At 43.1% G+C, this 71252-nt stretch overlaps 2 protein-coding genes and 2 long non-coding RNA genes across 7 annotated transcripts in view; 2 read left to right on the top strand and 2 right to left on the bottom strand.

Moving 5' to 3' along the window:
- Positions 1–13987: 13987 nt before the first annotated feature.
- Positions 13988–44546, bottom strand: LOC100610904 (HLA class II histocompatibility antigen, DP beta 1 chain-like). 3 transcript variants are annotated; one of them, XM_016955245.3, is made up of 3 exons: positions 44378–44546; positions 39749–40015; positions 13988–16104 (listed from the first exon to the last, which is right to left on the bottom strand). In XM_016955245.3, exons 1-3 carry the CDS (start codon positions 44472–44474, stop codon positions 15971–15973), a joined length of 498 nt encoding a protein of 165 aa, XP_016810734.1. In that variant the 5' UTR covers positions 44475–44546; the 3' UTR covers positions 13988–15970. The 3 variants fall into 3 exon arrangements, with proteins under 3 accessions (XP_016810734.1, XP_024212906.1, XP_063668944.1); XM_024357138.3 differs by lacking the exon at positions 44378–44546 and adding an exon at positions 40137–40633 and having other exon boundaries at positions 39749–40012; XM_063812874.1 differs by lacking the exons at positions 13988–16104; positions 44378–44546 and adding exons at positions 38469–38578; positions 40137–40632 and having other exon boundaries at positions 39749–40012.
- LOC134810288 (uncharacterized) lies at positions 22936–26547 on the top strand. Its single transcript, XR_010157970.1, has 2 exons — positions 22936–23191; positions 26197–26547. It is a non-coding gene; the product is annotated as an uncharacterized LOC134810288 (long non-coding RNA).
- On the top strand, positions 37260–39147 carry LOC129144235 (uncharacterized). The gene is made up of 2 exons (XR_008548466.2): positions 37260–37349; positions 38390–39147. It is a non-coding gene; the product is annotated as an uncharacterized LOC129144235 (long non-coding RNA).
- Positions 44547–70191: 25645 nt separating the features above from the next.
- The window catches only part of PATR-DPB1 (major histocompatibility complex, class II, DP beta 1), a 13134-nt gene continuing 12073 nt past the window's right edge, over positions 70192–71252 (bottom strand). Inside the window, exons 4-6 of one of the 2 annotated variants that reach the window (XM_518391.9) lie at positions 71074–71184; positions 70721–70744; positions 70192–70424 (exon numbers count right to left, since the gene is read on the bottom strand). In XM_518391.9, the coding sequence (XP_518391.4) occupies positions 70725–70744; positions 71074–71184 (131 nt within the window). In that variant the 3' untranslated portion in view covers positions 70192–70424; positions 70721–70724. Of the gene's footprint in view, positions 70425–70720; positions 70745–71056; positions 71185–71252 lie in introns of both variants that reach the window. The other variant, XM_063812371.1, reaches the window with a different exon arrangement.

Here is a 71252-nt window from a genome sequence, read left to right as displayed (position 1 = left end):
TGGGAACCTCAGGGGCTCATGGACTTTGTCCCTGGAGTGTGGATACCCACCGCTCAGCAGAGCTGCTCTTGACCTCTGTGTCTCTGGGCTCCATGGTTCAGAGTCATGGAGAGACAATCTGATTGGCTTAGCTTGGGTTATCTCTGTCCCTGAGAACCAATTTTCTGTGGCTGAGGGCCCAGTGTACCAACAAAGAGGTATGTAGGATGCCTTTTGGTGGAGGTGGAGGGGTGTTGGGGGCACTGTTTCCAGATAATGTGGGATCCTGAGGCCCCCAGGAGGTGTCCGCTTGCTTTCCCTTCTTCGCTTCTGTCTAAACAGACTCCTTTGTATGCATTTGACCAGCGTGATACAACCAGCCCCTTCATGATCACATTTGCTCTCCCTGCCACCCAATCTCCTGGATGGGCAACCCAAAGTCACATTCAGCAGCTGTGGCCATGACCTCTCTAACCTCAGAGGCCGACATCTCTGCCAGTTCATATTTTGCCACTTTGTGATTCAGCACATAAACTTTCATGGCCATTATATCCAGGGCTGCATTATGACTTCTGCAGGCCCTATGCACTTTTCTAAACAATAAATTCAAAATCATACTTATGATTGTGTTGATACACAGGCAAGTATACTAATATTATATATTAAAATATTTTCTTCAACCTTAATTTTTTTTCTATTTTAAAAGAAATGTAAACATTGCCATGGGAGTATTGTGGGCCCTAGGCACTGTGGCTACTGTACATAATGGATCCATGGGCCCTCCTTGTGTCTTTGTTAAAGATTTTACTGGTTTACTCTTAAAATGTAATCACAATTCTATTACCACAATTTTAATAATCATTCCTGTTGTCATCAAATATCCAGTCAGTGTTCAGATTTCCAAGATTGTTTTGTAGGTTGTGTGTGTGTGTGTGTGTGTGTGTGTGTGTGTGTGTGTGTGTGTTTGACTCATGATCCAAATAAAGTTGATGGTCTTCTAATTCTTTAAAGATCTACATTTTCCGTAATTTATTTAAAGTCCTTTTTGTTTACTTTTATTATGGACAAATTTAAGCATATACAAAAGTGGTTTATTATTGCTTTTTTTTTTTTGAGGTGGTCTCGCTCTGTCGCCCAGGCTGGAGCACAGTGGCACGATCTCAACTCACTGCAGCAACATCCGCTTCCCAGGCTCAAGCGATGCTCCAGCCTCAGCCTCCCAAGTAGCTGGGACTACAGGCGCCAGCCACCATGCCCAGCTAATTTTTGTATTTTTTGTAGAGACAGGGTTTTGCCATCTTGTCCAGGCTGGTCTCCAATTCCTGAGCTCAAGCAGTCTGCTCATCTTGGCCTCCCAAAGTGTTGGAATTACAGGCGTGACCCACTGAGCCTTGCCTGTTATTGCTATCTTAAAAAGAATTAATACATGTTAAAAATCTTTTTCAGTTCTAATTTTGAATACAGTAAATATCAATAACAATATTGTAAGTAAAGCTTATCAGTGTTTTCAGTAATTTAAGGGGTTTATACTCTTAAAACATTGAGAGATTTTTTTCAAATTGAGATTTAAAAAAATTGGGAATCACTAATCTAGAAGAACTGTTCAAAATAGTCATGCCCACCTGTGCTCACCCTTAGAGATCTGGATTCAACCCATTTGGGGCGTGAGCAAAGGGACTTGTGTAAAATTTCCCCAGGCGATTCCAAAGTGCAGGTTGTGTTGAGAACCTCTGCTCTAAACTGGAGAGATCCCGTAAGAAATAAGCAGCCAGGCACAGTGGCTCATGCCTGTAATCCCAGCACTTTGGGAGACCAAGGCAGGTGGATCACTTGAGGTCAGGAGTTCGAGATCAGCCTGTTCAACATGGTGTAACCTTGTCTCTACTAAAAATACAAAAAATTAGCCAGGTGTGGTGGCACATGTCTGTAATCCCAGCTACTGGGGAGGCTGAGGCAGGAGAATCACTTGAACCAGGCAAGCAGAGGTTGCAGTGAACCGAGATCATGCCACTGCACTCCAGTCTGGTAGACAGAATGAGACCCTGTCTCAAAAAAAAAAAAAAAAAAGAAAAAGAAAAAAAGGAAATAAGCAAAGATGGCCGGGTGTGGTGCCTCACACCTGTAATACCAGCACTTTGAGAGGCTGAGGCGGGCGGGTCACCTGAGGTTAGGAGTTCGAGACCAGCCTGACCAACATGGAGAAGCCCCATCTCTACTAAAAATACAAAATTAGTCGGGCATGGTGGCACATGCCTGTAATCCCAGCTACTTAGGAGGCTGAGGCAGGAGAATCGCTTGAACTTGGGAGGCAGAGGTTGCGGTGAGCCAAGATCACGCCATTGCACTCCAGCCTGGGCAACGAGAGTGAAACTCTTGTCACAAAAAAAAAAAAAAAAAAAGAAATAAGCAAAGGCACAGAGTGGGAAAGGCAACCAAATGCCCTAGGTCTGAAAGGGCCTCCTGGGACCTGCTGCATCCAGCAGAAATGCTTGCAAGTGCAGGCCCAGACAACTCGAAAAACAGGGGCTAAAATAAACAGGAATTCATTTTTCTCATAAGAAATCTGAGGATGACAGCTTCCAGCGTTGGTTTGAGCATTTAATGATGCCATCAGGGTTCCAGACTCTTCATATGTTTACACTCCACCCTCCTACAATGTTACCCTTACATATTTTCTTTGGCTAAACTATAAGCACGTTTTTCATAATAGCTGTTCCATTTACATCACTGTCAAACATGACATTCACCAATAAAGAAAAGACGCATGAGACGTGTTTGGCACCCCTTAGCTGTAGAAATGCCTGCCACCACTTTGCTGTCATGAAAGAGCCATTTTATGGCTATTGCAAATGCTTTGAAGATACTAAGACTTGTACCTGGCAGCTATAGATGCAGTGTGGGAAACTGGGAAGTATAATTGCCACTGAATTGTGTTATTGATTTATTACTGCAAATAAATCTATGCAGGTCCCTTCTGAAATTGAGATGGTTCTGAACTGAACAAATGTCTTATTGACATTCATAACAGTGGCTGGTATTCCTTCTTTATCCTGTTTGTCAGTTTTTGGAATTCACTGATTAGATAAATAAAAAGAATCTCACTTGCTCCTTACTAATGAGCTCCACGGAGGGGCATGATGTTGGAAAAGGCACCATGCAAGGCATGATTACTAAGAAGACAAAGGGCTTGTCGGGGAGCTGTTAGGGAGGGTCCTGAGCCAGGGCTTGGGAAAAACATCTCATCATTTTACTGTATCTGATGCTTGGAAGTGACATGTGCTTTGCAAACTCCAGTTTATGTTTTGATGACTTTGTGCTTGTTCTGCTTGGTTAGGATTAGCTTCAGCTGTGAGAAACAGAAAACCCTGAAAACAACAGTGTCTCCACCAAGATAGAAGTTCATTTCTCTCTCACATGCAACCCTAGGGCTGGTGTAGTGTTTAAGTGTCAGAGACTCAGGTTCCTTCTATCTATCTTTTTCTTCCACCAGCCTCAACATAGCTCTTCTCTCTCAGGTCCAATATGACTGCTTGAATTCCAGCTTTCATGTTTGTGTTCCAGTCAGCTGAAGGAGAAAGGGGAAATAAGGACAACCCCTCTTTTTTTTCTTTTTTTCTTTTTTTTTTTGAGAGGAAGTCTTGCTCTGTCACCCAGGCTGGAGTGCAGTAGTGGATCTCAGCTCACTGCAACCTCTGCTCCCCAGGTTCTAGTGATTCTCCTGCCTCAGCCTCCTGAGTAGCTGGGATTACAGGCATGTGCTACCATGCCTGGCTAATTTTTGTATTTTTAGTAGAGATGGGGTTTCATTGTGCTGGTCAGGCTGGTCTCAAACTCCTGACCTCAAGTGATCCACCCGCCTTGGCCAATACCTTTAGACAAAGCATTATAGCAGGAGTCTAAAAACAAATGGGCTATTTTGTTTTGCTCGGAAATCTCTCCCAGAGGGATTGTTTTGTTTTTTGAAGTATTTGAAGGCTGTTATAAGTATCTAGAGCTTGTGCTCATGGAGTAGCTGCCCCCTTTCCTCTTGAGGCCACCATTAGTTACCTTTCCATATATGTCTGCCTCTGAGGTGTCTGGCTGTCTGAGGAGGCCTCTGGCTTTGTTAGTACACCACTAGGATATTTGCAACGTGGATCAAGACTTTTTTATTTTATTTTATTTTATTTTTTTGAGACGGAGTCTCTCTCTGTCGCCCAGGTTGGAGTGCAGTGGCACAATCTCAGCTCACTGCAACCTCTGCCTCCCAGGTTCAAGCCATTCTTCTGCCTCAGCCTCCCAAGTAGCTAGGATTACAGGTGCCCGCCACCATGCCTGTTGCGGGAAGTCAGGGACCCCAAATGGAGGGACCAGCTGGAGCCGAGGCAGAGGAACATAAATTGTGAAGATTTCATTTTAATATGGACGTTTATCACTTCCCTAATAATACTCTTATAATTTCTTATGCTTGTCTTTACTTCAATCTCTGAACATAAACTGTGAAGATTTCATGGACATTTATCAGTTCCCAAGTAATACTCTTATAATTTCTTACTCCTGTCTTACTTTAATCTCTTAATCCTGTTATCTTCATAAGCTGAGGATGTACATCACCTCAGGGCCACTATTGTACAAATTGATTGTAAAACATGTGTGTTTGAACAATATGAAATCAGTGCACCTTGAAAATGAACAGAATAACAGCGATTTTAGGGAACAAGGAAAGACAACCACAAGGTCTGACTGCCTGCGGGGTTGGGCTAAAAGAGCCATATTTTTCTTCTTGCGGAGAGCCTATAAACAGACTTGCAAGTAGGAGAGATATCGCTAAATTCCTTTCCTAGCAAGGAATATTGATAATTAATACTCTGGGAGAATAATTACATTCCTGGGGGGAGGTCTATAAACGGCCGCTCTGGGAGTGTCTATTTTATGCGGTTGAGATAAGGACTGAAATACGACCTGGTCTCCTGCAGTACCCTCAGGCTCACTAGGGTGGGGAAAAACCCCACCCTGGTGAATTTGAGGTCAGACTGTTTCTCTGCTCTCGAACCCTGTTTTCTGTTGTTTAAGATGTTTATCAAGACAATACGTGTACAGCTGAACATAGACCCTCATCAGTAATTCTAATTTTGCCCTTTGCCTTGTGATCTTTGCTTTGTGTTTTGCCTTGTGATCTTTATTGCCCTTTGAAGCATGTGATCTTTGTGACCTACTCCCTGTTCGTACACCCCCTCCCCTTTTGAAGTCCTTAATACAAACCTGCTGGTTTTGTGGCTCAGGTGGACATCATGGACCTACTGATATGTGATGTCACTCCCGGTGGCCCAGCTGTAAAATTCTTCTCTTTGTACTCTTTCTCTTTATTTCTCAGACTGGCCGACACTTAGGGAAAATAGAAAGAACTTACATTAAAATATTGGGGGTGGGTTCCCCTGATACATGCCTGGCTAATTTTTTGTATTTTTGTAGAGACAGGGTTTTGCCACATTGGCTAGGCTGGTCTCAAATTCCTGACCTCAGGTGATCCACCCACCTCAGCCTCCCAAAATGCTGGGATTACAGGCATTAGCCACTGCGCCTGGCCATCTCAAGATAGTTTCAATGGTTAGAAATATCAGCCAATTGAATTTTCAGAGGCATATGCCACCTAATTTTGTATTCAATACTTAAGTCATTAAACTCCAGTGGTCTATATACCTGTTTGGCCTCTAAGACAGTTTGGCCTCTAAGTCTGTTAACACTTTCTGTGATGATGGAAATGTTCTACATTTATGCAATTTAATGTGGTGGCCACTATTCACATGTGGCTATCGAGCACTTGAAACATGGCTAGTGCACTAAGAAACTCAATTTGAAATTTAATTTTAATTTTAATTAATTTAAATGGCCACAGGTAGCTAGCTAGTGCCACCATATTAGACAGCACAGCTCTGAGGCTCTTTTAAGGACCCACATAATTCAATGAAGAGACCCAAGTTTAATACAGATGTGGGATATGCAGTCTTCAGAATTCAAACATGCCAATTAATTTCTGTTCCTCTTTTGCAAGTTGGGGGGTTTCAAGCACAAAGGCTTTTGCCTGGTCTCGGGCAGAATTTTTCTCCCCAAAATTTTACCAAAATTTATGCTCTTTTATAGTCTGTTCCTTTTAACTCATAAAATTAATAATGGAAGACAGAGGTTTTTGGATGCAGTTGCTTTAAAAAAAAATGAGGTTCAGGCCAGGCGCAGTGGCTCACACTTGTAATCCCAGCACTTTGGGAGGCTGACACGGGCAGATCTTCTGAGGTCAGGAGTTTGAGACCAGCCTGGCCAGCATGGTGAAACCCCATCTCTACTAAAAATACAAAAATTAGCTGGGCATGGTGGTATGTGTCTGTAATCCCAGCTACTTGGGGCTGAGGCAGGAGAATTGCTTGAACCTAGGAGGGGGAGGTTGCAGTGAGCTAAGATTGCACCACTGCACTCCAGCCTGGGTAACAGAGTGAGACTCCATCTCAAAAATAAATAAATAAATAAATAAATAAATAAATAAATTAAATAAAATCAGGTTTGCTGAGATATAATTTAAATACAGTGAAACCATAGCTGTACAGTTGTTTATGAGTTTTGACAAACATATTCATTGTGTAACTACTACTACAATGAAGATAATATTTCTATTACCCTAAAAACTTTCCTCATGGACACAGGTTTTTTCAAGTCACTCCTGGTTAATGTGTCATTAGGGTAATAAAACAATGTTAATTCTTGAATTGGATTTAGGCTGTTTAAATTTTGCTCAATGGATTGTACCTCAGGGATGGGAGAATTTACTCTGGCAACTTAGTAAAGGTTGGGGCTGCCAAGTGAAAGCAGACTGTTGGTGAATATAATTTATTGGGATTGAAAAGGATACATCAGCCAGATTGATGCATGAATGCTAATCAAGGGTTGATTTAGCAAGATCTTCTACTAAGGAAATAATATCATGTACAGTGCTAATCACATTTTATTTTTCATAATTGAGTTAAATATTTAAAGTGATTAGAATAGTCACTGCCACTACTTCAGAATTAGCTGCTTTTCTTAATATTGGTGTAATCCACAATTCACTTCCAAGTTCCACCTACCTTTTGGCTGGCCAAAATGAGTTGTTTAAAGAGTCCTACTGGTGGGATTATGTCAGATTTCTCTAACAATGTTATCATAATTGTTATTTTACATATTCTCCTAGAGATTTGTCACTATTTCATATTACGTTGTTTTGTGGGGAAGTGGAATTCCAGAGGTTCTTAAGAGCTTTTCCAGCTCCCAGAGTTGCAATCTTAAGTTCAGATAACATGCCCAGGGGCAGGAGAAATCACCGTAGAAATTTTCTTGGTTCTCTGTATCTCCCATTAACGTTTCATAACCTTCCACCTTGATACTTTCCTCTCCACATACCCCAGTATTCAAAATAGCCCTTCTTATTAGATTGGGTTTTCCTAATTAAAAGTTGCCATTGATGTTATATCCCAAAGTTTCTGGAATTCCTAAACATTGTCCTTTGTCTAAACTGTTTTAACATGAATGCAGAGTGTCTTCAGACACAGGCTGGAACAGATCTGAAGGGAAGAACATTGGGGCTGTTTGTCCCATCGTATGAAAGGATCTGGTTTTAGGGCAAAGCTCTTTAAGCTTGGAGAATGAATCAAAGGTGTGGAAGTGCCCTGTTTCTGTATGTACTAAGAGAAATGTGTTCTTAAAGTTTATAAGCTTTTTGTCTTGGCATTCTCCTTCGGTTCGGTTCCTAGCACTGTTAAATTGCATGAGTTGAGGGTTTGCCAAAACTACTGCTAAATTTGTAGCTTCTGTATCTGCTAAAATTGGACTATTTTTGATACTTCCTTTAACCTGTTTTGTAATCTTGTTAATTTTCTAATGATCCCATTGTGCTGTTGGGATTCTGATATCCCCAAATCTAATGAGCCATGACCATACACTTTAGCTCCATTCCCACTGGCTTCTCACATTCTTTTTCATTTTTCCAATCCTCTAGCACTTTCCCTTATAGGTGGTTCTGCCTTAATTTGAAATTAAATGAAAACTTCAGCCCCTTCGTCTCACCAGCTGCTAGCATTTTAAGTGCTCAAGAGCCACCTGTGGCTAGTGGCGGCTCGGTTGGATAGATACAGAACATTTCCCTAACAGCAGAACGTTGTATAGGACAGCACTGCTCAAGGGATTGCTCTCTGATGATCACACCCACTTTACAGATACTAGGACTGTCTAACTATGTACACTTTCTTTCTTGCAAATATGATGTCGAAGGCTTTCCCTCAGTTTGTAACTTTTAACAAATATTTTAGAATCTTTATTGATCAATCTCTCATACATCTGTGCAACAAAAATATATGTATTCATTTAATTCTTTGTTTAATTGACAAAAATTGAATCTCTTTATGGTATACAATATGATGTTTTGATATATGTATATATACACACACACACATTGTTTAATGGCTAAATCAAGCTAATTAATGTGTGCATTACCTTACATATTTTTTGTGTTGGGTGAGAACACTTAAAATTATTCACTTAGCAATATTCAAGTACACAGTACATTGTTATTAACTAGAGTCACCATGTTGTACAGTACATATCTTGAATTTATTCCTCCTGTCTAACTGAAATTTTGTATTCGCTGATGTTAGTTTGTTTTTACATTCAACTCATTAAAAACATAATTAGGTCACAGAGGTTAGGAGGTTTTGAAAAAAACAAAAAACCAAACAAAAAAATGTAATTAGGTTTGTTTGGCAATCTAGCAATGCTTAGTGTGCAATGCTTTTTACAGCTGCTGCTAAAAGCATAGCAAAACCATAGAAATCGATGTGCTGCCAAAACCTATGTATTTGGTCGTATTTATTTTGACTTGTGTTTTTTTGTGTGCTTAACTTTTTCTCTAACTTTTTTTTGTAAAGAATGCTGGAGTATTCCCAAATTGTTGACAAATTCCCTTGTTTCCTGTTCTAAGCCCAGATTTCAGTGTTGGCCACTAGGTGGGGATAGGATCCTATTTCTCTATAGCCTTAACATGATTTTGAATTTCGAGGCTTTGCAATGGATAATCTGGCTTTTTCCTCGAAAGCTTCAAAACATTTCTTTTGTGAATTCAAAACAACCCACAGTTTTAATTCTCTGTAGTTATCCAATAAAAAGGAATAGGAAACAAGTGCTAAATTATTTACTTACAGTGTTTCTGTATGGAAATCCTTACCCCCAAGACAGCTGGCTTCACGGCTTGACTCAATGGTGAGAAATCTGAGTTGACACACAGCTTTCTGACAGTATTCTGATGGTACCATGTTAGGATAAATTCTTGGCCAAACAGAAAATCAAGGGAGACCTGCTTCTCCTTGTCAAACTCTAAATTAATCTACTAGTTCTTTTCATAAAGCAAAAGGTGAAATGTTGAGGACTCTGAGTCAGCGATCAATCGAAATGACTTTTAAACTAAGTCCCTTTTAATGATGACTGACGACAATATTACATTAATCACTGGGTATTATAAACACTGGTTTCTCAGTCCTCTGCTGATGAGATTTGCTTGTTTGTGTATTTCTTTCTTAAAATCCCAAATAGTGAAGTCTCTCTTAAGCAATGGAGGCTTATTCATAGTCAAATTCCTTGCATGTAAAATTCTCTGGGTACAAAGTAGATTGCCTCCCTCTTGTTTTTCTTTTTCTTGAGACAGGGTCTCACTCTGTTGTCTAGGCTGGAGTGCAGTGGCATTATCATGGCTCACTGAAGCCTTTACCTCCCAGGCTCAAGTGATCCTCCTGCCTCAGCTTCCTCAGTACCTGGGACTACATTTATTTTATGTTTTTTTTATTTTTTTGTAGAGACGGGATTTTGCCATGTTGCCCATGCTGGTCAAGCTATCTGCCCTCCTTGGCCTCCCAAAGTGCTGGGATTATAGGCATGAGCCACCAGGCCCAGCCTGCTTTCTTCTGTTTTACCAAGATGCTTGACAGTGGATACATAAAATGACAACTTCCCTTTCTCATGTGTGGCACTGAGAGATGGGCAGCCTCTATTTCCTACAAGAAATATAGAATAGAAAATGTGTAATTTCTCATGGTGTTCTGCAAAAATTAAAAATTTCACAGAACACTCATCTGAATCCCTGGTTTGTAACTTTGGCTTTCCAAAACTTGCCTATATGCTAATATGATTCATAAAACATTTGTAATAATAATTTCAAAATAAAAATTTTAAAATGAATTTAGTCCTATATCTTCTATAATAACCAATATTTCCAGAAAAGTAGGATTTAAGAGTATCTTCTGTACCAATATATGACTTTCTTTTTCTTTTTTTTTTTTTTTTTGGAGACAGAGTCTCACTCTGTTGCCCAGGCTGGAGTGCAGTGGTGTGATTTCAGCTCACTGCACCATTCAGTCGGCTGAAGGCCTGGATAGAACAAAAAGGCAGAAAAAAGGTGAATTCACTCTCTCTCTGTTTTGGAGTAGGGAGTCCTATATTCTCCTCCCCTTGGACATCAGATCTCCAGGTTCTCTGGCCTTCACACTCAGGGACTTGCACCAGCAGCCCCCCAGGTTTTTGGTCTTGGACTCAGAGTTACTCCACCAGCTCCCCCGGTTCTCAGCCCTTCAGACTTGGACTGAGCCATGCTACAGGCTCCCCTGTCTCAGCAGCTTGCAGAAGGCCTAACGTGGAACTCCTCAGCCTCCATAGTTGAGGGAGTGAATCCCCAGCATAAATCCCCACTCATCTATCTACCTATATATATCCAATAAACTCTGTTTCTCTGAAGAAGTCTGACTTCTTCAGCCCCCAAAGGCCCCCAAAGGCCCCCAAAGCCCCCAAAGGCCCTAGTGCTGGTCTGTTACGAACTTCCTGGTAGACGATATTTTACACATGGCATCCCAGCTCCTTGTGGGAGGAATTAAGTGTGTCCTGTGTGGCTCCAGGGGGACAGGATCCTTGGAAGCCTGAGCCTGGTTTCTCTTAGGCTTTGCCCCGTGTGCCTTTCCCTCTGCTGAGTTTGCTTTGCATCCTTTTACTGTAATGAATCAGAGCCCTGAGTAGGACCATATGATGAGCCCTGTGAGTCCTCCTAGGGCATCATCTCACCTGGGGTGGCTCTGAGGACCCCTAACATAGCTCTTCCTCTGGCATTGGTATCTGGTAATATATAAAATCCCCCAAAACTAACTTGTCATCATAATTTATGACCATATTTCATCAAAATTTTGTGTAGTCACATCCAAGAAGTTCAGTTAAGAAAGAAAAACTCTTTAAGCTTGGTTAAGGCTCTGCCATTTTTGAAAATTCGTATTAATCTAATAATATTGTAGCAACTATAAGTTTTCCTGATAACTTTTTTTTTTTTTGGGAGTGGGGGATGGAGTTTCGCTCTTGTTGCCCAGGCTGGAGTGCAATGGTGTGGTCTCAGCTCACTGCAACCTCCGCCTCCTGGGTTCAAGCAATTCTCCTGCCTCAGCCTCCCAAGTAGTAGGGATTACAGGCGCCCACCACCACACCCAGCTAATTTTTGTATTTTTAGTAGAGACAGGATTTCACCATATTGGTCAGGCTGGTCTTGAACTCCCGACCTCAGGTGATCTGCCTGCCTTGGCCTCCCAAAGTGCTGGGATTACAGGCGTGAGCCACTGTGCCCAGCCTCCTGATTACTATTATATAAAATTTGGACTTAGTGGCACATCATAACATGAAATGACTGGAGACAATATGACTTCTCTCTCAGTATTAAACATCAATTAAGATGAATTACAAAAATCATAGTAAACTGTATTCTAAAACCAAGCCTATGTCTGAAAAATCTGGTATACACACATCTTTTGAAACTAAGGATGTATTTTCACTGTACAACCTGCAAGAGGTGATCTGGTGAACATAGAGTTATGGAATAAGTGTGTATCTATAACTTACTACAAATAATATATAAAGAGAACGATAATGTATTATGTGGCTGGGCATGGTGGCTCACTTCTGCAATCCCAGCATTTTGGGAGGCTGAGGTGGGTGGATTACTTGAGCTCAGGAGTCCAAGACCAGCCTGGCCAACATGGTAAAACCTCATCTCTACCAAAAACAAAAAATTAGCTCTCAGGTACTCTAGAGACTGAGATGGGAGGATCGCCTGAACCCTGGAGGCAGAGGTTGTAGTAAGCTGAGATCATGCCATTGCATTTCAGCCTGGGTGATAGAGTGAGACTCCATCTCTAAATAAATAAAATAAAATATTATGCTATTATACCTGTTATTTAAAATTGGGATCTTATGTTGATTTCTACATTTGGGAAGCATATTCCTAAGAACTGACCTTTATCAGTCCTGTATTGTGTTCAGTGGCAAAGCCAGGCTTGGTGTCTGTTCCATCTGGGAACGCCAGGAGTAATGGTCCCACTCCTTGCTGCTGAGGGTACAGCATGAATTTGGGCAGCACCATGAAATAAAGCAAATGTAAGGAGATCCTCTATCAGTTGCACTCCTATTTAATAAGGAGACTTGATCATCATCAAGAAGTTAATTTCTCCATGCCTGGGTAAAACCACACTGACTCATCCTGAGGCTCTTCATTGGACCCAGTGATCACCAAATCCTTCAAGCATAAAATGGCCATGTGATTATCTCCTTCCTCTCAGGATGAAGGGCAGACAATAACATGTGATTTATGTTCCTCAGGAAAGGACATGCTATAAACTAGAGAACTTGGGAAAGAGGAAGTACATGAATTAACATGCAGGCACATAGTGGCATGTGCCTGTGGTGCCAGCTACTGGGCAGGCTGGCAGCATTGTTTGAGCCCAGGAGGTGGAGGCTACGGTGAACTGAGATCGTACTACTGCACTCCAGCCTGGTTAACAGAATGAGACCCTGTCTGTCTTTCTTTTTTTCTCTCTCTCTCTCTCTCTCTCTCACATACACACACATACACACAGAAAATAAAGGAGAAAAAGAAATTGTTCTTAAACATAAAATTTAAAGTGGGGTTCTTTGTATCACCACATTCTTTTTTTTTTTTTTGAGACGGAGTTTTGCTCTTGTTGCCCAGGCTGGACTGCAATGGTGTGATCTCGGCTCACTGCAACCTCCACCTCCTGGGTTCAAGTGATTCTCCTGCCTCAGCCCCCCGAGTATCTGGGATTACAGGCACGTGCCACCATGCCCAGCTAATTTTTGTATTTTTAGTAGAGATGGGGTTTCACCATGTTGGCCAGGCTGGTCTCTAACTACTGACTTCAGATGATCCACCCGCCTCAGCCTCCCAAAGTGCTGGGATTACAGGCATGAGCCACCGTGCCCAGCTGACTCTTTTAAATTTCATTCAGCTGTGCGCCCAGCCTCACCGCATTTTTACATGAAGAAGAAATAAAATAATAATTACTAATTAAATAATTAAATATTATTTCCTTCTCCTTATATGTTTGAAAACATCAAAGATTTTCTCCAAAATTATCATAGCTATAAAAGAGTCAATATAATATCAAATGGTAACAAATTAATTCCTTTATGATGCAAAGAATCAATGTAAAATTATGAAGAAATATCATCCATTCACAGAAGTAACTACAAATAAAAAATCCCAACTTGCGTAATGTATTTCCTCATTAAGAAGAAGGCGATTATGATGTCCTAATTTTCGTTTTCTTCACTTACCCCTACACTCTGCAGTAGTCAGGGGCTTCCTGGGCTATGCTGGTGCCTGACAATTCTCCCACTTCCTCCCAGCAGCTCTAGCATCTTCCTTCCCCAGCCACAGAGGCGTCCCTTCTGATGTATTCTGGTTGGTTGAGCCCCATCAGGCTGTTTCATCTCCAGCCTTTCTCCCTGGACAGGCGTAGGGAAAGGAGTGCTGGATTCGGAGCTCCTCCGTCCCTGCGCTGCCTCATTTTCTCCTTGGGGTCTGGCGCACAGTGGCCATTGCAATACACCCTGAAGACTGAAGGAGGCAGCGCAGAGCCAGGATCCTCCGGCGAGCCATGGCCCTGGCTGCCCTGCTGAGCCTCTCGGAACCTGGGCCATCAGGGGTGAGTGCGCAGGTGGGCGAGGGAGGGTGGGAGCTCTGGGCGCTTCTGGAGCCCACAGATGCTGTTTCCTTTCCTGTTCTGTTTTCTCTGTTCTTTACTGTTTTGCCTGAGGCTCTCTTTTGCTTTCTCTCATTCTAACAATAATAACCACCATTTACTGAACACCTCCTAAGTGCCAAACCTCATGTCCTTCCTCACAACACCATTTTCAGAAAGGCTTTTATTAACACAATTTTAGAAATGAAAAGACTGAGACTCAAAGAGATTCATAAATGTCTCCTTTCCCCCACGTCCTCTCGCTGAAGAGAGAAGAGCCAGGGCTTGGCAACCTCCTCTGGAGTTTCTCTCGTAGATTGTAGAGGTCAGCTTCCTCAAATAGGAGTCTGCAGTGTGGGTTTTTTCCTTCCTTCCTTCCTTCCTTTTCTCCCTCCTCCTCCTCCTCTTCTTCTTCTTTTTCTTCTTCTTCTTTTCTCTCTCTCTCTCCTCTCTCTCTCTCTCGACAGGGTCCTGCTCTGTTGCCCAGGCTGGAGTGCAATCACGTGATCACAGTTCACTGCAACCTTGAACTCCCAGGCTCAAAGGATCCTCACACCTCAGCCTCCTGGGTAACTGGGACTACAGGTGTCTGTCACTACACCTGGATAATTATATATATAGATATATATATATATTTTTTTTCCCCTCAGAGATGGAGTCTCACTGTATTTCCTAGGCTGGTCTCAAACTCCTGGCCTCAAGTGATCCTCCTGTTCAGCCTCTCACAGCACTAAGATTACAGGTGTGGGGCACCACACCCAGCCCGTTAGTGACTCTCTCTCATTTCATTCAGTCCTCAACCCACTGCATTCTCCCTTTTTCTTCCCCACGTCTCTGATGCTGCTGTCAGGGTGACCTTTATACAACCCAAACCAGTGATCACTTCTCTGTCTCTATCTCTTGTGTGTCATGAGTGTGTTTGTGATACGTCCGCTCCTCTTTCCTGGATTTTTTCTCCTGTCTGTTGTCTTTTATGAACCCACTTCCTCTTTGTTTTCCTCCTACTTTCTAGTCTTCTCCTTTTCAGCCTCTTTTTTCGTGTCTGTGTTTGTCTGGATGCAGGAGCACACACTCAGACCCTTGCTATTCTGACTTTATGTACTTTTCTTGAGTGACCCGATCCAAATTTAGAACTTCACTTATAATGAACTCCCTTCCAGTCTGTGTCACTAACCTAGCGTAGCCTGGGACCCATCCATTTAGCTCACTATCCTCGGATTAACTCCATTTGTTCCCACAGAAATTCAAACTAAGCATGTTCCAAACAGAACATCTTACCTTCTCCCGATTATTTCATTTTTCATCACCTTTGCAGTCACTGATGCCCCAGTTCTCCACGTTGGGTATTCTGGACTCCTTCATATCCCTACTTCCGGCACATGATTTAGTGATTCCTGTGGCTTTTCGTTTCATTATTGCCATTCAAACCCATCCGCTGTCCGCCTCACCCCTTGTTCCTGCCCCTGCCTACACCCTCATGACTTCCCATCTGATGGCTGAAGAGTCCTATTGGTCTTGCTTTCAAACCAGCCTCCTCCAACCCATCCTCCCTACTGCTGCCCCCTCCAAACACAAATCTCATCATGTTACTGTCCTGCTTAAGGTGCTTCACAACTTCCTATGTCCTGTGGGATAAAATGCAAACACCTGCCATCAGCACACAAGGCAGGTTACAGTGCCGCCCGGCCCACATCTCCCCTGGCTTCAGTCACACTGAAGAACTGCAGTTCTCCTTGCAACTTCATGCCTCTCTCCTCCTGAGCCTGCTTCTCCTGCTGGACATGTCATTTCCCCTTTCTCTGTTTTGCTAACCTCAGGTAAACACTATCCCTAGGAAACTTTCCTAAATCTCATTTTTCAAAAATGCCCTCTTTATGCTCCTGAGTGGCTCCAGTGTATATCTTATGGCACTCAGTGGTGATCAAAATAACCTATGGAAATAAAAAATTAAAAAACACAAAATAAAATACACATGTAGCAATCTTCTTTTCTTTGTCTCTTTGGATTTTGGATTTCAAGCAGCTTGAGGACAAGGCCCAGGTCTTCTGAGTTACATCCTTAGTGCCTAAAGAGTGAAAATTCACAATGAGTGTTTATTTAACAGAATGAAAATTAACATTTGAAGGTGGAATTTGCTTTAAAATGCACGGACCTTTAGTTTTAGGCTTTGTGAATATAATAAAAACAAAGTAACCTAAGGTGAACAAACGACATCTCTGTAGCACAGCTTGTATATCATGTTTTTCATCTGTTTTTTCTTTGGGCTTTGTTTCTGTAGGTGAGTAATTCTCTAGCCCATAAACTCAGTGGAGGACCCTCAGCATCCGTGTGTGACACTGAACTTGCCGTCACTTGACGCATCCAAGGAGAGGACTGGTTTTCCCCGTTTGGGCTTGGAGGGGAAATCCTTGCTTAGGACCAACAACCATGCAGTGTCATTTCGCTTCACTTCCTCTTCCAGGCTGGACTCCATGCTCTCTCATCTTTATTCTTTTACTGTAATAGTAATAGACTTTTTCGTTGTCAACCTTTTGCTGCGTCTTATACATCAGGTAAAGCTAAGATACTATCCCATAGGTGTTTCAAATGCAACAACTTTTATTTCCAGGTAGAACTACACTTGAAAATATACATTCAACAAGAACATTTTGTGAATGTTATGTGAATGACAACACTTTTAAATTTACTATGCCTTAAAATGAAAGTGTTTTGATAAAATTATATAAGGTACCATTTTTATTCTAACAGTAAGAACATAACTTGAAGTCTATAAATAGCACTAAGACTCTGGAGGTCTTTTCATGTCCTTCATTATTTTTTTCCCTGAAAGATTTTTATTTCATCTCCCTACTTCCCTGCCTTTCTCTGTGGCTATATCAGTATTTTGTATGTCTGGTCCTGTAGGGGTTCTGAGATCCTATGGGAATGGGGTAGGGGGACTACGCAATTTTGTTTCTACCAGGAGTTGTGTGACTTGGGTGAGTTACTTTACTTCTGTGGTCAGTTCCCCAATATGTAAAATAATTTCCTCTGTTAAATCAAGTTTAGCCTAAAGTTGCCTCCTTACATATTTTAAGTTTGGCCTAAAGGTTTCTCTGTACATCATGAACTATAACAAGTGGAGGTGTAAACAGACCGTAGCCTACACTTGTGCCAATCACTGAGTTTTGGCCAATCATATGTAGCTAACTGTTTGAACTGTGTTCAAGTTAGGCAAACATTGAGCTGTAACCAATCTGGCTGTTTCTGTACCTCACTTCTGTTTTCTGTATGTTACTTTTCTTTTTCTGTCCATAAACTTTCTTCCACCACGCAGCTGTGCTGGAGACTTTGAGCATACTCTGGCTTGGGAGGCTGCCCGATTTGTGAATTGTTTATTGCGCAATTAACCTCATTTAAAATTTATTCGGCTGAAGTTTTTCTTTTATCAGGTGGTGTCAGAAGTGGGGTTGGAAGTAGAGCTTCTAATGACCCCCAGAAGTGCTGAGTGACCTAGCGAGGTACCCTCCAGGCCCATTGTGTCTCTTTCTCTCTCGGAGCAGCTGGGGATCGTGGTAAGTTCTCTCGCAGATTCCGAAGCTCCACAGATTTGTGTGTTGAGCTCTCTGAGTTTCTTTGAGTAAATTTCTGATCCTGATTGGGTTTGAAAGTCGCGAAAGAAATTGAACTGAGTCCAGGATCGGATTGGCTCCAGTAATTAACTGGCTTGGATCCGGTTAGAGACCTCTTACATCTAACTGGATCAGAAAGAAACCAGTATTAAATGGCAATATTGCAGAGGTGTAAAATTTGGCTTTTGGAATTTCACAGGGATTTTTGTGTTCTACTCCTTTATTTTTCTTGTGCACTTAGGTACGAAAAAAAATCATTGGCTAAGTTGAACAAGGGACCTGAGAGCAAAGCCAGTATTTGAGGTAAAAAATGTGATACTGAATTTCTGAAGAACTGAGTTCCTTCTGGATTATACATGCATAAGTATTAGGCCCTGGAAGGAGCAATGTCTTACAGAAATTGTCCAGGCATGGTGGCTCACACCTGTAATCCCAGCACTTTGGGAGGCCAAGGTGAGTAGATTGCTTGAGGCTAGGAGTTTGAGACCAGGCTGGCCAACACTGTGAAACCCTGTCTGTACTAAAAATTAAAAAAAAATTAGCCAGGCATGGTGGCATGTGCCTGTAATTCCAGCTACTCGGGAGGCTGAGGCACAAGAATCACTTGAACCCAGGAGGTGGAGGCTGCCATGAGCTGAGATCATAATACTGCACTCCAGCCTGGGTGACAGAGACTGTGTCTCAAATAAAAAAAATTTTTTTTTTACTAAAGATAACTTGCAGTAGAACATTCCAAAAGAACAACACTGCACTGAAGTGCATTTGAAAATGAGGGCTCCCAAATTAGTCTCATGTACAGTCTCATGTAGGGATGCCTATTGATATGCAGAAGCTTCTAAAAAATTTCAATATTTGCATTCAAAGACTTTACAAAAAAGAATTAAAAAGCTTAAACAACTAATTGATTTAAAAAATTAAATCTGCCTTGCGCTTTTCGCTGATGGCTGTGTGTGACAGGATTAGGCATGTACAGGATCATGGGACATGGGGAACTTTTTTCTCCCCAAAGCAGGAAACTTGAGAGCTGATGAGACGGCTGGAAAAGATCCTTCATGACTGACAAGCAGCTGCCTGAACTTTTTTTTTTTGAAACGGAGTCTCACTCTGTCTCCCAGGCTGGAGTGCGGTGGCACAATCTCAGCTCACTGCAACCTCCGCCTCCCGGGTTCAAGTGATTCTTCTGCCTCAGCCTCCCGAGTAGCTGGGATTATGGGCGCCCACCACCATGCCCGGCTAATTTTTTGTATTTAGTAGAGACAGGGTTTCACCATGTTGGTCAGGCTGGTCTCGAACTCCTGACCTCAGGTGATCCGCCCACCTTGGCCTCCCAAAGTGCTGTGATTATAGGCATGAGCCACCGCACCCGGCCCTGAACTTTTAATTTAGTGTCACTGCAATAGGTGGGTCCTCCTCTGTCCTCCCTGAACTCTTTGCCTTCCCCACCCTGCTGCAGACATTGCTTTTCTTTCTCTCTTTCTCTTCTTTCCTTTTTCTTTCTTTCTTTCTTTCTTTCTTTCTTTCTTTTTTTTTTTTTTAGGCGGATTCTTGCTAGTCGCCCAGCCTGGAGTGCAGTGGTGCGATCTCGGCTCACTGCAAGCTCCGCCTCCCAGGTTCACGCCATTCTCCTGCCTCAGCCTCCGGAGTAGCTGGGACCACAGGCGCCCGCCACCACGCCTGGCTAATTTTTTTTTTTTTTTTTTTGTATTTTTAGTAGAGACGGGGTTTCACCGTCTTAGCCAGAATGGTCTCGATCTCCTGACTTCGTGATTTGCCCGCCTCAGCCTCCCAAAGTGCTGGGATTACAGGCGTGAGCCACCACACCCCGCCTCCTTTTTCTAGCTTTCTATTATATCTTGTCTAGAGATCACATGTTGAAACTTCTGGCTGGAGGCCATTCCACCCCACTTTGAATAGATTAAAGATAGCAGAGCCCCACCAGGGGCAAGTTTAAGCCTTACCAGTTCAATATTGGGCACTAAGCAGAGTGGCTAATGTCTATGTTTTGTCCCATGTATTTTGCTGTGGCTGGAAGGGAAAATGCTAATTCAGTTCCCTCATGCAATCTCTTGGGCAGCATCTTACAAAATTGAGAGGCTTTTGCCTATGGTTCCCTGAAATCAAAAAAGATGATTTTCCTTTGTGTTGTGGCTTGGCCCCCAGGCTATGTGCAGCTAACAGGGTCGCTAGGGCCACTCAGAAAGAGGGAACCCAGAAGCCTGGCATGCTGGCAAAAGGGTAAGAATTTCTTAGCAGTCAGACTTCTGGCCTCTCTCTGTGTGTGGAAACGGTTGTAGGAGTGGTAAAAATCACTGTCTCCTCTGCAAAGTTTTAATTAATGATAAAAAGGATTTGTGAGGCTGGGTGCGGTGGCTCACGCCTGTAATCCCAGCACTTTGGGTGGCCGAGGCGGGTGGATCACGAGGTCAGGAGATCAAGACCAACCTGGCTAACACAGTGAAACCCAGTCTCTACTAAAAATACAAAAAATTAGCCGGGCGAGGTGGCAGGCGCCTGTAGTCCCAGCTACTCGGGAGGCTGAGACAGGAGAATGGCGTGAACCCCGGGGGCGTAGTCTGCAGTGAGCCGAGATCGCGCCACTGCACTCCAGCCTGGGCGACAGCGAGACTCCGTCTCAAAATTAAAAAAAAAAAAAAAAGTATTTGTGAGCCAATCTTAAGCTGTAGCAAATCTGGTGTACTTTGTGCTATGAATTGGTCTTTCTGTGTCATTTGGTCATAAAAGGGGTTAAATAGGATAAAATGTGGGCCTAGGACTCCCAGAAGTCTGCTGTTCAAGCCAGCCTGGCAAACTGGTCAGTTACAAACTGCAGGTCCCTGAAACAAAAAAACACTGGATAAGGTTTCCCTGTCATCTTGTTTTATGTCATTGGGAGCTTGACCTTATAATCACATGATGGTACTTTTGGTCTCCACCCTCTGGAGGACAGGAATTTTGGAGTTCATGTCATAGTTAGCTCTAAAAATTATCTTGAGCAGTTAAAAGCCTTTGCAAGCTGAAAATTGGCTGCTCTTAGGCTCCTCCTTCTGGGAGGAACAATGGAAACCACCAATGGTGTAGCTTAATGGCTAAGCTTTGCCATCTTATGATGGCAGCCAGGCAGGGTTCAATTCCAGCTCAGGGAATGAGACCTGTTTGGTTTGATATCTTTCTGATCTTTGCTATTTGCTGATTCTCTTCCCCTCATGAACAACTTCTGACTCTCGTCTTGAATTTTCCTTTCTCTGAGCTACGTTTGGAAATTCTAGAGTTTGTAAAAATTGCTTGCTACCTTTTTGAAAATACTTCGTACACTTGTGGTTAAGTCATAACCTTGTTAAAGCTTATTGGTTTCACCTGGGAGATTACCTTTGGTAAAGTTCAAAAGCCAGACATATTGGCTGTTTGGCCTGGCTAAAGTCAAGTAATAAGAGATTTAAAATGATTATTTTAGGCTGGGCGCAGTGGTCCATGCCTGCAATCCCAGCGCTTTGGGAGGCCAAGGAGGGTGGATCACCTGAAGTCAGGAGTTCGAGACCAGCCTGACCAACATGGAGAAACCCTGTCTCTACTAAAAATACAAAAATTAGCTGGATGTGGTGGCTCGCACTGGTAGTCCCACCTATTCAGGAGGCTGAGGCAGGATAATCGCTTTAACCTGGGAGGCGGAGGTTGCAGTGAGCTGAGATTGAACCACTGCACTCCAGCCTGGGCAAGAGAGCAAGACTCCATCTCTAAAAACAAACAAATAATTTTTTTTTTTTTTTTTTTTTTTAGAAAGAGCGCTATAGTTAAAAGTCAGCTTAATTAAAAGTGGATATCCAAGCTATAGGTATATTTAAAGGGCCTTTTGGTTTTTTCTCTTCTCGGATCTTTGTTTTTTTTTATTTATTTATTTTTTCTTTTTAGCCAACTGAATTGTTTTTCTCCATTTTGTCTTCTTGCCACTTTTGTTGCACACATGAGAGGACCTAAGGTAACTTCTAACAGCCTGGGACTCCTTGGGAAAAACAGAGGAGGCACTACGATCCTGCTTTGGGATATAACTCTGTTTTCCTCATGAAACACCAGGAATCAAAAGCAGATAGATCCCTCTCAAAATCTAAGGCTAAATATCCTTTTGGGGATGGCCAACAGGGTGAAACTCAGTCTCTACTAAAAATACAAAAATTAGCCTGGTGCAGTGCTGCACACCTGTAGTTCCAGCTACTGGAGAGTCTGAGGCATGAGAATTGCTTGAGCCTGGAAGGCGGAGTTGCAGTGAGCCGAGATTGCACCACTGCACTCCAACATGGGCGACAGAGTGATACTCTGTCTCAAAATAAAGGAAAGAAAGAAAGAGAGAGAGAGAGAGTGGAAGGAAGGAAGGAAGGAAGGAAGGAGGGAGGGAAGGAAGGGAAGGAAGGAAGGAAGGTCATTTCCACAGTTAATTGCTTAATGCTGGTGCAATTTCTGAAAACTTCACAAGTAGGCACAGTTCTAGAATATGGTGTCTTTCAGGAGGTTCCTGAAAGGATGGAAAGGACCCCAAAAAGTATTCTTGATTACAGGTTTCTGATAACTTTAGAATCATATCATTTTTACTGGGTAAGAATTCCTGGAGCTTTTTTTTTTTTTTTTTTTTTTGAGACGGAGTTTCACTCTGTCGCCCAGGCTGGAGTGCAGTGGCACGATCTTGGCTCACTGCAAGCTCCGCCTCCCAGGTTCACGCCATTCTCCTGCTTCCTGGAGCTTAAAAGACTGACTGGTTTATAAAACTGCCATCCCAAGTAGAACACAAATTAATTGAATACCAAGAAAATACTTTGCAAGTCTTTCATGCTAAATCACCCAATACTGAAATTGTTTAGATACACAATTTGAATAAACTCTGTGGTCTAACTCAAATTACCTATGATAACCCATCAGTTATCAGTGCTATGCACCTCAATTGGAGAAACAACCGTGTCAAGCATGGACTCATGGAGAACCAAGGTGGCTGCCTTATCCTTCCTGAGCTTTTAAAGCTTTTATAATTTAAAGTTCTGCATTCCATGACTCATCATGGAAAAGATAAAATGATCCAAGTTAAATGCATATTGGTGTGGTGACTTCTAAATTGCTAAAATAGTTTATGACCAATGTTTGGTTTGCCAAACCCATATTCCTGGGAAGACAATCAAAGCTTCAGGTACATTCTGCTACCTCATGAGCCATTTAAACATTTATGAAGAGATTTCAGTCAATTGTCATTTTCAATGCATGTTTTCTGGTTGTGTAAAAGCTTTCCTATACAAGTGAACTGATGTTATAACAGTAGATTATTATTTCACAGTGTATTTTCACCAGGTAAAGAAAGCTTTTTATGGTTCACTGACTGAGGACAATCAACCCCTTCACAATCTAGAACCTGAAGATTGGATCTTCTGAGAACATCAGAGAAAGACTGCCCTTGCCATCCACACTGCAGTAAACATCAGAACCATGAACTTTGGCTTCATGATCTCACAACTGAGAAGGATCCCTCCACATTCTTGGAAATATACACCCATTGGAACCCGTAAGGTAAAGCTAACCAGGGAAGTTTCTCCCTAGAAGAAGATGGTATCCTTGATGTGAACAGCTTTCACCAAGATCACAGATCAAGACTTCTCTGCTATATGGAGGGTCTTATCTTTGAGTATTTTTTCCCTTGCTTATGCCTCTATGAACAGTAGAAGTGAAAAGGGGGTCTGTTGTGTGCACTCATGGGGTAGGTATACTTTTATTGGTGAAGGGTTTTGCAGCCAGCCTTATACATGGATAACCTCACACCTTGATAGATGAAAGATGAAGGCCCAGTGTAGGTGAGAAATTTTAATGGTACATAGGTTGCCTCATAATCAGTCAGAAACAGAACATTGATTCACTCCCCTATTCCACATCATGGGTTAAAGAGAACATTGCCAGGAGGCCTTCAGTCTTCTAGAAGGGCATTTTTCCTTAGGTCCTTTTTACCATGATTTGGAGTAAAACAGGCAATGATTAGAAATGTATCCCTCATGATAGGCTCTAAACAGAGTCTACTGTAAGGGCTATGGTTACACAACAGATTTTACATTCTTTTGTGAAAGTTATGCTTAATAGTAGGATTGCTGTAGCTTACTTACTGGCTAAACAGAGAAGTATCTGTGCAGCTGCTGGCACTTGTGGCCTATGGAGAAATACATCACGTCAGGTATTACAGAGATTCAGTTGTAGGTAATTAATGAAGAGACTGCTTAAATGAGTAAACTCTTTATTTAGCTCATTCTTTGATCTATTTAATTTTGGGTGGTTTGGTTTATGGGGACCCTGTGTAAGGAGCATACTCCAAACTCTTGGTATTATCCTCCTGATAGTCATAATAGTAGTCTACCTGGTGCACTGTATTCTCTCGAAAGTTTTAAATGTTTGCATGCAGTCATCTCTAGAATGTCAAATTGTCTCTCTTCAACTAGAATGACAAGATTGAAAGAAATGTGTGACCATGATGGCATTTTAACCTATGAATGATGTGTCGAGACTGGAAACCCAAAATGATGGTAACAGAGTGGCGCTAAGGCCCTAAGCTTTGGTCACATTCTCACCTAAGTGAGAACCTGACCAAAAAGGGGACATTTTTAAACAAAATCATGGGAGGCCATTGTTTTGGACTTTAATGAAAGGCCAAATGCACTAAGCCCCAACAGACCAGACCAAACCAAAATGGAGTCACTTGTGCTAAATGTGACATGATTAAACTAAGACTTTAAGGAAACACATAGATCCTAAAACAGACCAGGTTTTGTTTTTTTCTCCTATAAACAGAATGTTCCAACAAAAGGAGGTACCCTGTAATCTAACCCTTACAAAACTAAAATTAAAATAAAATAAAATAACCTGAAATCCTTGTTCCCCCTTACAAAACTCATTGTTCTGCTATTTCCCAGGGGGTTTCAAGACCAAATAAGTACATTTACAATGGTGATAGTGGCATCGATGACTAAAGTTTTGGTAAATCTCTAAAAATTGAGAAGATTACCAAAAGAGGAAAATTGTTAAATCAAGTTTAGCCTAAAGCTGCCTCCTTACATATTTTAAGTTTGGCCTAAAGGTTTCTCTGTACATCGTGAACTATAACAAGTGGAGGTGTAAACAGCCTACACTTGTGTCAATCACCAAGTTTCGGCCAATCGTATGTAGCCAACTGTTCAAACTGTGTTCAAATAAGGATACACCCAGCTGTAACCAATTGGGTGTTTCTGTACCTCACTTCTGTTTTCTGTATGTCACTTTCCTTTTTCTGTCCATAAATCTTCCACCACATGCCTGCAATGGAGTCTCTGAGCCTACTCTGCCTCGGGGGGCTGCCTGATTCACGAATCGTTCATTGCTCAATTTGACTCTTTTAAATTGAATTCAGCTGAAGTTTTTCTTTTTTTCTTTTTTCTGTTTTTTTTTTCGAGACAGAGTCTCACTCCGTCACCCAGTCTGGAGTGCAGTGGCGCAATCTCAGCCCACTGTAACCTCCTCCTCCCGGTTCAAGTGAGTCTCCTGACTCAGCCTCCCAAGTAGCTGGGACTACAGACAGCATGCCTGGCTAATTTTTGTATCTTTAGTAGAGACAAAGAGGTTTAGTAGAGACAAAGGGGTTTCACCATGTTGGCCAGGCTGATCTTGAATTCCTGACCTCAAGTGAACCACCTGCCTCGGCCTCCCAAAGTGCTGGGATTACAGGCATGAGCCACCGTGCCTGGCCAGAAGTTTTTCTTTGAACACTTCTTTTTTTTTTTTTTTTTTTTTTTTGGGAAGGAGTCTCGCTCTATCTCCCAGACTGGAGTGCAGTGGCGCGATCTCAGCTCACTGCAAGTTCCACCTCCCGGGTTCACGCCGTTCTCCTGCCTCAGCCTCCTGAGTAGCTGGGACTACAGGCACCTGCCACCATGCCCGGCTGATTACAGGCGTGAGCCACCGCGCCCGGCCTTCTTTGAACACTTCTACGTGGAAGTGTGAGGATTCAATGAATAAGTTGAGCACATGGTACATGTTCAGTGAATATTTTCTGATTGTGTTCAGTGTTATCATTATTGGAATGATGTGAGGGTTGTGTAAGTCTTCAGAGACCAGGGAAACAACTGAAATCTTCTATGAGTCATTTCTATCATTGTTTATCCCCATTCCTTTTCTTTTCATTCATTTTTGCATTTCTCATTTTCTGTGTTATTCCCTTGCATTCTTAAAAACTTTCCCATTACCTGCTTGCTTCTTGTATTCTGTGTACTTTCCTATGTGTTCCTCATTCTGCAGTCTTCTTCCCCTTCATGCAGCAGACCATGTGTCAACGTATGCAGAGTTTGTGCAGACACACAGACCCTCTGGGGAGTATATGTTTGAATCTGATGAAGATGAGCAGTTATTTGTGCACCTGGACAAGAAGGAGATGGTCTGGCATCTGTGAGAGTTTATTCACACTGTGAGGGGCAGAAAATGAAGGGACCAGGGATGGAAAGGGATGGGGGACAAAACACTAAGCTGGCAGTCCTAACCCCACTGTGTTTATTCTACTCCAGGTGTCAAACTTTCTCAGTCAGAAGTTGACATAAGGAAGTCACCAGCTTCGGTCTCCTTTAAATCTCCAGGCCTAACTTTCTTTTGAATCTCTGCTCTTCAACCACAATGACTTATGTACCCCAAGACCCCTCTACCTCCTGGCTGCCTATGATCCTCCTGCACCTAGCACTCAGCAAAGGGTCTGACATTTAGATAGCACTCAATCAATATGAAGAATTTAAAGTGTAGTGACAAGGTGGTGCCCACACTGGATGGTCTGTATGCTGTGGTCTCATCGGGGACCTTTCTCTGCACTGCATTTTTCCTGAGAAATCCCCGAGTTCAATAAATACCTGTGTATGTCAGAGCTAGACACATCTGATGCCTTTCTGTGACTCCTTATATTCTCAGTTTCCTAGGAATGCATATCCTGGACCTGTAATTGTAGGATACAGGTGCATTATGGGTGCAGATACCTCAGTTTTGCATCCTGCAAGAGTTAGTCTGGAGATTGTTCACTCCACTCTGGGTACTGCTGACACCTACAGCATGCGTCCAGGGGACAAAAATGGATGGAGATGACTCTGATTGGATAGTGAGAGGAACACAGGTAGCTCTGGGAAACTGACCAGGGATAGGTGCCCAGGGGCACACAAGGCCCAGACGCTGCTTGTGAGAAGTCAGGGAGAAGGAAGCCAACAACTGGATGTATCAGAGAGCCACTGAGTGCTCATCATGTGTATCAGGAGTTAAGAATCCATCCTCTACACGAAAAGGAAAGCTTACACCAAACATGTCTTCTACCTTGATTTACAGTAACTTAATATGAAATGCAAAACACATAAAAATTTTGGATTGTAAAAAAAAGATCAGTGTTTGAAAGAGTGCTACACCTATTGCTTTGCACTTTCAACAATGGGGAGGCGTTTCTCTCTGTATGAATTATTAGCTCAGGAGGTCTAGGCTGGTGAATGAATGCAGACTTAGAGGATAAATATCGTCTACTTGATGCATTCAAAAGGCCAAGCAACATTTGGTTAAGGAGTATTTGTGATGGCATGCAAAGAAAGTGTTGAAAGTGTGTTAGATTATATTTATCGTTTTAAATTCTGATGCTTATTTAATTTCTTAACAGTAATGCTAAAACATGCTCTTAGTAAGTTATATGCTGAATCAGTGCTATGTTAATATGGGCCCTATAACACAGATTTGCAGTCTGTTCACCATTGAATAGCTAAGAATAGTGGTTTCAGACCTAAATGGATGAAGACACCAAACATGATGATGGGGCAGCTCACTGAAATATAGTAAATCCAGGAGAGGTCTATGTCCAACGGGCCACCTTATACAATAGTTTGGATGGATTTTCATGGTTTTCTTCTTTCTTATGTCTAAACCACAATGAACTTCTTTATTAACTCTTACTGTTTGCCAAAACCCTCAAGAAAAAAAAGTGATGAGACATGACTTGGTATATATTCTTAACAGAAAACAATCATGTTGGGTTTTGATTATTCATGGCACTAAGGAGAAAGGAACTTGGTTGGAGGCCCCATGAGAGAAATCATGCATTGAATCCAGGAACAGAATGATAGAAACTGGCTTCAGTGCAACTACTCAGCAGCAGCATCCTCTTGGGAGGCTGGGGGTCTGTCCTTGAAGCAGATACTGGGACTAAAGAAACAGAAAATGCTTGTTCCAAGGTACATTAGTCTTTTAGGCAAGGTCAGGAACCCTGTGGAGGTAAAAAACAGTAATCCCAGGTTGCTGGCCCCCTTCCTTTAAGTCCCAGGAGAGAAAAATAACGGTGAGAGGCTGAATCTCAGGCTGATAAAGAATAGAGTTGATCTGAGCTTCCTTTAGCAATGGAGCCATGCAATGCTCTTTCCCCACTCACCCCAGGGCTGAGGTTGAAACAGGGGTTCAGGCCTGAGACTCTCTTCCTAGAGAAGCCTCAGTGTCACAATGTACAGAAAGGACTTACGTCCTCCTGTAACTCCCCCAACAAGGAAATCAAAGCAGGAATATTGCCTGTTTATGCAGATCCTTGTTGAACTGAAATGAAAGGAGGAAAGAGAATGTATTCAGCTACTGAAACCACCTCAGACAATTAGAGAAACGTTTCCATCACACTTCCATTGCCCATCACTCAATGGACGCTCTGCAGGAGCCTGAGTAACTGGGACCTCATGCATCTGGCTGCATTAAGATGCCAGGCTGGGATTCCTCTCTCCTTAGAAGCTGTCTTTGTTTCCTGACTATGTGATTTCAGCAAGCTCTCTGGCATAGCTTTTTTGTCTCAGCCCCTCATCATGGAAGAAGGGTGAGCAAGTCAGGAGAAAGGTGGGTATCGGTCACCTCACAGGATTTCTCACCTTTCTTGTTCCTTCTGTGCGTGAAGATGCCCACTCCACAGATTATGAGCCCCAGCATGAAGCCCCTGGCTCCTGTCAGCATCTTGCTCTGCACAGAATCAGACTGTGCCTCTAGGAAGAACAGGCTCAGGTTCAGAGTCACCTCAAGCAGCTGCACCCCTGCTCATGTCCTGTCTGAGATCCTGCAGCCTGATGCAGAATATCGGCACGAAGAGAGTGAGGGGAATACATCTTGCATGACAGGAAATTGAGAAACAGTCACTCTCTCAATTCTGGAACAGAGGGTGTGACCTCAACAACAGACAAATTCAGATTCAATTAGTTGCCTCTCAAAATAACTTAGAATAAGCTAAAAGGCTGAAGGAAGACAACAGTTCCCATGTGTAAGGTCAGTTCAGGAAGGTGTCTGCATCCCTAGATTCTTGGACAAGGAGAGGAACTATGAATCCTTAGGACCTCCTAGGCCGGGGGCAGGCAAGTCTCCATTGTCCCCAGATTAAAACTACACTCAGGGTCTTGTATAGAAGAAAAATGGGGTAGGACATGGTCCCAGGGTATAGACACATAAAACCAGATGAGTGGACCCCAGAGCCAGAGAGTCCCCTGCTCTTCAGAGGTGGAGTCTAGAGGGTCATCAGACCCTCACTGCACTCCATGATGACAGGACTGTCCAGGCTGGGGTACTCCACTTGGCAGGTGTAGATGTTTCCCTGCTAGGGGGTCATTTCCAGCATCACCAGGATCTGGAAGGTCCAGTCTCCATTACGGATCAGGTTGGTGGACATGACCCCAGCTGTTTCCTCCTGTCCATTCAGGAAGCATCGGACTCAAATGCTGCCTGGGTAGAAATCTGTCACGTGGTAGACAAACAGGTCGTGGTGCTGCAGGGGCTCCTTCTTGGAGGGGGGATGTTCACCCTAGGCTGGACTAGGAGTGGGGAAGTGGAAAAGTGGAATAGCATTTGAGATTATTATTTCTTAGACGTGCTCATTATGGAATTGATTTCTAGATGTTGAAAATAGGAATGATGGCCAGGCGCAGTGGCTTACACCTGTAATCCCAGCACTTTGGGAGGCTGAGGCAGGTGGTTCGAGACCAGCCTGACTAACATGGAGAAACCCCGTCTCTACTAAAAATACAAAATTAGCTGGGTGTGGTGGTGCATGCCTGTAATCCCAGCTACTCAGGAGGCTGAGGCAGGAGAATCGCTTGAACCCTGGAGGCAGAGGTTGCATGAGCTAAGATCGCACCATTGCATTCCAGCCTGGACAACAAGAGTGAAACTCCGTCTCGGAAAAAAAAAAAAAAGTAGGAATGATGTGATTAGGTCAGCGGATAAGGGGAGTACTGAAACTATAGAAATAGTATTGAGAAGAATAGGAGGCACACAAACTTACCAGTTCGTAGCACATTTAAAACAAATCTTATCTATCAGCCACTGATTAACAGCCTTTGGACAAAGAATATTTAATCAGCAGCGACACTACCTTATCTTTTGAGTGCTCTATCCTGATGCAAAAGATGAAAAATTTGCTCAAATAATTTCTTGAAATTAATATATATATAAATGACATTCTCATGGTCTATTAATCCAATAACTATATTTCATAAATATATCAAGAAAATAAAGTGAGCTTGACATGACTTATTCTGCAAGTAACCTATGGATTTTTTGGCCTCGCCTACAAACACTCAAAATCGTCCTATTTACATAATATCCTGAGCCCCTACATGCTTAAATAGTAGAAATCCCATCCTTTTCCCTAAGTTCCTCCTCTGCACTGTGTTGTCACATCCATTGAGGTTCTCAGATAACCAGGTGTTGGCTGTGCCTTGGCACCTCTCTATTTTTGCCCCCTCTCTTTCTGCCGCTTACAGATCAATTTCCACGCTACCACCTGCAGCTTTTCCTTTGGACCTCAGCCACTAGTACCCTTTTCCTCCAGAGAAGGCAGAAAAGGGCCAACTGCCCCTAGAGAACAGCCCAATTACAGGAATATTCCAAATCAGAGCTTCTAGTTCCTTATTTACTCTGTTCTTGAGAACACAAATACACTGGCATGGGCCTGGACCAGGTAAATAAACAGTCTTGAACTAACCCACAACCCTTACTCCCTATGGTATTTTTGCCTTGTGTCCAGGATTATTCACATTCACAGCCTCTTCCCTCGATGTGATTTTATTTCAGAGGCACTTGGCTCTCGTTCTACTTCAACCACCTCCGTAAACTCAACATCCATCAGACTGGTCAACCCATGTCTCAATCCCAACTGTGGATTAAGTGGAACTTCTTTCCCGTAGGTGTCCTGGGAAGCACGAAAGTCATGGGATATATGGGTGTCTGTTTTAAGGTCCCAGAACATTCCATGAGAAGCACTTTGCTCCATCTTCTTTGACGGGAGCTGGTCAGCCTGGAGCACATCAGAGACCTCCAGGGGGCGCTGCAGCTAAGGCTTGATACCCAGTGGCCTCATTTCTGACCCAGTTCAAATATATTTCACCAAGGCAAGGATTCCTGTTTGTTCTAGTTGCCTTTGCTCAGTTACTTCTAGATTTGGGTGGGCATCCACACTGGAATGGCCAGAACTTCTATCCTCCTCCTTCCTCCGTCTCCCCTACCCCTGTGTTTTTCTCTATTCTAATTCATGCCCTTATTATGATTTCCCTGGACAATAATAGCAGTTTCTTATCTCATCTCCCTGCCTCTGGTTCGTGCTCTCTCCAACTGACTTCACAGTCTTCCGAAAACAGATCTCTAGTCTTGTCATTTTAAGATTTCTGAAGATTTTCAAAAATCTTCAGTGTTCTGACACTTATCTGGTTACATGGGAATCACTTGGGAGCTGATTAAAAACACAGATCTCCAGACCTCCCCACCCAGGGAATCTGAATCTCTAGGCAGTGAGTCTGGGGGAATCTTTGCTTCACAGAGGATCTCAAGGAGAGTCTTCTGAGCAGTGAGGTTGGGGACCTGCTGGCCTAGAGGAGAAATCCACACTCCTTAGTCTGGCATCAGGGGGCGGGTCTCTGCAATCTGGAAGCTGATTACCATGAAAGAAAATGCTGCCATGTCGCTGATTTGGGCCTCTATGAAGTCTTAGTGACAGATTTTGCAAACTGTATTACTTTTATTTGGACACCTCTCTCAACCAATTACGCCAGCAACTTTCCTAAACCCATGTCACTCTCCTCATCCTTACTTAATGTGTGCATCTTCTCCCTCTTATCAGATGACCTTCCCTTCAGTTTCCCAGGAACAGAGGGATCAATGGTGTGACCTTCTGAGCCTCCTCCTCCTCCCCCTTCATTCTTTCCTCTTTCTCTAGGACAAAGGTCCTTGTTTAGTGAGAGGCTCACTAGTGCTTTTTGGTCTCGTTCACAGGATTTCTCTCTTGGCCAAATTAATACACGAGTTATTAAGAGATTATTTTTAGGCAGCTAAAAAGGGTAAAAGTTCTTGGTGGAATTTTCCTTTAATAAAAAGCAGCCCCAAACCATTTTTTCTCTAACAGAAAGCAGCCTGAAAACTCAGGCATAGATATGCAAACTAAAGCTTTTATGTAAATGCTGGCAGCTGTTCCTGGAAGCCAGATAATTCAATATGGCTGTTCTCACCCTCTTTTCCTTCTACGTTCACAGGTGTCAAGGCAGCCTCCAGGTTAAAGCACGGGTACAGGTATCATGGCCTCCACCAGGTGGAGGCCGCATTTGTATAATAAAATACTAGGGTGGGAGGGCCAGTCTTTTTGCAGGTTATGTAAATGACACACCTGGTCAAACCAATCCCCTGAGCCCTACGTAAATCAATCACTGCCTCCTCAAGCCTCTGTACAAAACCAATTGCTTTCCACCAGAAACAGGAGACCCTCCCTTGGGCGACCTGCCTTATCAGCATTAGGAAGCTTTTCCTCTCACTCCTCTTTTCTATTAAACTTTCCGCTCCTAAACCCACTCCTTGTGTGTGTCCGTGCTGTGAATTCTTTTTCGGCTATGGTAAAGAACCAGGGTATATACCCTAGACAGTGGAGCTGTTTCATTTTGGGAGCTCATCCGGGATCCAAATCAGAATGGAAGATAGAAACATCGGAGTGGTGAGTATAGAGCAAACGTCAAATCTGTTCTTTAATCTCAAGGATCTCTTCATACCAGTTTCCTTTCATGGAGAACTTCACCATCGCATGAGGCTGGGAAAAGTCTTGGGGCAACTGAAAATTTCTGGCCAGGGCACACCCTGGTGTTATTCAAAGGCTTCTGGACTGAACCCAGCCTCCGACAGCCTGTCCAGGTGTTGGTAATGGATCTCCAGCTATCCCGTTGCAAAATTTTCCTTTCCTTTGTATCCGTGGTCACTATGTCTCCTGTCCTCTCTCTCTCTGTGTGCAATTTGCGGGAAGTTTTACAGTTCAGGGAAACACTCCTGTTAGGGAAGATGGGCAAATGCCACAGGCAGTAACTGTTACTCTCTATCCTCTCTGGCGAGCACATGGTAGTGCTAAGCCAACAGCACCACCTAGTGGAAATAGAAATCCTCTTCATCAGGCACCTTGCGGTTTTTTACCGTAACACTGCAGCTTCCAAATTCTTTCGTGCCGCTAGAAAAGCCTCTTCTGTGAACGAGAAAGCACTGTCTTCAACAGTTAGGAGTAAAATGTCCTCTGTAGTGAAATTTTAGTTCTGATACTGTCTCATCAGCAGGAAAAACAGCCATTAGGTTCCTACGTTCATTTCTGTCTCCAATTAGGATAGTACTTAATTAGCAAGGGGATTTTAGGTTCGGAAGTTAACCAGAGCCATTTTGCTAAGGGTAAATGTTTTAGTATGGGCCGTAATGGCAGGCAATCTAGCACACTGCCTCCGTTAAAGGAGCCTACCCAAAGATGACATAGTCTCTCTGGAGATCCATTTTTCTGGGAGCCAGGCAGATCACACAAATTTAGGACGTCAAAGGGGATCACATAAGGTGGATAAACGAAGGCTGTGTGGGTAAAGTATGGTTAATCCCATCACTTAGTTTATCCAGTTCCACGGCTTGGAGGACCACGCCTACAACCATGGGTGGTACATTTAACACGTTGCCAGGACCCAGGAACCAAGGAGAGAAAACAGTAGGGAGGACACTTCCACTGTCTTCTCCTCCACCCTGGGTCACAATGAAAGAATGGGGATGAAAGGATACGTTTATTCTCACTTCTTTTTCTAGATGGGTGACAGACCAGCTTCAGCTTGCACCCCTCTGGAGTGCACTCTGAAACACTGGAACTCCTTTAACCTCAGGACTTTGAAGAGAAAAGTGACTCATTTTCTTTTGCACAAGGGCATGGCTTTTTTACTAAACCTTTGCAAGCATTGTAAGATCAGCCCAGCTTTTTAAATAGTCATATCAGGTAGGCCTATAGAAAATAATCCCCCAGAATTAGAAAGGCAGTTTCCAAGGGAACCATCTGAGAATTCCCCTTATTTAGGGTTGCCAATATGGGGGAAGTAAAGAGAAATCAGACTGTTGCTGTGTCTATGTAGAAAAAGGAAGACATAAGAAACTCCATTTTGATCTGTACTAAGAAAAATTCTTCTGCCTTGACATGCTGTTAATCTGTAACCCTAGCCCCAACCCTGTGCTCGCAGAAAACCTGTGCTGTATTGACTCAAGGTTTAATGGATTTAGGGCTGTGCAGGGTGTGCTTTGTTAAAAATGTGTTTGTAGGCAGTATGCTTGGTGAAAGTCATCGCCATTCTCCAGTCTTGAGTACCCAGGGACACAATGCACTGTGGAAGGCCGCAGGGACCTCTGCCAAGAAAGCCTGGGTATTGTCCAAGGGTTCCCCCCACTGAGAGAGACAGCCTGAGACATGGCCTTGTGGGAAGGGACCTGACCTGACTGTCCCCAAGGCTGACACCCATAAAGGGTCTGTGCTGAGGAGGATTAGTGAAAGAGGAAGGCCTCTTTGCAGTTGAGATAAGAGGAAGGCATCTGGCTCCTGCTCATCCCTGGGAATGGAATGTCTCGGTGTAAAACCCGATCATACATTCTATTTACTGAGATAGGAGAAAGCCGTCTTATGGCTGGAGGTGAGACATGCTGGTGGCAATACTGCTCTTTACTGCACTGAGATGTTTGTGTAAAGTCAAACATAAATCTGGCCTATGTGCACATCCAGGCACAACACCTTTCCTTAAACTTATTTATGACACAGAGTCCTTTGCTCACATGTTTTCCTGCTGACCCTCTCCCCACCATTACCCTATAGTCCTGCCACATCCCCCTCACCGAGATGATAGAGATAGTGATCAATAAATACAGAGGGAACTCAGAGACCAGAGCCGGCACAGGTCCTCTGTATGCTGAGCACCGGTCCCCTGGGCACACTGTTCTTTCTCTATACTTTGTCTCTGTGTCTTATTTCTTTTCTCAGTCTCTCGTCCCACCTGATGAGAAATACCCACAGGTGTGGAGGGGCTGGCCCCCTTCAACCTCAAGCTCCCTTTTCATTACAGGACCTTAGGCAAACAAAGGAAGACTTATGCTAATTTTCTGACAACCCCAATAGGTATATAGAAGCTTTCCAGAATTTAACTCAGGTGTTTCACCTCGCATGGAAGGATGTTATGCTGCTCCTAAACAAATCTCTAACCGCAGTTGAAAAGCAGGCAGCTCTGCAGGCAGCAGATAATTTTGGAGATGAGCAACATGTCTCCTATAATACACCAAAAGGGAAGAAAAGAGATAGGGAAAGTGAAAAAAATAGCAGAAACACCATTCCCAGTAGGAAGGGAAGCAGTTCCTCTCGACAACCCCAATTGGGACCCCAATAGCTCTGCAAATGAATAGAAATGGAAGCATTTAAAAAATATGCATATTAGAGGGTCTATGAAGAACTAAGGCCTGACCTCTTAATTCCTCTCAACTGTCTATGATAGACCAAAAGCCAGATGGGAATCCTGCAGCTTTTATGGAAAGGCTGAGAGAGGCACAAATAGAGCACACTTCCTTAGCCCCTAATTCAGTCAAGGGATGGCTCATTCTAAAGGACAAGTTTATTACACAGGCAGCTCTTGATATTAGAAGAAAAGTGTAGAAGCAAGCTATAGGACCAGATAGCACCTTGGAGAACCTCCTGAGGGTGGCCACTTATAATAGGGACCAGGAGGAGGCCCCCCAGAAAGAGAGAAAGCTCAGGAGAAAGACAGAGGCTCTAGTAGCAGCTTTGCAGGCTTGCAAAGTCCAAGATTTCTGAGGTGCATCCGCTAGTTGCTATCAGTGTGGCAAGCCAGGGCATTTTAAAAAGGAGTGCCCAAACAGCAAGAGGAAGCCACCTCAACCCTATCCAGCCTGTGGTGGAGACCACTGGAAATCAAACTACCCCCGGAGACGGAGGTCACTGGAGTCAGAACCAGTCTCACAGATGGTCCAGCAGGACTGATGGGTCCCGGGGCTCAAACCCCAGCTCCAGTGGCTCAAACTGCCATTACAGCACCGGAGCCGCCAGGTGATTCTGGAAATTGAAGGAAGGAAAGTAGGCCTCCTTCTAAACACTCGAGCCAGTCTCTCTCTCTTTTCTCCTCTTTAATCCAGGCCTCTCTTCTTCCCATAGCGTGAGTGTAAGGGATGTCTCAGGAAAAACTCTATTCCAATATTTTTCTCAACCTCCTAATTGCAGTTAGGAGGACCTATTGTTTACACATGCTTCCAAGCCATTGCCACTGTGGCTCTACTAGTCAAAAAAGCCTCCAAATTAACTCTAGGAAATAATTTAACTGTTTACACCCCACATAATGTAGCAGGATTACTGTCCTCTAGGGGAGCCTTTAGCTAACAAACAGCAGGTAAAGCAAGAAATACATAAGGCAGGACAAGCAATAGTCACTCTAATGTCTCTCCCCAGACACAAGCACTCAATTAGCTGAACTAATAGTTCTTGCAAGAGCACTTAAATTAAGCAGGGGAAAGATAGCTAACATTTCCACTGACTCCAAGTATGCTTTCTTAGTTCTCCATTCTCATGCTGCTATTTAAAAGGAAAGACATTCTTTTACCACTAAATCATCTCCTATAAAATATCACCAGGAAATTAACAGGTTATTATCCTCAGTTTTCCTTTCACGAAAAATAGCAGTAATGCATTATAGGGAACATCAAAGGGGAACAGATGAAGTAGCCAAAGGAAATAGGTTAGCTGAGCAGGGAGCTAAGCAGGCGGCAGGGAAGCCTCAAGGCATTAACACACTTCAAGCCCTTTTAATCTCGGAAGCCTCCATAAAAGAAATTAAACCTCAGTATTCCCCTGCAGAAATAAAATAAGCCACTTCTCAAGGGTATTCCAGCCCTGAGGATGACAAACTCCATTTACCGGCCTCCAGTCAATGGAAAGTCCTTAAAATCCTTCACCAAGCTTTTTCACGTAGGAAAGGATAAAACTTATCATCAACGTGCTCAGAGATTGTTTTCAGGCAGAAAACCTCTAAGTTGTTTAAAAATGTAACCTCTCTAGCTCACTTCCAACAGAAATTGACACAACTGGCAAAAGGCCAACCCCAGGAAATTGGACCACCTTTACTTGGCCAGAAAATTTGGTATTGGTGAAAACTCATCTCTCTCTCCTTCCCTAAGCCAAGCTGGGAAGGGCCCTACACAGTTCTTCTTTCAACGCCCCCAGCAGTAAAAGTTACAAGTATCAACTTCTGAATATATCACACTCAAGTCAAAGCCTGAAAAGCTGAGGGAGCAACCTTTGACAGCCCAGAGGAACATCCTGAATATCAATGTGGAGATATAGAAGATCTTAAGCTGAAAATCATAAAAGGTAAGTAAATGAGTGAGGGCTACTCGCCTTAGCGCCATTCCTACCTCACCAGGTACTCTTTATCATTTCTACCTTTCCTCTCAAAATTCACTGCTCAGCATTAGAACTTATTTTTAATGCATATTTGCAGAGAGATTTTAATTATATATGGGACTGCATTTGTTACTTTGTAAATCCCCAAAGGGAAACATTATATCTTGGCAAGTAAAGTTTTAAATGGAAATTATTTACTATGTCACTTCTGTGGGAATTGTTATAGTCATGCTGTTATTTGCAATAGAACTGTATACTGTGGCACCCACAATGTGGAATTCTGGTTGTAAAATTCTAATTCCTGTAATATTTTGCCTAATTATCATCTTTATGACAGAATTAATAATTGCAGGAAGAATTTGGTCAAGTTTGTTTTGCTTATAGCAGGAGTAATAGTTACAGACAAGAAGTAAGCATGAAAATTTTACTATCACTAAGTTTGATAGGACTTTTTTATTGAAGATTGGTAAATGGTGCACTCTAAGCTATCGAAAGAAGGTTACAAATAAAGGGATTTTATATAAGAAAGGATCTTGTATAGCAAATTCTTGTCCTAAAAGGAAATGGCTGGTTGTTTAAGACAAGTCAGAAAGTTGAGTACATTGTAAGAGGGTCTGTGAAAGTCATGAAAGAATTTAATAATTAAGAAATTTAATAATTAAAGGAAAGGAATTGCCAAGATTAACACCAAAGTTATTTTAGCCACCCAATAACGTTTTTCTCCCAATCATATCATCAGTTATAAAGAATGGCCTAAACCAAAAATTATGCCCTAATAGCAAGTCAAGGGGGAAACATGTTTTTCTCAAAGGAAATGATGCTTTTATATTAACGTTTCTGGTAATGTACAGCGACATCTAGTGGAGACAAACCAGTATTACAATCCATTGGTGTAACAGGTATCAAACTCTACTGTCATAGTTACAGTCTATAGGTGGTAATCTTAATACTCATACGGTAACCCTATATTTTAAACCTTCTTGTAAAATTTATCTCTTTTTGCCTAGAAGCAATCAAACTTCAAATGGTGCTGCAAACAAAGCCACACATGGACATGCCATTCTTCCAAGAAGCCTTAGATCAACCTCAGGAGGAGCCCCAACTGCAGCCCCCCAACACGACGCCCCTTTTCAGCAGGAAGTAGCCAGAAAGAATCGTCGTCCAACACCCCCTAACAGCAGTTATGGTTACGTCTCCTGAGGGAGGAAATAATACAGGAGTTATTAAGAAATTATTTTTAGGCAGCTAGAAAGGGTAAAAATTCTCAGTGGAATTTTCCTTTAATAAAAAGCAGCCCCAAACCATTTCTTCTCTAACAGAAAGCAGCCTGAAAACTCAGGCATAGATATGCAGACTAGAAGCTTTTATATGTAAATGCTGGCAGCTGTACCTGGAAGTCAGGTACATCCAATATGGCGGTTCCCACTCTCTTTTCCTTGTCACCACGTTTACAGGTGTCATGGCAGCCTCCAGGTAAAACCACATGTACAGGTATCCTGTCCACCACCAGTTAGAGACCGTATTTGAATAATAAAAGACTAGGGTGGGAGAGTCAGTCTTTTCGTGGGCTATGTAAATGACACAACTGGTCAAACCAATTCCCTGAGCGCTGTGTAAATCAATCACCGCCTCCTCAACCTCTGTACAAAACCGACTGCATTCCACCACAAACCGCAGACCCTCTTTTGGGCAACCCACTTTCTGAGCATGAGGAAGGATTTTTTCTCTCTCTTCTTTTCTATTAAACTTTCCACTCCCAAACCCACTCCTCATGTGTGTCTGTGTTGTGAATTTTCTCGGCCATGACAAAGAACCAGGGTATATACCCCAGACAATGGAGCCGTTACAAAATCACAATGTCCAGTTCCCAGGATCCAGTCCTGTGCTCCTCCTGATGGGTCCCCTCTCCCTGGGTGGTCTCATGTAGGCCAGGCCCCTCCCCCGCTGCAAACTCTTCTCTCACCTGCCCATCAGACCACCCATCTGGCCCCTCAAGCACCTCAAACCCGGCCATCTCCCTGCAGGTTTCTTCTCTGCGTGGCCTGCTGTGCCATCTCCACCTTCATCTCCACACCGCACCCCTGCACGATGTCCTGTGGCCTTGTTTCCCCTCACCCCACATGCAGTCAGCTGCCAGGCCTGATGAAGTCCCAGGGGTCTCTCTCCCTCCATCCTCCTCACTCCATGCTCAGCCCAATCTCCGTGCTCACCCTCCTGACAAGCTCCGGTTGGGCTCCTCCCATCAATCCCCAGCTCAAAGTCCCCTTCCCTCCTGGCACTAAGGTCCCTTAGGCCGGCCCGGCTGCCCCTACTCCCTGGGCCCGGCCCCCACGGCTGCCCCAGGAGCCCTGGTCCACAGCCCTCACCTCGGCGCTGCCGGATGAGTGGCTCCATCAGCTCGTACTTGTGTCTGCACACCTTGTCCACCTCGGCTCGCTTCCGTTCCATAAAGTCCTTCTGGCTATTGAAGTACTCGCCTATGGGCCGCCCCAGCTCCATCACTGCTAGGAACTCCCCCACTGCGCTGTCAAAATGCACGTATTCCTCCCGGTTGTAGATGAGCCCGTCCACAACGCGCTGAGTCCCATTGAACGCATAGCATTCCTGCCATTCCTGGTAGACGGAATTCTCTGTGAAGAGCAGGGAGAGATGGGGGTGGTGCCACTCCCAACAACACCCCCCTCCTCAATATTAGCTATTTCCTCAAATCTTCCCACTCAGGACTGGATTTAAAAATGCGATTTTTCCTACTACCGAGTTCTGTGGTCCTAGGCAGGTCACAGACTCCAGGCATCAGTTTTCTCACCACGCAGCGAGAGGATTTACTGAAAAGAATGAGACTCACTGCTCAGGATGGCTGAGTGATCATTAGGGAGGGGCGCACGCTGAAGGGAAAGCAGCCCCTTCTGCTGGCGGCTGGAGGAGGAGGGGGAGACATTTCACGTGGAGTCTCAGGGAGGAGCAGAATCTCATCAGGGGGAGGGTCCCTCAGGCAGAGAAACAGTAGGGATGGGAGGAGTTGGGGACCTGGAGGGCAGAGCTGCTCCCCTTACCCAACTCCCTGCCTGACATTTCCATCCTGATGTCAGTCCTGGCTCAAATGCCACCTCCTCCAGGAAGCCCTCCATTCCTTCTTTCCCTTTCTACAGCTAGGTTCTCTCTCTTCTCTGCCAGTTTCTTGAGAATACCTCAAGTTGCTCTTGCTGTTCTGCATGCTGGACATCTCTGCATGCTGGAAATGCAGAAATGCATTTCCATGCATTCCTCCCTCCCTCCCTCCCTCCCTCCCTTCCTTCCTTCCTTCCTTCCTTCCTTCCTTCTTTCTTCTTTCAATGGAGTATCCTTCCCTCCCTCCCTTCCTTCCTTCCTTTCTTTCTACAGAGTATCACTCTGTCACCCAGGCTGGAGTCCAGTGGTGCAATCTCAGCTCACTGCAACCTCCGCCTCCCGGGTTCAAGCAGTTTTCCTGCCTCAGCCTCCTGAGTAGCTGGGATTACAGGTGCGCGCCACCACGCCCAGATAATTTTTGTATGTTTAGTGGAGACGGGGTTTCACCATGTTGGCCAGGCTGGTCTCGAACTCCTGACCTCGAGATCTGCCTTCCTCGGCCACCCAAAGTGCTGAGATTACAGGCGTGAGCCACCGCACTTGGCCAGAAATGCATTTCTTAAAACTTCTTGAAGTTTGCCATAAGAAAGACAATATAGCCTGAAAGTTAATTTTCACTTTTCAAACATGACTGTAGAAAGACTTGATCTCAAAACACCTGGAAAATATCTTAATCAATGAAAATCACCAGAACAACCAGAAAACTAAGTGACCAGACTCCTTTAGGTTTAGAGGCATTGATGGTGTCATTTTTACATAAAGAAATGTGGCAGCCTTTTCCACCTGCAGTTCTTCCTAGGGAGCACCATGGGCAGTGTCTGGCAGGTGCATGTGTATACAGAAGTAGCAATGACCCAGCACATGTCTGAGCCTCTTCAGACCTGATCTGTTCCTGGTCACAGTGGGGAAATTAAGGTGCTGTGATTTGCACACAGCAAATTAAGGTTTGTTTTGGACACCTGTTTCATGTTCTACAAATTAGCAACTCATGTTTATTAACCTCACCCCTCATAGAAGATGCACAGCTGGTGGCAGAGGACAGTAGAGAAGGGGTGGGGCTGGGCACAGCGGCACCATAGACTGGGCCTGTAGTTTCCAGTGTCATCTCTAAGGCAAGATCCCAGGACTTTAGATATCTTAACCTGCCTCTTCTCCTGGTGCCTTGGGCTCCAGCCCCCTAAACACCCAGGCCCATCACCCCCAGCCCCTTTAGTCTGCCCCTCCCTATTCAAGTGCCCCACTCTGAGTGTGTATCCTCTCATTTTAATTTGTTAGTCTTTGTTCCTCTTCCTCATTCACCAATAAGAGAACATGTTTTAGTCAAGAGTAAGAATTTCAAAACTTTCTTTTGCAACATTTAACTTTTTAAATGGAATTTTACCTGCAAAGCAGATATAAGTGATGAGTATATGGTGGAATTTGAAACTTCAATTTTTTTTTTTTTTGTATATGGAAAACTTTATCCTGTTTGCGGAATCTTTGACAATTGAGTTACCCAGAGCACAATTTGAAAACCAATGATCTGAGTGAATTCATCTCTCACTCAGAATAGGATATATTAAAATATAATTGCAGAAAGATATAATGGAGGCCATATGGGTAAGAAAAGGAACATGTCACAGGTAGGGATTCCAGTTCTTGCACTACGACTGATTACTAAGTTATCTTGGACAAGAAACAACCTTCTAACTCTCCATTTCTTGAAAGGCAAAATAGTAATAATACTATTTACCTTGCAAAACTGCTGTGAGAACCAAATGAGCTCACATATGTCAAATACATAGTATTGTATCTGTTACTGCTCAATCTATGTTAGTTCCCTTCCTCTTTTCACTGTGTGACCTGTTTGAATAGGAGCAAAATTCTAAATAAATGCATATGAAAGAGGAACTGGATCAGCTTATGAGCTACTGGAAAACCTCAAGAAGACTTTCCATGGGCACCAGATCTTAATGGTTGAAAAGTGTTTGTTGGCTGTTTGCTGACTGGATCTTCCCCCCTCTCTTTTGTGCTAGGGATTTTATTTGAGGAGTTAGATTAACAGAAGAGTGAGTACCCAAAGACTCAAATGCACAATGAGCTTCTGCAAGTGCCAAGCTGGTGTGACAGGAGGACTTGGGAGTGTGGCCCTAATGCTTGGGGTAGTGGGTGGGGTGAGGTAAGAAACTCAGCTGTAAAAAGCCCATTTTAAAGCTTGTCAGAGACAAAAGGGTGTTGCCTCCAGGAGTCTGGTTTTTTCACCTGCCGTGTCATCTCCTGCTCCCTAGGTGTTGTCTCAGCCAAGCTTTTCTCCACCCTCCCCTCTCTCACTTTAAGTCACAGCCTGGCTCCTTGTGCCTTTCCTCTTGTGCTCTGAGGATGGAGATGTGTGTGGAGTTGGAAGAGCAAGCAGGGAATTGTGGAATTGGCCCTGCCCACTCTACCCACTCCCCTATGGCTCCAGCTCTCCCTCCAGCAGGTTTTGATTGGACATTCATTCTACACAGGGAGCTCTGGTAACCCACCCTCGGTTCCTGTCACATGGCTCCACTGCCTCATCTCATTTCCCCTACCAACCTCAACCCAGTCTTTGCCCGTCCACCTGTTCACTGCCCACCATCATCACGCTCCCTCCTGTGCTTTCTGCTACCCCGCACCTTGAGGGTTTCCATGGCGTTTCCCAACACCACCCCTCATCCTACAAACAACTCTGCCTATGGACACTGTTGCTATGGACCTCCTGCTGGACACTGTTCAGTGTCACCAGCGCTGCTCCAGCCTCCTCTCTCCCCAACCTCACCCCTCTCCAGTTCCCAGGGCTGAGCCATTCTGCTGGTTAGTTCTCAGCACCCCTGTGACTACAAGTGCAGTTTCTCCACCCTTTCCCGGACAATGAACCTGAGGTAATAGGTGAGGGGCTTTGGGGCTTGAGGGGCTGTCCTCAGGAGATTCGAATACTGTTACCCTGGAAAATGAGGAGGTGACATGAGAACAGTACTTTCTAGGGGTGTCCTAGGTGGATGTGGAAGGGTCTCAGAGGAAGGGTGTATGCAGAAAGGTGGAAGTCAGTGGAAAACTAAGACACCTACTTTGCAGTCCTTCCTCTCAGGGTGTTGGTGTAAATTTGGATCAGAAAGGTAAGAACAGCCTGAGAGAAAAACAATGGGTCATAGAAGCCATAATATTACACCAGCCACAAGGAGACAGCAGGAGACAGAGGTTTTTCCCTTGGTTGCTGCCTTCTTGGCTGTCTGATAACCTACACTCAATCTCTTTCACGTACTCACACATCCTTATCTCATTCTTCTGGCAGGTTTCAACCCATCCTAATACTCTAACCAAGTTCTGGGGAGGCTGGGAGAAATACCTTCAACAAGAGTGCCTTTAGGGGCTCGAACCTGTCCCCCTCCCTCCCATCTTGCCTTCATTGTCCAAGGAGCATTGGCTCCTGCTCCACCCTGGAGAATGAGAGTCATTCTCTGTGAGCACTGAATCCTCAGTGATCCTTGTAGTCTGGACACACCAGCTAAGGGCTCTCTGCCTGAGTCCCCTCAAGGTTGGATGCAGATGTGAGCACACCCAGGAGTCTGCACTTGCCAACCTCTCTCTCTGAAACCTTGTCTGTCCAAGGTTATCCTGAACCTCTTGGCCCCATTTCCCCATAGACAAGCAACTTGACCCCTGAGCACCTCCCCTTATTTACTGTGTCCATGTTCCTGGAGAGAGAATAGACCTGGTGGATAGCAACCTATCCTATAGGAGGTGAGTTTGATTCTCCAGCTGTGATAGAAGGACACTAGGCAGGAGCCCCACATGCTGTCTCAGAGTCTGGTTCCATAAAGAGAAAGTCCCCTAGGAATTGTTCCCTGAACCAGACCCTCCAGGAATAGCAGCTCTGCTCTTATCTGGAGTGGCCCTGCTCTGGACCACAGATATGCACAGCACCATCAGTAATGCTGTCAGAGCCACTGTCCAGGGGCCCCCTGAAACCTGCAGGATCATCATGGAGTTGGAAAAGGTTGGCAGAATGAAGAGAGCTGCAGTCAGGAAAACAAGAACTGATTAAAGGGAGCTCCTGTCTGAAATATTAGAGACCATGAACCCAAGCAGTCTTCTGTGACCCTGGGATTGGACAGAGTCTGAGAGAAGAACCAATCGGCACTGAGCTTTGTATGAGTCATTGCTCACTGGGCAGAAAGTTAGTATTAAAGATCTGACAATATAGAGCCAGTGACGCTGTTAAGATGACAGATGGAGAACACTGACACTCATTTTAACCAGTCAGAGTCATGAGTTTTGGGGAGATGATGTGTTTTCTTTGCTCTGAAGGTGATCTCAGATATTCTGCTGGCCTGCCTACAGGGATTATCATTTCCCCAATTCTGCCACACCTCACACACTCACAGGACATGGCCTGGTGTGGAAGAAATGCTATCTCAGTGTGTAAAAGGTCATTCAGTGGCATGATTTAGAGAGATTAGAGTACCCATCCAAGAACTGAAAATGAGGCCTGGAGTCTGTTTTGCCTTTGTTCAAGGCCGTGCTTCAGATTAGTGCACATTCATATTTTCTTCCTCCCACATGTCTGTGAGTCCTGAGATGTGCAGGGGATACTGGCTCCTTCCATAGGACTGTCATCAGGGTCAGCAGGGCTCAGTCTAGGGGCCTTACACCTGGGAGCATGGACACACCACCTACACTACCATGGAAGTATGCAGCTTGAAGGACACTGCCTATCTTGGACTTCAGTTCTTTGTCTTCAATATGGGGATGATATGACCTGCCTTTACAGCAGAGCTCTTAAGGTCAAATTAGATCAACTGATCTGTAATTGCTTTGGAAAAATGAGACTAAAAATTATACAGTGAATGAGGAAGAAATGAAAAAATGTCATAAAAGACCCTACATTTTCCAAAACATCTGATTCTGTGGTGTTTATACTGAATAGTTTCATAAACTTTCAAAGAATATTACTCCTTAATTTAAAGACCTATAAATGTGATCCTGTACGACCTCCTAATCTAATAAAGAAAATGTAAAAGTGGCATCATTTGTTTATATAAATGTTAAAATGTAAATAGAAGACTAGCATGTAAAATTCAAGAGAAGAAAATAATTATGCAGTAGAAGGAGCCAGTATAGGATTGCGGGGAAAAAGCTCACGTTCCCTGCCATAGTCACCAAGACAGCATGGTACTGGTATAAAAATAGGCACATAGACAAAGGGAACAGAATAGAGAACCCAGGGATAAACCCAAATACTTACAGCCAACTGATCTTCGACAAAGCGAACAAAAACATATGGTGGGGAAAGACACCCTTTTCAACAAATGGTGCTGGGATAATTGGCTATCCACATGTAGGAGAACGAAACCGGGTCCTCATCTCTCACCTTATACAAAAATCAACTCAAGATGGATTAAGGACTTAAACCTGAGACCTGAGACTATAAAAGCTCTAGAAGATCACATCGGAAAAACCCTTCTAGACATTGGCTTAGGCAGGGATTTCATGGCCAAGAACCCAAAAGCAAATTCAATAAAAACAAAGATAAATAGTTGAGACTTAATTAAACTAAAGAGCTTTTGCACAGCAAGAGGAACCATCAGCAGAATAAACAGACAACCCACAGAGTAGTCACAATCTATACATCTGACAAAGGACTAATATCCAGAATCTACAATGAACACAGGCAAATCAGTAAGAAAAAACAAACAACCCCATCAAAAATTGGGCTAAGGACTTGCATAGACAATTCTCAAAAGAAGATACACAAATGGCCAAGAAACATAAGAAAATGCTCAACATCACTAATGATCAGGGAAATGCAAATCAAAACCACAATGTGATACCACCTTACTCCTGCAAGAATGGCCATGATAAAAAAATAAAAAAACAGTAGATATTGGTGTGGATGTGGTGATCAGGGAACTCTTCTACCCTGCTGGTGGGAATGTAAACTAGTACAGCCACTGTGGAAAACAGTGAGGAGATTCCTTAAAGAACTAAAAGTGGAACTATAATTTGATCCAACAATCCCACTACTGGGTATCTACCCAGAGGAAAATAAGTCATTATATGAAAAAGATATTTGCACATACGTGTTTATAGCAGCACAATTCACAATCACAAATCATGGAACCAACCCAAATGCCCATCAATCAACGAGTGGGTAAAGAAACTGTGATATATATATGATGGAATACTACTCAGCCATAAAAAGGAATGAGTTAATGGCATTTGCAGCGACCTAGATGAGATTGGAGACCATTATTCTAAGTGATCTAACTCAGGAATGGAAAACTAAACATATATTCTCACTGATATGTGGGAGCTAAGCTAAGAGGATGAAAAGGCATAAGAATGATACAATGGACTTTGGGGACCTGAGAGGAAAGGTGGGAGGGGGCAAGGGATACTTCTCAGGTGATAGGTGCACCAAAATCTCACAAATCATCACTAAAGAACTTACTCATGTAACCAAATACTACCTGTACCACTATAACTTACGGGGGAAAAAAACAACATAACCATGAACCAACTAATAAAAAACAACCTTGCCTTCAGTCTGCATCCTACCCTAGAGACACTCTCTCTGTGTCCTCACACTTGGAGCTAAGCTTCTGACTTTTGTCTCCAGTACACCCCTGAGGATCCTCTCATCACGGCCATCAGAAACCTCTGTAGAAGATCAAATCCAGTGGGTTCTTGTCAGTGCCTCTGACTTGAGTTACTGATAATATTTGCACCATAATCCACTTCTTTCTAATGAGCTACTCTGTCCTTATTTTTCTCCTATTTACTGAATCCTCCTTATCATCCTTTGAAATCTCCTCTTAATTATTATGTTCTCTCATCATACCCTGTGATCCCTGCATTTCTGATTTTTGGCACTCTTCCTGGAAAAGCTCATCTAACCTGCACCTATGCTTGATGACTCTCAGTTCTCTGGCTTAAACTCCTCTACTGAGACCACCCATCATACAAAAATGTTTACATATTATTTTTCCTTAGATAACTTTTAGATATTCTAAGTGCAATAGCCCCACACTGAACTCAGTGTCTTCTCTCAGTCAGGCTGTCTTCTCTCATTACCCTTTTTAATGAATGGAATCAAGATGTTTGCATTGGGTTGGGGAGATGTTGGTCAAAGGATATATCCATTTCATTTCATTTAGGATACATTTCAAAAGATACATTTCATTTAGATTGGAGGAATGATTTTAAGAGTTTTATTGTATAACATGGACTATAGTTGCTAACAATGTATTGTCGAAAATTGCTAAAAGGGTGGATTTTAAGTGTTCTCACCACAAAAAATAAGTATGTGAGGTGAGCCATAAGTTCTTTAGCTTGATGTAGCCAGTCCATGATGTACATACATTTCAAAACAACATATTATACATGATAAATATAAACAATTTTTGTCAATCAAAATAATTTAGAAAAGTGACACACACTTACACACACACACACACACACACACACAAAAGAGATGATTGCATTGGCCAGTCTAGGAATAAGAGTTATCTGGGAGTTTTCCAAGTCGGATACCACTGACATCACTCACCAATAATCCCTTTAATGTCAATCAAATTAAGTCCTCTTCTTCCATCATTTTACTCCTATGCCCATTTCCTCGCTCTTTGTTCAGGCACTATTAGTCTTGCCTCTTGAACCAACTTCTTTCACTCATGCTGCCCATTGTTGCCGTAGTGATCTTCCTAAATTGCGAATGTGCCATCACTCTCCTGCTTAAAATCCTTCAATGATTCCTTATGACTTCCAGGACAGAGTAACCACTCCTGAGCTTTGCATGTAACATCTGTCATGATCCAGCCCCTGCCTGTCTATTTTTCCTTTTTTCTTGCTGTTGTTCCACATCCAAAGCTGGCTCCATTCATACTGAAGCAGCTGAAGTTCTTCAGATATGTCATTGCCACACTGAGCCCACACTTTTGAATCTGCTTCCTCCTGTGTGAGAAGTGGCTTCTGCCCTGTTTTTGGACTGCCTACATTGAAGCCATCTGTTCCCCAGGAAGCCTTCCCTGATGCCTTGACAGCAGCATCTTGTGCATGCCCCATATCTGCACTTATCCATCTGGGCCTGCTGTTGTCTTGTCACTTGTGTTCTCTTCTGTGAACTGTAAACATCAGGAGGACAAGACCTATGTCTTACTTTTATTTGAATATTTAGCATCTAACAGTATTTGACATATAGTAGGCTTTTAATACTTTTTTTTACTATGACATTGTAGTATATGTTAATATCCAGTAGGACATAGGATATATTCTCTCTGTTTTCAATTTTTCATTGTTTACACACATTTATAATTCTATCCATAAGGATTTACAATTACTTACATGAAATGAATAGAGAATGTTAGATATTAAGAGACAGTGTGGGAAGCCAGGCTGGGACTAGGGATGCACTTACCTTAGGTACAAAATCTAGGAGGATACCAAAAGAACTCAGTAATAAAAGTCAATCATATTTTAATGAAATATCTTAAGAAATCTAAATTAATGGAAAATATATAATGAACAAAATGTCAGAAGAGAACTATTCAAAGAAAATGGAGAAGCAGAGAGGCAGAAGAATTAGTAGAATATATGGCACATAAGCCAAGGAAGTAAAGATTTCCAGGAAGGAGGAAGTAGAGTGGAGTCAGAAGTTCAACAGAAGTCATTTCAGAAATCTTACCTTGGTTTTGAAATCCTTTCAGAGAGCAGTTTTACATAATGTGAGCAATTATTTCTCCTTCATCCCCATCATTCCAGAATTGAGCTTCTTCTCTGGCTTCAGAAATGTGGTCCTTCCCCTTGTCAGGATATGTTGGAGACACGATGCATGCGGATGCCCTCAAAGTCAGCTGGGGTTTGGCAGTGAAATTAATTGACTTTAGGGAACTCCTTGAATTCTAAGTTCTGTTCACCTGGAGGACCAGAGAGGGCACAGAGATGACCACCTAGCTTCTGCCTGGGACCTAAACAGGGCAGAGAAATAGGAGGATCAGGTATAAAGGGAGCGGGGAAGATGGGTCTGGGCTTACAGTACTGAACCCGGGGATGACAGTAACTGTGTGTGTCTCGAGGCAGGTGACAAAATATGTGAAAGTAAGAGGACTTAGGAGAGATCTGAATTCCAGCTGTTTTACAAGCTATATCTCAGCTTTCTTTCTCAATTCATGTGCTCTCTACCCCAAAGGCTGATGGAATTGCTGACCCTTCAAGTTCTCTTCTCATCTGCACCCCTTCCCTCCTGCTGCACACTGCTCAGCGACATCACACACTTCTCCAGCCTCCTCTCTTCCTAGTCTTACCCCTTCCCAGTTCCCATAACTGAACTGTCCTGTTGAGGAGTTCTTAGCAGCCCTCTGTGACCACAAGTGCAAGTTGCACTCCCTTCTGAGACAAAGTCCCCCATTTATTCCCTCCTGAGGGCATGTCCCTTCCCCTGACCCTCATGGACTCTCCCAGGTGCACCCCCTGTGGATTTGCTCCTGGGCCTGAGGTTCCCCTCCTTCCCTGATGGTGTCTGGAGGGCAAGGGGTATCTGTCTATCGACTGAGTGTCATAAACTGCCCAACTCAGCACACCCACCCTCTACCTCTTCCTAAGTGTAGTGACATGGTGAGGGAGGTAATGGGGTGGGGTCTGGAATCGGACACCAGGAGGAAAGGGGTTGTGGCTCTCTTTGCCTCTCACTCTGTGTGTATTTCTCTCGGGTACCAGGAGGATTTCCTAAAGATTTCTTTCTCCTGACTGTTTTCTGGACCCGTCCTGGTCTCCAAGCTCCCCTCCTGATTCTCTGCAGTGCCCAGGTGTCCAACAGTTGAGCCTGGAGCCAGGCCAACTTGTCAGCTTCCTGTATGAGGATCAGACTGGACGACTTCAACCTGCTTAGCCGGTCTTCTGAGGCCTCACCCTAGTAGTTGGCAAGTAAGTCTATTTGCTCCTCTGGTCTGCCTGGCCCACACTTTTGTGAGAAAGTGCCCTAGAACCTGTACACTCTAAACTGTGAAACCCTGTTCCTTCTTTTGGCCACAACACACCTATGCACTGCCCAAAGTTCAGTCACTTCTAGCCCAGAGTTTGGGCTTAGAGTGCATCCTTCTCTGCAAGTTGTGTTAGCCTGTACCTTGGGCAAGTTACTTAAATTTTTTGAGCCTCAGTTTCTACATCTTAGGATGGACAGTAAATAGAATTGGCACAAACAAGTGAGAAAGTGATGGCACAGTGTTTGGTGCACTGTAAGCACTTGATAAATGGCAGCTATTGTGATTACTGCTCTCATCGTCATTGGTTTCAACTCTCATCAACAGATCTCCAACCCTGTTGACGCCCCTGCTTCAGTCAGTCACTTGAACCTCTCACTCCATGACCAGGTGGCACCGTGTGGCTATGGCCATGAAGGGCCAGTCTGTCACCCTCATTGTTGACTGCAAGATGTGAGTCACCCGGCCTCTCCCCTGAAGAACTAGTCCAGTGTTGGACACCTGTGGGGTGATAATCGTTGGTGCCTGTATCCCAGATGAAGAAAGTCTTTGAGGTTACCACAAAAATCAGAGAAAGGAGTGACTTCTGGTCCCTTATTTTGTGCCCACTCCTCTTCTGGCCCCAGTATGCAATGTTCCTATTTCCTAAGCCTTCATTTTTTTTCTTGTGAATTTTGATTTGCATTTCCTATCTTCAGGACTGCTGATCTCTGCAGAATAACTAGATGTCCACTTATGTGGCAGGACTGTCCACAGCCACTTATTCTATCCTTCAGTCTTCATCTCTCCATCTATCCATCCCTTGAACCTATTTCTCTCCTCATCCACCCCATCCATTCACTCATTCACCAGCCCACCTACGCACACATCCACCACCCACTCCCGCAACCATTTACCCACCTATGCATCACAAACTTACCCATCTACTCATGCATGAAGGCTTATATCCACTCACCTGTCCATCCTCCCCCTGCTTAACGACTCTCCCCTTCTTTACACACATCTATTCGACTATGCTTTTGTTCATCTGTCCTCTTCAACTTATCCATCCATCTATTCACTCGCCCACCCACTCACACACCCCATCTACCCATGCATACAAGGATGCATGCATCTGTTCAGCCACCCATCTATCCATTATCCTTCCTGGAACTCAACCACTCTCTCCTTCAATACACTCATGCACCCATCTCCTCACCCACTCACTTCACATCCAACCGTTCATTCAACCACGTATTCAATTCCACCCATCTATCTATTCACTGATCTGATTCCATCTACTCTGTACCTCCCGCTCATCTACCCACTAAGCCTTGCATGCATAATTCCCTCTGCAGGAGTCCCATTGTACCTGTTTTGTGCCTTTCTTTTCACTCTGGGTCATAGTAGCCATGTTGTTGAAGGTTCACTTCCCAGATCCTCTTTTCTTGGCTGCTTCCTGTCTGTACAGCTGCTTCCTGTCTGTACAGCCACTTCCTGTTTGTCCAGTTTGTTTTGTGGCCATCTTGGCCATGTTTAATTTTCCTTGGCCCTGGCATCACTCTTGCATCCAAGTGTTTGTCATTTTATTTTGTGTCCCTTAGTTGTTCTCATATCTTCCAGTATTCTCTGTCAGTTGGACTGCTTCCTGTCTACTCTGCTACATCTTCTGCCTGCCTTGCAGTTATGGCTGCCTTTTCTACCCTGCTGCTGCACCCCACACCTCCTGCTCTTGGCACCCGTGAGCTTCTGCTGCCTTTCCTTTATGCTGCTGTCTGGGTCTTTGGGGTTGATGTGGGATATGGGAGAATTTTGAAATGGATCATTGCTGTCAGGATGAAGGTGGAGAGGGGCATTCTGAAGATCTTTGTTTTGGGGAGTTGGGGTGGTGGTGAATGTTTCACCTTCTCCCCACCCTTATCTTGGTTATGGCCTGGATTTGGGAACAGGCATCTGAATGGAGGTGTGCAAGGGAGGGAACTGGTTGGCTTGGAGTGTACATGAGGGCCAGAAGAAGGGCAAAGCATCCTGCTGGGAGAGGAACTGTGGGGTGTATTGTAGGGGGCTGCTCTGGGGCTTGGATAACTGAGCCCAAGAACTATATGTTTTGCAAAAGGCAGTTATGAGGCCTGAGTTTGGAATATCTCTGGGAAATGCTCTCCAAATTTACTTGGAGTATGGATACTTAACCTGTGCAGGGTTTTTACATGTTTGAACTCCTTCAAATTCTAAATAAAATTTTGTGCATAAGGGCATATACCTTTTCTTTTTTGGAGAAAGACTGAAAGACTCAAAGTCCTCTTTCTGAAAGAGGCTCTTCAGGATTTGGAGAGGTTGTGTTTGCTGAGGTGGGACTGGGAACTGGGGTGCAGGGAACCCTGAGGTCTCCTTGGCAGGCATGAGAGTTTTGTGAACAGAAGTATTTAGAGGAGGCCTGTGGGGCTTGTGGGTAGGGCTGGTCTGGTCTCCAGAGGACCCAAAATCGAGGTTGGAGTTGAGATGGGGGCAGGCCTGGTGTCCTGGCTGCTCATGGGCCCCACTGGGGTTACATGTGTGTCTCCCTCAGGCTGCCCATGGGCCCCGGGGGCTGAAGGGAGAGAAGAGAGAGCCTGCAGTGCTGGAACCTGTAAGTTATGCTGGTCACAGGGCTGAGGTGGTGGAAAGAGGAGAAGCAAGTGGGGTTTAGTGTGCTGGTCCTGTCACCTGTGAGTTTTAACCTTTGACTCCACAGGGTATGCTCATGGAGGGGCCCCCTGGTTTAGAAGGCCCTGTGGTGAGTCTAGCAGTGACCTGGTGGCCATTGTTTTCTTAGAGATCCCTCCTATGTGTTCATCTGTGCCTTCCCCACATATGCTCAGGCCTCCTCCTCAGAACTCCGGAGGGTCCTTCCAATAAAAGTTTTTTAAAAAATCATTTCGAAAAATTAATTCAATAGTTTTTGGGGAGCAGGTGGTGTTTGGTTATATGGATAAGTTCTTTAGTGGTGATTTCTGAGGTTTTGGTGCACCCATCACCTGAGGAATGTACACTGTATCCATTGTGTAGTCTTTTATCCCTTACCCAGCTCCTACTCATACCTGGAAGTCCTCAAAGTCCATTATATAATTCTTATGCCTTTGTGTCTTCATAGCTTAGCTCCCACTTATAAGTGAGAACATACAATATTTGGTTTTCCATTCTTGAGTTACTTCCCTTAAAATAGTGGTCTTTAATTCCCCCTAGGTTGCTGCAAATGTTATTTCATTCTTTCTTATGGCTGAGTAGTATTCTAAGGTATATAGATCACATATATATATATGTGATCTATATATATAGATCACATATATATATATCACATATATATATATCACATTTTCTTCATTCACCCATTAATTGATGGGCATTTGGGGTGGTTCCATATTTTTGCAATTGTGAATCATGGTGCTGTAAACATGTGTGTGCAAGTGTCTTTTTCATACAATGACTTTTTTCCTCCAGTAGTGGGATTGCTGGATCAAATGGTAGATCTATTTCTAGTTCTTTAAGGCATCTCTGTACTGTTTTCCATAGTGGTTGTACTAGTTTAATTTCCCACCAGTAGCATAGAAGTGTTCTCTTTTCATCACACCTACCCCAACATCTATTTTTTTTTATTTTTAAATTATGACCATTGTTACAGGAGTAAGTTGGTATCACATAGTGGTTTTGATTTGCATTTCCCTGATAATTAGTGATGTAGAGCATTTTTTCATATGTTTGTCAACCATTTGTATATTTTCTTTTGAGAATTGTCTGTTCCTCTGCTTAGCCCACTTTTTGATGGGAGTATTTGTTTATTTCTTGCTGATTTGTTTGAGTTTTTTGTAGATTCTGGATATTAGTCCTTTTTTGTGTGTATAGCTTGCGAATATTTTCTCCCACTCTGTGGGCTGTTTACTCTGATGATTATTTCTTTTCCTTTGAAGAAACTTTTTAGTTTAATTAGGTCCCATCTATTTATCTTGTTTCTTTTGCATTTGCTTTTGGGTTCTTGGTCATGAACTCTTTGCCTATGCCAATGTCTAGAAGAGTTTTTCCAATGTTCTAGAATTTTTATGGTTTCAGGTCTTAGATTTAAGTCTTTGATCTATCTTGAGTTGATTTTTGTATAAGGTGAGAGATGAGGATCCAGTTTAATTCTTCTGCATGTGGACTGCCAATTTCCCCAGTACCATTTGTTGAATACGCTGTCCTTTCCCCACTTTATGTTTTTGTTTGATCAGTTGGCTGTAAGTATTTGGTTTTATTTCTGGGACTTCTATTCTGTTCAATTTGTCTATGTGCCTGTTTTTATACCATTCCCATGCTGTTTTGGTGACTATAGCCTTGCAGTATATTTTGAAGTCAGGTAATGTGATGCTCCAGATTTATTCGTTTTGCTTAATCTTGCTTTGGCTATGTGGGCTCTTTTGTAGTTCCATATGAATTTTAGGATTGTTTTTTTCTAGCTCTGTAAAGAATGATGATGGCATTTTTATGGGGATTGCATTGAATTTGTAGATTGCTTTTGGCAGTATGGTCATTTTCACAATGTTGATTCTACCCTTCCATGAGCATGGGACGTGGTTCTACTTGTTTGTGTCATCTATAATTTCTTTCGGCAGTGTTTTTAATTTTCCTCGTACAGGTGTTTAACCTCTATTGCGGGAAGTCAGGGACCCTGAATGGAGGGACCGGCTGAAGCCACAGTGGAAGAACATAAATTGTGAAGATTTCATGGACATTTATCACTTCCCCAATCAATACTCTTATAACTTCCTATGCCTGTCTTTACTTTAATCTCTTAATCCTGTCATCTTTGTAAGCTGAAGATGTATGTCACCTCAGGACCCTGTGATGATTGCGTTAACTGCATAAATTGTTTGTAAAGCATGTGTGTTTGAACAATATGAAATCTGGACACCTTGAAAAGAACAGGATAACAGCAATTTTCAGGGAACAAGGGAGATAACCATAAGGTCTGACTGCCTGCAGGGCCAGGCAGAACAGAGTCATATTTCTCTTCTTGCAAAAGCAAATAGGAGAAATACCGCTGAATTCTTTTGTCAGCAAGGAATAGCCCTGGGAAAAGAATGCATTCCCAGGGGGAGGTCTCTAAAATGGCCACTCTGGGAGTGTCTGAATTACATGGTTGAAGATAAGGGATGAAATATGCCCTGGTCTCCTGCAGTGCCCTCAGGCTTGCTAGGATTAGGAAATTCCAGCCTGGCAAATTCTAGTCATACTGGTTCTCTGCTCTCGAACCCTGTTTCCTGTTAAGATGTTTATCAATGACCATGTGTGCCCAGCGGGATGTGGAACCTCATCAGTGATTCTAGTTTTGCCCTCTGCCTTGTGATCTTTTATTGCCCTCTGAAGCACGTGATCCCTGTGACCCATTCCCTATTCATAGACCCCCCGCCCCTTTTGAAATCCGTAATAAAAACTTGCTGGTTTTGCGGCTCAGGTGGGCATCATGGAACCTGCTGACATGTGATATCACCCCCGGAGACCCAGCTGTAAATTTCTCTCTTTTGTACTCTTTCTCTTTATTTCTCAGACTGGCCCACACTTAGGGAAAATAGAAAAGAACATACTTTGAAATATTGGGGGCTGGTTCCCCCAGTAAACCTCCTTGGTTAGGTATATTCCTAAGTATTTTATTTTTTTGCAGCTACTATAAAAGGGGTTGAGTTCTTGATTTAATTCTCAGCTTGGTCACTGTTAGTATATGGCAGTGCTACAGATTTGTGTACATTGATTTTGTATCCTGAAACTTTACTGAATTCATTTATCAGATCTAGGAGCTTTTTGGATAAGTATTTATGGTTTTCTAGGTATACAGTCATATCATTGGTGAACAGTGACAGTTTGACTTCCTATTTACTGATTTGTCTGATTGCTCTGGCTAGGATTTCCAGTACTATGTTGAATAGAAGTGGTGAGAGTGGGCATCCTTATCTTGTTCCAGTTCTCAGGGGGAATGCTTTGAACTTTTCCCCATTCAGTATAAGGTCGGCTGTGGGTTTGTCATAGATGGTTTTTATTACATTAAGTTATGATCTTTGTATGTCAAGTTTGCTGAGGGTTTCAATCAAAAAGCGATGATGGATTTTGTCAAATGCTTTTTCTGCATCTATTGAGATAATATGATTTTTGTTTTCAAATCTGTTTATGTGATCTATCACATTTATTGACTTGTGTATATTAAATCATCCTTGCATCCCTGGCATGAAACCCAATTTATCACCATGTATGATCTTTTTGATATGCTGTTGGATTATGTTAGCTTGTATTTTGTTGAGGATTTTTGCATCTATTTTCATCAGAGATATTGGTCTGTAGTTTTCTTTTTTATTATGTCCTTTCCTGGTTTTGGTATTAGGGCGATCCTGGCTTCATAGAATAATTTAGGGAGGATTCTCTCTTTCTCTGTTTTGGAATAGTTTCAGTAGGATTGGTACCAATTCTCTTCCTTGAATGTCTGATTGAATTCAGCTGTGAGTCCATGTGAACCTGTGATTTTTTATCGTTGGCAGTTTTTAAAAAATTACCATTTCAATCTTTCTGCTTTTTATTGGTCTGTTCACAGTTTCTATTTCTTCCTGATTTATTCTAGGAGGGTTGTATATTTCCAGGAATCTATCTCCTCTAGGTTTTCTAGTTTGTGCCTGTGAATGTGTTCATAGTAGCCTTGAATGATATTTTATATTTCTGTAATATCAGTGGCATTTTCTTCCATTTTGTTTCTAATTGAGGTTATTTGGATCCTCTCTTTTCTTGGTTAATCTCACTAATGGTCTATCAATTTTATGTATCATTTCAAAGAATCAGCTTCATGTTTCATTTATCTTTTGTATTTTTTTGTTTCAATTTCATTTACTTCTGCTCTCTTTGTTATTTCTTTTCTTCTGCTGGGTTTGGGTTTGGTTTGTTCTTGTTTCTCTAGTTCCTTGAGGTGTGACTTTACACTTTGTATTTGTGCTCTTTCAGACTTTTTGATGTAGGCATTTAATGCTATGAACTTTCCTCTTAGGACTGTTTTTACTGTGTCCGAGTGGTTTTCACAAGTTGTGTCACTATTATCATTCAGTTCAGAGAATTTTGCATCTTGATTTCACTGTTGACCCAAAGATCATTCAGGAGCAAATTATTTAATTTCCATGTATTTGTATAGTTTTGAAGGTTTCTTTTGGAGTTAATTTCCAATTTTATTCCACTGTGGTCTGAGAGGGTACTTGATATAATTTTGATTACCTTAAATTTGTTGAGGCTTGTTTTGTGGCCTATTATGTGGTCTATCTTGGAGGATGTTTCATGTGCTGATGAGAAGAATGTATATTCTACAGTTGTTGAGTAGAATGTTCTGTAAATATCTGTTAAGTTTATTTCTTCTAGTGTAACTTAAGTCCATTGTTTCATTGTTGACTTTCTGTCTTGATGGCTTTCTAGTACTGTCAGTGGAGTATTGAAGTCCCCACTATTATTGTGTTGCTGTCTATCTCATTTCTCATGTCTAGTAATAATTGTTTTATAAATTTGGAAGCTCCCATGTTAGGTGCATATATGTTTAGGATTGTGATATTTTCCTGTTGGAGTTATCCTTTTATCATTGTATAATGTCCCTCTTTGTCTTTTTAAACTGTTGTTGCTTTAAAATCTGTTTTGACTGATATAGGAATAGCTACTCCTGCTTGCTTTTGTTTTCCATTTGTATGGAATATCTTTTTCCACTCCTTTACCTTAAGTTTTTGTGAGTCCTTACACATTAGATGACTCTTGAAGACTGAAGATACTTGGTTGGTGAATTTTTATCCTTTCTGCCATTCTGTATCTTTTAAGTGGAGAGTTTAGGCCATTTACATTTAATGTTAATATTGAGATGTGAAGTACTGTTCTATTTCTCATGCTAGTTGTTGCCTGAATTCCTTATTTTTTTCCATTGCATTACTGTTTTATAGGCCCTGTGAGATTTATGCTTTAAGGAGGTTTTATTTTGGTGTATTTTGGAGTTTTGTTTGAAGACTTAGAACTCCTTTTAGCATTTTGTGTAGTGCTGGATTGGTAGTGGTGAAGTCTCTCAGCATTTGTTTGTCTGAAAAAGACTTTATCTCTCCTTCATTTATGAAGCTTAGTTTTGCTGGATACAAAATTCTTGCCTGGAAATTATTTTGTTTGAGGAGGCTAAAGATAGGACCCCAGTCTTTTCTGGCTTATAGGCTGCTGTTAATCTGATAGGTTTTCCTTTATAGGTTACCTGATGCTTTTGCCTCACAGCTCTTAAGATTCTTTCCTTTGTCCTGACTTTAGATAACCTGATGACTATGTGCCTGGGCGATAATCTTTCTGTGATAAATTTCCCAGGTGGTCTTTGAGCTTCTTGTATTTGGTTGTGTAGCTCTCTAGCGAGGCCAGGGAAGTTTTCCTTGATTATTCCCTCAAATATGTTTTCCAAACTTTTAGATTTTTGTTCTTCCTCAAGAATGCCAATTATTCTTAGGTCATTTAACATAATCCCAAATTTCTTGGAGGCTTTGTTTATTTATTAAAGTTCTTTTTTCTTTGTCTTTGTCTGACTGGGTTAATTCGAAAGGCTTGTTGTTTGAGCTATGAAGTTCTTTCTTCTACTTGTTGGATCCTATTGTTGAAACTTTCCAGTGCATTTTGTATTTCTCTAAGTGTGTCTTTCATTTCCAGAAGTTGGATTGTTTCTTCTTTATGATATCTACATCCCTGGGGCATTTTTAATCCATATCCTGTGTTTTAAAAAAATTTATTTAAGTTGTTTTTCACCTTTCTCTGGTATCTTTTTGAGTAGCTTAAAATCAACCTTCTGAATTCTCTATCTAGCAATTCAGAGATTTCTTCTTAGTTTGGATCTATTGCTGGGGTCCAGTGTGGAGGTGGTAGGGGAGTGAAGTAGACTCTGTGAGAATCCTTGGTTGTAGATAGACTTAGTGTGGTGGCTTTCTCAAATGCTGGTTATGCTAGCAGTGCAGTTGTCATGTGAACAGACCGAAGACCACTGGTTAGTCAAGATTTTTCAGCCAGTGGAATTAGCTGTTTTCTCCTTTCTTAGAGCAGTTATTCTGTCGTGAATTGTTGTCATGTCCTGAGTTGGTTGGCCTCCAGCCAGGATGTGGTGCTTTCAAGAGGGCACCAGCTACAATAGTAGAAGGTGGATATAAGCTTGCCCTAAGTTGGCCAAGATAAATATTCAGTTTCTCAGGCAATGAGGGGTGTCATAAAGCTCCCAAGAGTTTACGTCTTTTGTGATTGGCTACCAGGTGGGTAGAGAAATGCCCTCAGGTGTGGACAGGGTTAGGCAGGTCTGAGCTCAGACTCTCCTCGGGCGGGGGGCTTGCGGCAGCCACTGTGAGGGATGGGGCGGAGGGTTTTTCTCCAGCCAATGGAATTATGTTCCAGAGGGCATTATGGCTGCCTCTGTCACCAGAGAAGTAGGGGAAACCTGGTAGCAATAGGCTTCACCCAGCTCCCATGCAGTTGGTGAGGCAGGTCTTGCTCCTGCTGTGCCACACTAACAGCATTGAATTTATCTCCCTGCAGCCTTCAGGATGGACTCAGACCTCACTCCAGGCTATAAGTTTCCTGCTGAGAAAGCAAGCATAGCTTTCAGGCCATGTGCCTCCCTGTCTGCCCACAATGTTGGCAGTAACTCTGCTCTTTCTCCAGCAGTTCCGTTCGCCCCCAGATTCTGCTCCAGAGGATTTGTGCCCAGTCAGAATTATAACAAATTTCAGCTGGACGCTCCTTTCACACTGTGACCCCTTCCAAATTTTGCCGTCTGCCTTCCCCCAGGGCCCTTGTGAGATATAGTCAGGGATGGCTTCCCTGGGCTTGAGCTAAAGACTGGGCGTGCCTACAAGGCTCTTCTCACTGCTGCATCTACTATATATATATATAGTAGATATATATATCTACTATATATATATAGTAGATATATATATACTATATATATCTATATATATCTACTATATATATAGTAGATATATATATATAAAAATATATAGATATATATATTTTTTTCTTTTTGTTGCGACGGAGTCTCACTCTGTCACCCAGGCTGGAGTGCAGTGGCGCGATCTCGGTTCACTGCAGGCTCCGCCTTCCGGGTTTATGCCATTCTCCTGCCTCAGCCTTCCTAGTAGCTGGCACTACAGGCGCCCGCCACCACGCCTGGCTAATTGTTTTGTATTTTTAGTAGAGACGGGGTTTCATCGTGTTAGCCAGGATGGTCTCAATCTCCTGACCTTGTAATCCGCCCGCCTCGGCCTCCCAAAGTGCCGGGATTACAGGTGTGAGCGGCAGCGCCCGGCGTACTTTTGTATTTCATGCTAAATCTGTTTCAGGTCTAGGTAAAGTTAAATCCTTTTCCTGTAATCTGGATTTTCGAGTTCCCCAGTGGGGACATGGGTTCGGAGGCAGGTTTTTCCCCTCTCACGCTTTGGGAACGCACAGTTTTTCACCTGTCTGGTGGAGTTTGCAGTGGCCCCTCCCTTCTTTAAAAGGATCTGTGAATTCTTTCGATTTTCTGGGTATTCTCCTGCAGTGGTTCCTTTCTTGAGGGATCTGTGAAGTGAGTTCCTCGAGATATTTCTTGTCAGGTGAACAGTCTGTGGTCTCTGCAGGGCCTGTACCACCCCTGGGCACTGTATGCCCCACAGAGTGGGCCTCTCCTGTGCAGGGCCTGGGAAGAGGCTGATTATAATCTGGTGTCTGAGGCCTGGCAGCACCAGACTCTCTTCAGTGAGTCAGGCTCAAGTCTGAGCACATCTGCAGAGCTTATGTTTGCTGTGTTGCTCATGGAAGGCAGGGAATCCAAAATTGTTTTCTTAGAGATGGACTCTCACTATGTTTCCTAGGCTGCTTTCAAACTCCTGGCCTCAAGTGATCCTCCTGTCTCGGCCTCTCAAATCACTGAGATTACAGGTATGGGCCACTGTGCCCAGCCGATTATCGATTTTCTCCCATTTCATTCAGTCCTCAACCCAATGCACTCTCTCTTTTTCTTTCCCTCATCTCTGATGCTCCTCTCAGGGTGGCAACTAATGACTTTTATACAACTCAAGCCAGTGGTCACTGTTCTGTTTCTGTCTTATGTGTGTCATTAGTGTGTTTGAGATCAATCCTCTCCTCTTTCCTGGAAGTTTTCTCCTGTCTGTTGTCTTTTATGAACCCATTTCCTCTCTGTTTTCCTACCACTTTCTAGTCCTCTGCTTTTCAGCCTCTTTCTTCATGTCTGTGTTTGTCTGGATGCAGGAGCACACACTCAGATCCCTGCTATCCTGACTTTGTGTACTTTTCTTGAGTGACCTGACCCAAAATTAGAACTTCGCCCACCATGAGCCTCCTTCCAGTTTATGTCACTAACCTAATGTAGCATGACACTCATCCATTTATTTCACTGCCTTCAAATCAACTGTATTTTTTTCCCCTAGAAGTTTAAATTCAGTATGTCTCAAACAGAAAATTTTACCTTCTCTCAATCACTTAATTATCACCTTTGCAGTCACGGATGCCACAATTCTCCACGTTGCGTGGTTATTCTCGACTTCTTCATATCCCTACTTCTGGCACGTGATTTAGTGATTCCTGTGGCCTCTCATGTCATTACTGCCATCAAATCCATCTGCTGTCCTCCTCACCCCATGTTCCTGCCCTGGCCTACGCTCTCATTACTTCCCACCAGAGGGCTTAAAAGTGCTACTGGTCTTGCCTTGAGTCCAGCCTCCTCCAGCCCATCCTTCCTACAGATGCCCCATCCAAACACAAATCTGACCGTGTTACTCTCCTGCTTAAGATACTTCACAATCTCCCGTGTCCTGTGAGATAAAATGCAAACACCTGCCATCAGCACACAAGGCAGGTTACAGTGCCGCCTGGCCCACATCTCCCCTGGCTTCAGTCACACTGAAGAACTGCAGTTCTCCTTGCAACTTCATGCCTCTCTGCTCCTGAGCCTGCTTCTCCTGGTGGAAATGCCATTTCCCCTTTCTCTGTTTTGCTATCTGCAGGTGAACATTGTCCCTAGGAACCTTTCCTAAATCGTATTTTAATTTTGCTCCTGAGTAGCTCTTGTGTATAACTTGTGATACTCAGTGGTGATCAAACCACACATGTAGCAATCATCTTTTCTTTGTCTGTTTTGTTCTTGAATTTCAAGTAGATTAAGGACAAAGTTCCCATCTTTAGAGTTTCATCCTTATTACCTAGAGAGTGAAAGTTCACAAAAAGTATTTATTAACTGAATGAAAATTAACATTTGAAGTGTGGAATTTGCTTCAAAATGTGCCAACCTTCAGTTTTCAGATTTTGTGAATATAATAAATACAAAGTAGCCTAAGCTGAACCAATTACATCTGTGTAGCCCAGTCTATACACCATGTATTTTTCTTTTTCCTTTGGGATTCATTTCTGTAGGTGAGTAATTCTCTAGATCCTAAACTCAGTGGGGGACCCTCACCATCCGTGGGTGACACTGAACCTGCTGTCACTCTATGCATCTAAGTAGAGGACTGGTTCTCCCCATGTTGGGCTGGGAGGGGAAATCCTCACTTACGGACCACCAACCATGCAGTGTCATTTGGCTTCACTTCCTCTTCCAGGCCGAACCCTAAACTATCTGTAATTCACTGTAATAATAATTCACTTTTTGTTATCAACCAGTTGCTGCTTCTTATGTATCAGGTAAAGCTAAGATACTATCCCGTAGGTCTTTCAAATGCCAACAACTTGTATTTCCAGGTGAAACTACACTTGAAAACTACACTCCACAAGACAATTTTGTGAATGTTATGTGAATGATAATACTTTTAAATTTACTCTGCCTAAAATGTAAGTGTTGTGGATAAAATTATAGAAGGTATCATTTTTCTTCTAAAAGTAAGAATGTAACTTGAAGTCTATAAATGTCACTAAGACTCTGGGGGTATTTTCATGTCCTTCACGATTTTGTTCCACTCTGAAATATTTATTCCATCCTTCCACTTCCCTGCCTTGCTTTATGGCTGTATCAGTAATTTTTAATGTATTGTCCTGTAGGGTTTCTGAGATCCTACAGGAATGAGGTAGGAGGACTACTCAATATTGTTTCTACCAGGAGTTGTGTGACTTGGACAAGTTACTTTACCTCTGGGGTCAGTTCCCTACTATGGAAAATAAGTTCTTCTACATGAGGGTGTGAAGATTCAATGAGTAAGTTTAGCACATAGTAAGTGCCCAATAAATATTATCTTACTGTATTCAGCATTACCATTATCATAGACGGATGTTAAGTCTTCAGGGACAAGGGAAACAACTTATATCGTCCTTGGGTCATTTCTGTCTTTGTTTCTTCTCACTCCTTTTCTTTTCTTTCATTTGCATTTCTCATTTTCTGTGTTATTCCTTCATGTTCCCAATAACCTTCCTGTTACCTGTTTGCTTCCTGCATTCTGTGTAGCATCCTACATATTCACCCATTCTCCATCTTCTCCTTCATGCAGCAGACCATGTGTCAACATATGCAGAGTTTGTGCAGACGCACAGACCCTCTGGGGAGTATATGTTTGAATTTGATGAGGAGGAGCAGTTCTACGTGAACCTGGATGAGAAGGAGATGGTCTGGCCTCTACCAGAGTTTATTCACACCTTTGACTTTGGTGCTCAGAGGGGTATTGCTGGCATCGTCATGGCAAGGAGCACTTGAACACCCGGATCAATGGTCCAAACAGACTTGGGCCACAAATGGCACTGCCTATAGCTGCCTGTTCCTCTAGAGTCCAGCTGGAGGGATGGGAGGGCCTCTCTGCCACACATAGAACTAGAGGCCATGATGCCCACTCATGAATGAGCCCCTTCCCTGAGAGCGAGAAATGTTGGGTCCACACAGCTGGGTTCTTAGGACAGCAGAGGAGGAGGCATTTTCTTCTTACTCAAGAGAAAGGCTGGGCTGAGGGGGCCAGGTCAGGAGCATGAGAAGCTGTAACCCTGTCCAGGAGCCCTAGGGGAGCAGGAGGATGGGCCTGGGAGAGGTGGCCCCTAATCTGGTGAATATAGGACTTGGGGTGGTGGAACCTTTAAGAATCAGCCAATGGCAGTAGGCTCCTTGGGTTCTATCCCCTTTTGGAGCCCCCACCGAGGTAAGCGTCTTTCCCAAGGAGCCTGTGGAGCTGGGCCAGCCCAACACCCTCGTCTGCCACGTTGGCAAGTTCTTCCCACCAGTGCTGAACATCACGTGGCTGCGCAATGGGGAGCCAGTCATTGAGGGTATTGCAGAGACCATCTTCCTGCCCAGCAAGAAACTCAGATTCCACAGGTTCCACTATCTGACCCTCGTTCCCATGGCCGAGGACACCTGTGACCTCCAGGGGGAGCACTGGGGCCTGCACCAGCCTCTCCTCAGGCACTGGGGTATGGAGCGCCCTCCCTCTGCCCTCACGGCCTTGGCACCACCTTTATTTCCTGGGCCCATCGCCCCTCAGCACCTGCCTTCCTCAATCCCATGTTTTATGGTCACTTTATCCAAATTTCACCATCTCGTGGTTTCGAATACCTAACACCTCCCACATCCAAGGCCAGCCCCTGCTCTCTGTACCTTATAACTCTGTCTTCCCTTGGTGCCCCAGAAGTCCAGGAACTAATCCAGGTGCCTGAGACCATGGAGATGCTGGTCTGTGCCCTCGGCCTGCTGGTGGGCCTGGCGGGGGTCCTTAATGGCACCATTGTCTCAAAGACCAAGCGATCTGACAGCATCCCCGGGTCCAGGGGCTCCTACGAGTCATCCTATAGGTGTATTAGGGACAGAGTGGAAAAGACGAGGTAACAAGTTAGGGGTGAAGAGTGGGAAAGAGAAACACTTCACCAGGGGCTCTTTGAGCATTGATGTTTTACTGCCATTGGGCTGGATAAAAACATTAACAAACGTCATGAGAAATGACATTCATTGAGTTGCTTACTATGTTCTAGGCACTATTCTAAGTGCTTCTCATGTGTTCACTTATTTACATCTGGAGGTTGGTTCTTATTTATTTCATGTTACAGAGCGGGAATCAGACACCGGGAGAGGTGAAGACCACACAGCTTCAAAGTGCAAAGCTTGGATTTAAACCCAGGCTTTGGGCCTGCAGTGGCTGCAGTCTTGTCCAGTATTTAGATTATTTCATCTGCAGTCACTATCTGTCTTCCTACATTTTACACAGCCTTAATTTTCTTCTGCCCGCAGAGTGATGTTCAGAACTTCCAATGCTATGTTAAACATTTCCAGCAACGAAGGACATCCTATCTTTTGCACAATCTCAAAGGCAATCCACCTCATTTCTTTGAAATATATATGCTATAGATTTTTGGTTCACTACCTTTAACATGTCATGAAATTGATTAAATTCTATGTCTTGAGCTGAATTCAGTTTAAATTAATATGAATTTTGCGGAGTCCACTAATGTGTTAACCACATTATATATTTTCTGACACTGAAGAATCTTTGCATTCCTAGAATAAATCTAAATTGGTCAAAACGTATTGTTTTTGTAATGTACTGTTGGATTCAGTGACATGGCTAAAATTAGTCCACAATCCTGTTCTCCTGTACTATTCTTAGCTGGCTCTGGAAATATAAATGAACCAACCTCATAAAATGATCTCAAAAATTCTGTTCCATTCTATGTTCTAGAATCACACGTGTAAGAGGCATGATCTGCTCCTGGAAATGTGGGAGGACGCCCTTATCTGCAATATGATCAGGACAGGGCCCTTTGGAAGGCGATTCTTTGCTTCCCGTGACAATTTCTTTGATATTCTCTACTCTATTTTAGTTTTCTATTTCTTCCTGTAGTTTTAACCTTTATATCTTTCTAGAAACGTATCCGTTTTATCTAAATTTTCAAATTTATATGTATAGAGTTGGTCGTAAGATTTTGCATTTTAAAATGTGTATAAATGTCATTTACCCTTTTCGTTCTGAATCTCCTGTATTTTCCTTAGGAGTCTTGCCAGAGGTCTCATTAAAGTTTTCATTGCCTCAAAATTTGATTTTGTCTTCTCTATTTTTATATTTCATTGAATTCAGCTTTTGTCCTTATTATTTACATGTATTTTCTTTTTGCTGTTTTTCTACTTTTCCATCCTCTTAATTCACATAATTAGCTCATTTGTTTACAGTCATTTTACTCTAACAAAATTGTTTAACAGTCTGACATTCTATGCAGCATTTTGAATGAACTTATTTCATCTTTCTATAAAGACTAAACATCTATTATGTTTTCAGTTAGTTCCTCTTCCTCCACTATTTCCCTGACTTTCTAGACGTCTAATTATTAAGATGTCAGATGTCTGTTTCTATCCTTCATTTCTCTTCACTTGTCCTTTACATTTTCTATTGTTTACTCGATCATATTATCCTTGGGACAGTTTCTCAGTTTGGCTTTTTGTTTATTAATTACACTTCAGTTGCAAAAGTCCTATTTCTTATCTCATTTATTATGTTTCTTATTCCAATCTTTATCAAAGCTCAATATTTGTGCTTGAGTCAGTGGCTTCTTGCATTTGCTTCAAATTCCCAAATTCTCCTTTACTTCTCTATTTAAGCCCTTTTTATTGTGAACTAGGGGACATTTGGAAGAAACACACAAACCAATAGAATGTACGTTGAATGGTTATCACCGCAAGCACCCATGTAACTAGTACCCGGGTGAAGAAATAGACTGTTGCCAGCATCCCTGTGCCCCTCCTTAGGCCAGGAGGTAGTGTGTAAGCTTTTCAGGAGCCAAAGGCTGCTGATATCCATAATGCCTAGCATTGCTCCTGGTACACAGTAGGTCCTCCATAAATATCTCTTGTAGAAGTATTTTATTATTTATTTAGTATGTACTTCTTAAATGTTTTCCACCTTCAAGTATTCCCACTTATTTGAAGTTAATTGCAGCCATATGATTTACATTGGAAAATGAAATGCGAGAAGTGTGTTCTTTCTAGGAGGGATCATTAAAAGCCAGTGAATAAATTCTTAGGTTCCCTTCATTCTGCTGGGGAGGTTCTGGGAGCAGATGTGCAGGAGAAAGCCTGTCAGCCTGGCTTCCTGAGTACGATGATGAGCAGAGCTTCCTGGATGACTTACTTTGGACGTGTAGCATGAGCCAAACCTGGATATCTGGGTATTTGTTAGTTTAGCACAGCTGATCCTATTCTTACTGTGTAAAAGAAATTGAAGAGAAGGTGCTCAATGAGACTTCAGAGAAGCTGAGAGACAAGAGAACTAGGAGGATGTTTCATCCCATAAGCCAAGTGCACAGGAATTTCAGGGACAGTTTACAATGCAACATGCTCAAAAGGCATCAACTATGGTAAGTGTTCACTGGCCTGGTATCAAGTGGTTATTAAAACCCCTTTAAAGAGCATCTTCACACCCAGTGCCCAACTCCCACCTCCTTCCACTTTCACCATCCCCTGGCTCGGCCTCACTGCTACTTGACAAATGGGGACAAAGAGAGGGTGAGATGATTTCTTCTTAGGGTGCCCCTTGATAACCATCTGAGGCAGCATCATCTGTTGGGTGGACCACCTTCTCGTTAGGGGACTGTGAGGGGTAGAAAATGAAGGGACCAGGTGGAAAGGGATGGAGGATACAACACTCAGCTGGGAGTCCTAAGCCCGCCGGGTTTTTTCTTCTGCAGGTATCAATTTTTCTGAGTCAGAGGTTGAGTCACCCACTTCACATCTCCTTTAAAGCTCCAGTTCCAACTTTCCTTTGAATCTCTGCTCTTCAACTCCAATGACTGATGTACCTCAAGACTCCTCTACCTCCTGGCTGCCTTTGATCCTGCTGCACATAGCACTCAGCAAAGGGCCTGACTCTTAGAAAACACTCTATAAATATTGAAAATTTGAAGTCTAGTGACAAGGTGGTCCCCAGTTTGGATGGTCTCTCAGCTCTTGTCTCCTCTGGGACCTGTCTCTGCACTGCATCCTTCCTTAGAAATCCCAGAGTTTCATAAACACCTGCATATGTCAGAGTGAGACACATCTGATACCTTCTTTCTGTGACTCCAGGGACTTTCCTCATCTCCTGACACCCTCAGTTCCCTAGGAGCACATATCCTGTTCCTGTAATGTGGGTGCAGATACCTAGCTTCTGATCCTGACAAGTGTTAGTCCAGAGATTGTTCACTCCACTCGGGGTACTGCCCTAACCTGTAACATGAGTACAGGCGACAAGCAGGAAAGAGAATGACTCTGATTGGATATGGTTTGTAATTTGTAATGTTAACTGCTCAGTGACTCTGAGGGTAGGATTTATGTGCTCTGGGTCTGAGGATTTCATAATGATCTCGATTTGAAGACTTTCTGCTATTCTCATGACCTCCTTCCATCGTTGAATCCCTGGATTGAAATCATATTAATTTTATGCTGCATAGGTTTCTCACAAGTTTCCTGTGAAGCCAAAAGGGAAAATAAGACAAAGGGTCCGTATTTACTATATACTGCCTTCCTTAGCTTATTATGTGACAGCTGAAATTACTACACAAAAACAAGTCAGCAGCATTTTCCTTTATAGTTTTTGAGGAAATGAGGCTGATCAGGGATAAAGATGTTTTAAAAAGAAAAAATGATTGTGTCCTATTCCCTAGGTTAAGAAGATTATGAGAAACATGATTGGTTGTCCTTGTGTGTGGCTTCTCTTTCCTGACTCCCTGACTTAGTCCAGCCTCTCTGCAGACTCCAGCTGTATTTACTTATATCTGTGCCAGTGACGCCCAAGTCTGTGCCTTCAGCCCCACCTCTCCTGGAATTGGAGGAAGCCGGTCCCCAGATGGAGGATATTATTTGCAAGGGGAGATGGGCAAGAGGAGCACAGTAGCTTTCGGGAATTGACCAGGGACAGGCGCCCAGGGACACACAAGGCCCAGAAGATACTTGTAAGAAGCCAGGGAGACTTAAGGCATCAACCGGATGTATCAGAGAGCTGCTGTGCACTGATTATGTGTATCAGGAGTAAAAAATCCATCCTTTACACAAAAAAGAAAGCTTACAACAAACATGTCCTCTACCTTGACCGAAAGGTGTCAATATGAGACGCAAAACACATTAACAATGTTGGATTGTTAAAAAAAAAAAAAAGACCAGTGTTTGAAAAAGAGTGCTACACATATTGCTTTGCTCTTTCCCCAGTGGGGAGTCATCTCTGTCTGTATGAAAATTAAGACAGGAGGCCTAGGCTGGTGGACGAATGCAGACTTAGACGACAAATGACGTCTACTGGATGCATTCAAAAGTCCAAGCCGTATTTGGTTAAGTAGTATTTGTGATGGCACACAAAGAAAATGGTTAAAGTGTATTAGATTATATTTATGATTTTAAATTCTGATGTTCATTTAACTTCTTAATGGTAATGATAAAACATGCTCTCAGTAAGATATATGTTGAATTAGTGCTGTGGGAATATGGGTCCTATCAGGCAGATTTGCAGTCTGCTCACCATTGAATAGTTAAGAATAGCGGTCTGAGACATAAATGGATGAGGGCACTAAACTTGATTTGGGGGCAGCTCACTGAAATACAGTCAATTCAGAAGAGTGTCATGTATAACAGGCCACATTATACAATAGTTAACATATCTCCACTTTCATGCTTCTCTTCTTTCCTACGTGTAAACCAAAATGAACTTCTTTATTAACTCCTACTGTTTACTAAAACCCTCAGAGAAAAGTAATGAGAGACGATTTGATGCATATTTTTAAAGGAAAACAAACACTTATGTTGGGTTTTGATTATTTGTGGTGCTAAGAAGGGAACATGGTTGGAGGCCCAGTGAGAGAAACAGTGCTTTGAATCAAAGAGCAGAACGATAGAAACTGACTTCAGGGCAACTTCTTGGCAGCAGTATCCTCTTGGGAAGCTGAGGGTCTGTCCTGGAACCAGGTGCTAACAAAACACAGCAAATGCTTGTTCTAAGGCACATTAGTCTTTTTGGTGAGGTCAGGAACCCTGTGGGGGTAAAGGACAAGTTATCCCAGGTTGCTGGCCTCCTTCCTTTAAGTCCAGGACAGAAAAATTATGGTGAGAGGCTGCATCTTAGGCTGATAAAGAACAGAACTGATCTCTGCTTCCTTCAGCAATGGAGCTGTGCAATGCTTTTTCCCCACTCACTCGAGAGCTGAGGTTGAAAGAGGGGTTCATGCCTGAGATTCCCTTCCTGGAGGAGCCTCTGTATTACAATGCACAGAAAGGAGTCATATCCTCCTGTAACCCACCCCCCAAGGAAATCAAAGCAGGAATATTACCTGTTTATGCAGATCCTCGTTGAACTGAAATGAAAGAGGAAAGGTTATGTATTCAGCCATTGAAATCACCTCAGATAATTAGAGAAACATTTCCATCCCACCAAATTCCATTGACCACCACTCAATGGATGCCCCGCAGGAGTCTGAGCACCTGGGACCTCATGCATCTGGCTGCATTAAGATCCCAGCCTGGGATCCCTCTCTCACTATAGGTCATGTTTGTTCCCCGACTATCTGATTTCAGTGGTCTCTAGAGCTTTCTGACATTTCTTTTCTGTCAGAACCCTCATCATGGAGTAAGTGTGAATATGCCAGGGGAAGGTAAGTCCCGCTCACCTTGCAGGCTTTCTCACCTTTCTTGCTCCTCCTGTGCAGGAAGATGCCCACTCCACAGATGATGAGCCCCAGCACGAAGCCCCCAGCTCCCGTCAATGTCTTACTTCGGGCAGAATCAGACTGTGCCTCTGGGAAGGACAGACCCAGGTTTAGTGTCACCTCCACCAGCTGCATCCCTACTCATGTCCTGTCTGAG

This window comes from Pan troglodytes, chromosome 5 (genome assembly GCF_028858775.2).
Source record: "Pan troglodytes isolate AG18354 chromosome 5, NHGRI_mPanTro3-v2.0_pri, whole genome shotgun sequence".
In the NCBI taxonomy this organism is placed as follows: Eukaryota; Metazoa; Chordata; class Mammalia; order Primates; family Hominidae; genus Pan; species Pan troglodytes.
The sequence above is the reverse complement of the archived record's forward strand: the minus strand, read 5'-3'. Positions and strand labels throughout refer to the sequence as shown.

Coding starts and splice junctions, on each gene's coding strand:
- LOC100610904 (XM_016955245.3), bottom strand. CDS start 44,474: ATGATGATCCTGCAGGTTTCAGGGGGCCCCTGGACAGTGGCTCTGACA. Junction 40,016..44,377: donor GGTCCAGAGCAGGGCCACTC/CAGATAAGAGCA, acceptor CCCTGCTCTTCA/CAGAGAATTCCGTCTACCAG. Junction 16,105..39,748: donor ACTCATCCGGCAGCGCCGAG/GTGAGGGCTGTG, acceptor TTCACTCTTTAG/GCACTAAGGATGTAACTCAG.